The sequence below is a fragment of the Lactuca serriola genome, chromosome 8 (genome assembly GCF_051521515.1).
Source record: "Lactuca serriola cultivar US96UC23 chromosome 8, Lser_US96UC23_V15, whole genome shotgun sequence".
NCBI classification, from domain to species: Eukaryota; Viridiplantae; Streptophyta; class Magnoliopsida; order Asterales; family Asteraceae; genus Lactuca; species Lactuca serriola.
In genome coordinates this window covers 76899941-76972029 of record NC_136415.1, presented here as the reverse complement: position 1 = coordinate 76972029, position 72089 = coordinate 76899941, and the positions used below count along the sequence as shown (strand labels likewise).

At 35.0% G+C, this 72089-nt stretch overlaps 1 protein-coding gene across 1 annotated transcript; it reads right to left on the bottom strand.

Annotated features, from left to right (window-relative positions):
* Positions 1 to 44791: 44791 nt before the first annotated feature.
* Positions 44792 to 68714, bottom strand: LOC145067077 (GPI-anchor transamidase-like). Its single transcript, XM_079014292.1, has 8 exons — positions 68538 to 68714; positions 60400 to 60403; positions 48681 to 48903; positions 48534 to 48594; positions 48362 to 48439; positions 48156 to 48244; positions 47990 to 48072; positions 44792 to 44844 (listed from the first exon to the last, which is right to left on the bottom strand). Exons 1-8 carry the CDS (start codon positions 68712 to 68714, stop codon positions 44792 to 44794), a joined length of 768 nt encoding a protein of 255 aa, XP_078870418.1.
* Positions 68715 to 72089: the final 3375 nt, after the last annotated feature.

Genomic DNA, 72089 nt, shown 5'->3' with positions numbered 1-72089 from the left:
AAGTTTACTATAAAAAGGCCAATCTTTTGTGTCTTCTGTGTTATATAAAATCTTACATGTAAGAAGGATTTTAAGATATTGTGATTCAAAAGTTTTCATATAGTTGAAGCATTCACGATCCAAATATGATGATTTGAAGAAATGAGTTATGTCGCATCGATGGTAATCGTAATATGATTTTTTCTTTCAACCAAAACAAACAAAACTTTTCTATTCTTTCTTTATATTCAATTTCTAATTTAATGTTTATATGTGATTTGTGTGTATTACTCAACTTGAATGTGACTCTCCAAATATCAATGTTTTTCTTGGAATATCTTTCTGATTCATCTTTTTCAAGAAAAATATTTTGATTGCAGGTTAGTGAAGAATTATCATCAAGTTTCTATGGTTGAATGGTGTTAAATGAAGAAAGAAGATTCATAAAATGGATATAGATTTTTTTTGTTTGAGCAAAGTTGACGAATGCTAGTTTTTTCTTTTGATTAAATGTATGTTTATGTAACATCTTTATTTATATATTCAACCACCCAATGCTCTTATTTATTTTATTGTAGTTTTTCTATTTTGATTATGCTTATTTTCTATAATTTTTTTGTTGGGTTATCCTACACAAATATTTAAAAGATAACATAATTTTGAACATTTTATATGTAACTATGATAGACTTATCATGATATGTTCTTCATATGAAAGTAATTTATCCATATTACTACGAAAAAAATTACATATGACATTTACGAATATATATATATATATATATATATATATATATATATATATATATATATATATATATTATGTGATTTGTTTAACATGTATATGCACCTATGTATGTTATAAATTTTTAATTAAATATCTTTATGTTTAATAATTGAAGGGATAAAAATGATGCATCAAAACCAATTATTTAGACGAATATAATAATAATAATAATAATAATAATAATAATAATAATAATAATAATAATAATACATTTCCAAGTATCACATTCATTTTAAACTCACACTACAACTCAAGTGTTTTCTAATTTATGTATATTTATTAGTTACAACTCAAAAGTTTTAAACTTATGATTATTAATTAGTAATCACTAATAACTTTTTATTTTCCTTTCTTTTATAAGGTTGTAAAGTTTTGCTTATTAAAAACATTAATGTATTTGAATAGATTTGTGATTTAAATATGAAGAATTAATATAAATGTTATAATAGATGTTTTAGTTTTTTTATATTATTAAATGTAACATCCCAAGGTTCAGGTGCAACTATTCAACCCCCCTTCTTTTCTCTTGTTGTCAAGCTTAGCCCTTTAGAGGAAAATGTGCCAAATGAGTACGATGGGCGTACTCATGCACTTAATTTGGACGCGGAGTCGCCAAGGTACGCTGGGCGTACCCAGAGTTACGCCGGGCGTACCCGACCCATGTGCAAAACCCTAATCTGGCTTGTGCACTATTTAAAGGGTGCTAAGGCTCATTTCTCAGCCTCCATATCAGTGAGTGAAACCCTAAGAGAGAGCCTCACATCGTTCTTAGTGTGTGTGAGTGTTGTTGGAGCTAATTGTGCATTGGTGGCTTAGTGAAGAAGAAGGAAAGGAGCTTTTGGAGGCTAAAGCTTGAAGTGCAAGTTTGGATCTGAGATCTATAGAGAAAAGGGCTACACTTAGAGGTATAAAGTTCAAAACTTTCCTCTCCTTTTTGGTTTGTTGTTGCATGTGTCATTTCTAGGGCTAAAAACCCCAAAGGTGGAGACTTTATGAGTGTAAGGTGCTCCATGGTCCGAGATCTGTCCCTTTTCAATGGTATTAGTGGTTTAGATCCATAAAGTTTCCATCTTGGTTGTTGATATGAGGTCATGCTTGAGTAATAAGCCTTCTAGAGTTAGAGAATGGAATATTATGGGAGTTGGTGACTTGTTCAGCCATGCAAAGGCTTAAAGTCATCAACTTTATGGATTAAGAGGCTTAGAAGTGGTCAGATCTAGAAGTTGGACGTGGGTCTTAACTGTTTAAGACCTCAAGAGCTAAAGGGCTGAAGCAGGAGAGTACGCCAGGCGTAATCCCAGTACGCGCCGCGTACTGGGTGGTATTCCCCAATTCTGAGAGGCAGCCGGGTATGCTCAACGTACACATCCGGTACGTGCAGCGTAACCCAGAAAGTTGACTTTTAGGGTATGGTCTATAGTGGAGCCTTCTGAGTTATGAGAGGGGTAAAATGGTCTTTTACCCTTCTGAGAGTGTCATAAGGGGACATAGTCTAGCCTTTGAAAGTTATATTAAATAAGGTACTTATTTCATGTGATTAGGCGGAGGCTAGACCAGAGTTTACTGAGTCAGAGATTTACCGAGTTACCAGAGGTAAGTCTTCTCACTATACTTTACCTAGAGTAGTAACAGAGTTATGTGTTAGAGATATTATATGCTATTTATGTGAAGTGTGGCACTGCATTATTTCTATGTGATTTATGCTGTGTGTATATTAGAGTTAGGACCGGAAGGTCCACAGAGATAGGACCATAGGGTCCGTATAGTTAGGGCCCAAGGGCCCACAGAGTTATAGCTTCGAGTGGCTAATATGTACTATATCTGGTATTTTTAGAATTACGTGCCAGTGAATTTGTATGCTATTTATGTGTTGAGATTTATTGTGATATGTGATATGCATGATTCAGAGTTATCAGGGTTAGGGCCTTTGGGTCCATAGAGTCAGGGCTAGAGGGTCCACAGAGAGTTAGGACTGGAGGGTCCCACTGAGACACACTGACCAGAGGGTCAACAAAGATTATAGCCCCGAGTGGCTAATATGTATTAGAGTGGTATTTTGGGGAACTCACTAAGCTCCGTGCTTACAGTGTTTGTGTTATGTGTTTCAGGTTTTCTCAGGATCACGGGACGGCACCGGCTCGATTGTACACACTAGAGGAAGCGTTTGTTTTGAGGATCCTTGTTTATTAATTGAATGAAAAAAATAGTCTTGTATTGTAATTTAAACAAAATGGGATTTTTATGAAAAATGTTAAAGAGATAATGAAAAATTTGTTTTAAAAATTTCGGTGTTACATTAAAATTTATAGTGTTTATTTTTCATATTTTTTTATTATTCATTGTATATATATCTTTTTTAATACAAATGTTATAATAGATGTTTTTCTATTTTTATGTTACTAAAAGTAGCAGTTCATATTTGTGTTCATACGTTTTGTTACCCGTTATATTATCATTCATTTGATATATAATTTACACAATTTTACATGGTTTATAAAATTATCAAATAATTGTATATTTCACAATAACTGAAAAATTAAACTATAAAGTTTAATAAAACTAGTATGTTAACTATATGTTTGCTTTACTACTAACATTTTGTTTCAAAGTAGAAATATTAAATAATAATTTGGTAAAAGTTATTATTTTAACTATAAAATTCTATTCTGGCGCAACGCGCGGAGATTCGCCTAGTTATACTTATAAATGAGACATTTTTACTTGCACCACATTCATTTGAAACCTCCAGGACTTTTCAATTTCTTTCTAATAATTAATATAAATTGGTTAACAATGTTAAATTAATACAAAAACTAAATTTTAATAATAAATTAACAAAAATACAAAATTTATATTTTACTTCGATTTATAAAATTATGACTTTAACTTTTTAACATAGTATAGTTAACTTATTTGTTTAAATATGTTGTCATATGTAAGAAATTGTCATTTTAAAGTCACATCTTTTGTATAATTTATGATTTTTATGCAAAATAGCTAAATTATTAGTTTCAATATAATGTTAAACGGTTAACTTAAATCAGAATTTCAATTAAACTTGAAAAAAAATCAAGAGACTATTTTATAAATAGTTAAAGATTATACATTACAGTGTTAAATCTAAACTGTAATCTTAAATTAACAAAAAAAAACCATGAAGCTGTTTTTTATAATCATTAAGAATTTTCAAATAAGCAGCTTATAAATAACTTACGATAAGAATAATTAAAGGTAATATTATATAAAAAATTATAATGTTATCTTTAAAAACAAAAAATAATATCTTTTGTTTTAAATAATTACAGTCAAAGAAACTAACAATATTCATCAAATAAATTTTAAAAATGTTCAATTTCGTAAACCAACTTAAAATAATTAAGAGTTTCTAAATACATCATTTTAAATAATTTACAACAACAATAGTTAAAAGTAACGTCATATACAAAAATTATATTGTTACCTTTAAAAACAAAAACAATGTTCGATGTTTTAAATAATTATAATGATAGAAATTAAAATCATAAGAAAATAAACTTTTTAAAACTAATTAATCATAACAACTATAAATGTCATTAAATAATATATTATATTTAATTTTATTCATGAGTAACATGCAGGTAGAGGTCATTGAGACAATTGAGATTATAGATTTTTAAACGATGTATACATTATTATATAATTTAAAACAAATAATGTTTATACCAACTTAATATAATATTTATTATATAAGAGCTAACAACAATGTCATTGATATATTTAAAAAGCATATATTTATACAAATTTCAAATATATTGTTGTATTCTCCGCAACGCGCATGTATTCACCCAGTATAATTATAAAAGAAGCATTTTTCCTTTTACCACATTCATTTAAAATTCTCATTATTTTTTCTTTCACCACATTCATTTGAAACTCCAACGACTTTTCAATTTGTGTCTAATAATGACTATAAGTTGATTAATAAGGTTAAATACATATCAAACCTAAAGTGTAATCATATATAAACTAAATTTCAATATTAAAAGAATATATTTACTTATACTTATAAAGTTATATTATTTAACTTTTAACATATTATACATAATGTATTAGTTTTAATATATTGTTGAATATAAACCATTATCATTTTAAAGTTACAACCTTTGAACAATTTGTATAAAATATTTAAATATAACATTATAGAGTCAACTTAAATATAAATTTTAGTTTAATTTAAACAACCTAAAGAATATTTTGTAAATAGTTAAAAGTGATAAATTATAGTGTCTTTTTAATAATGATTATAAGTTGGTTAATAAGGTTAAATAAATATCAAACCTAAAATGTAATCATAAATAAACTAAATTTCAATATTAATATAATATCTTTACTTCTCTTATAAAGTTATGTCTTTAACTTTTAACATATTATACTTAATTTATTAGATTTAATATGTTGTTGTATGTAAAACAGTATCAGTTTAAAACAACAATTTTTGAACAGTTTGGACAAAATACTTAAATTGTTAGTTTAAATATAAGATTATAGTGTCAACTTAAATATAGATTTCAGTTCCACTTAAAAAACCCAAAGAATATTTTGTGAATAGTTAAAACTGATAAATTTTAGTGCTAAATGCAAAAACTAAATTGTAATCTAAATTTAACTAAAATATTTCCTAAAGATATTTTTATAATCGTTAAAAGTTTTCAAATAAGTAGTTTAAAATAAATTACAATAACAATAGTTAAAAATAACTCTATATAAATGATTATATTGTTACCTTTAAAATCAAAAAACATTGTTTGATGTTTTAAATAATTATAATGATAGAAAGTAAAACGTTAAACAAATATATTTTAAAAAATTAATTAACAATAATAACAAGTATAAATAACATTAAACCACATATTATATTTAATTTTATTCATGAGTAACTCGCGGGTAGAAGTCATTCAAACGATTGAGATTATGCAGTTATAATAGATGTATATATATTATCATATAATTCAAAATAATCAATATATTATATCAATGTAGTATACGAGTTATTGTATCAAGTTTAACAACAACGTTATTGTTGTATTTTAGAAAAACACATATTTATAAAGATTTTTAACTATATAAGGTGTTTCTGCACAACGCGCGGACATTCGCCTAGTTTTTATTAAATTTTGGGAATGAATCTTCGGTGATCAGTAAAGCTTTTGTGATCGATAAGATGCTAAAACGGGAAACTTAGGATAAAGTGGTAGTAGTATTTTTTTTCAAACCTTTATAACATTTTATTCTTAGTATTAATTAACTTGTTATCATATTTAGTTGCAACAATAAAAAATGTTTTATAAGTATTTATTTACTTAGAAAATATTAACACACCTGAGACGTTTGGTTCGTCTATGTTTTATATATATATATATATATTTGTTATATATATATATATATATATATATATATATATATATATATATATATATATATATATATATAACAAACAAGATTTTAAGATATTTAATAATAATATCGATATAATAATTACTTATAAAATATTAACATAATTGAGATGATGAAACCTCACATTTTAATTTTTAGAAGCCTTAGATTTTCTAAACATGAACCAATTAAAAGAATGAACAACAATGTTATGAAATAAAATTTGCTTATGATATTTTTATTGCCCAAACAACAACACATTCCGATACGTCAACAACACCCATATGAATGTGGAGAAAATCACATCAATAATCCCCTTTTCAAGGTGAACAACATGATGACCCTCAATCTAATCAAGTGTGTAAGAACCGAGATTTTTGTGTATTTTGATGTAGAATGGTAATCTTGTGTAAAAAGGGTATTTTGGGTCTTTTTGCTAAAGTATGGATTTGTAGAATGTTATTTGACGCCCTTATGTGTCCATGAGACGATTGGAATATATATATATATATATATATATAGACTTTAGAATGGAATGTAATTGATAAATGTGAGTTTGGGGTTGAATTGACTTGAAAAAAATAAGTGCAATAGCCGATTCCAACTCCACCACAACCTAGTGAGAGGTTTGCCACGACGTGGTGGTCAAAGTAGGTTGTCATTGAGTAATGGTTGCCACGACGTGACAAAAAGAAGACCACATAGTCATTTGACGTACTGCAACACGATGGAAGCCTGGCCATGATGCGACTTTGAACAGATTAAATTCGAGTTTATGGCTTATTTGCTCAAAAACGTTCCCCATTTTTTAGAGGGCAAAGGTCCAACGATCTTGAGGTTGAAGGAGGTTCAAGAGGTGATCAAGCTTGTTTATGGCAAGGTTTAGGCTTTTAAAGCTCATAAGGACGTTTTCTTCTCCATTTTTATGCATTTTAGGGCTTTAATGGTGAATTTCGAATTTAAGCTTCTCATGCAAGATTTATTTAAGTAAACTTGTTATTAATGCATGATTAAGTGTTTGGAAGCTTAATCCATGATTTTTACGGAGTTTTAACGGTTAAAAATCCATGTTTTGATTCTAGGGTTTGAAACCCTATAAATGGAAAATGATGATGATGTGTTCATGTGGTATAATCTTAGTTAGATTGAGTGTTTAAAAGCTTTATTGGAGTAGTTTACCAAGTATTTGGACAAATGATTGGCAGGTTGGATTTTCCCAAAATATGAGTTTTAGGCTAAAATCTATAATGACGTCTTAATGGATTAAGATATGTATAAAGGGGCTTAATGTGTGTAAATGTCATGGGTTGTGGTAAAGAAGGAATTGGACCCCTTCAAGAGAAGCTTTGGAGAAGTTGGAAGTAGGTTTCTATTCCACTACAAGATGTGAGTTATACCATCCTTTTAGAGTATAATAATGAGAAGTTGATTATATTAAAGCATGTGGAGATGTGGATGTAATTGTATGCCGGCTAATGACATACGCTCCACTAACGACTTTGACAAGGTGCAAAGTGCAAATAACATCATTTTCACATTTTTCCTAAAGTAACTAAGATTGAGAATTTATAAAAACATTTAGTTACTTTATAATAATCATTATACTTATTAATTAGGAATTAATGTCCAATCCTACCCGTTCGGCTAACGACCCTCCACTAGTCAAGAGTGTGGTGGGTAAGAGTGGATACCCAATGTCGGTCATTTTATAGACCGCTTCCTTAAACACCCCTTATAGACCAACTTCGTTTATAAGGCCTACTAACAGTAAGACTGACTCATCTTATATATATATATATATATATATATATATATATATATATATATAAGTATTAAGCTTTTAATATTATAATAGTATAATGTTTGTATTTTAAACTTTTAAAACACTAGGGTCTTAGAATTTAATATTTCAAAATTAAAAACTTTTTAATCAAATTTTAAATTCCAAAACTTGAGGGCAAGTTTTGAAACTTTTCAAAACTTCTAGATCAAATTTAAAATAATTAAAATAATCATATAATTTTATCTTCATCTAAATTTGAACTAATCCAATTTTATTTGGTAAGATAAATGTTAATCAAATTTTACAAATAATTAATTTATCACATAATCTAGTAATTATCTTAAAATTTGACCATTATCTTTTAATTAGATGAGGATATCCATTACCATATTAGAAAAATCGATTTTAATTAGTTAAAACAACTTATGATAATTATCCTTATCTAATTTAGGATTAAAATCCAAAAATTATGCAGTCAGACGATTCGACTCGTCGAGTTGCCTCAACTCGTCGTGTCCCATAATGGACTCGTCGAGTTCATCTGGCAGATTCCAGATTTTGACTTCTTTCAGCTTTGAATAATTAACTATGACATCAAATATAACAGAAAAACACCCTAAGCTCTGATACCACTGATGGGTTTTGAGCACCAAATCATTCCTATGGTGTACATGGAACCCTAATGCTTTGGATCAAGGTTTTTCTCAAGTTATACATGGAATTATAATCATCCAAAGCATGAACCCTAACTAGCATACAATTTTCGAGATACATAGCTAAAAACAAAGTTAGATGAATACCTTTTCCTTGTAGCTTGTAGATCTTGACCTTCAAGAGATTAGTGACTCAATTGTTGCACCTATAGTGAGTCACAAACACCAAGTAGCAATTGGAAGAATATGAGAGAGGTTAGGTGGCTCTAAAAATTGACTAGGGTTTCCTCTAAGGATCAAGTGGCCGATTTCAAGCTGCTAGGGTTTCAGGTAAAACCCTAATCTGATTGCTTAAGCCTTAAGTAGTCCAGTAGATCCTTCCAGAAGTCCCCTTGGACGAATTCTACGTGGGCTACACATAGAATTTCGTCCACCCCTTTCTAGGGATCCATAAGCCCAACTTGCAACTATCATATAATTCCAATCAGAGGCAACGCTAAATTGTGACCAAGGGTGTCCATGGACACCCCTAACTTTGAAGTTTTTTTTTTTTGAATATGGTATTGTAAAATTCAGATGGATACCCTTGCTAAACAATTTAGGACACCTGTGGAGTGGTCAACAAATAAAAACAAGAAGTTTTTCAACAATTCTAAATCTTTAATAAGGTTCTACCGATGTATATTAGGAAGTTAACCAATACAATCCCATCTAAAAATAATTAAATATATGATAATACAACTTTAATCTTTTAAAATTTCAAAATATACTTTCTATCCGAGAAAAAGTATAAAAAGACAGGTAGAATGAACAAGCAAAAACCTAAAAAACGAGGTTTACTATAATTTTGGTTTCACCAAACCACGCTGTCGCCGCCCTCTATAATTCTCCGCTCACGTTACTTTGTTGTTGCCACTCGCGCTACTCGGATCTCAATTCCTCAATTTCCAGTCATCACCATCAACAAAATTTCGAATAATTCTTGAATTTCTGCCCATCTCCGTCATCATCTTTCATTCTCCGACAACCGCCTGCTTTCTCAACTCTCCGGTCTTCTAAACTCCCGTTTGTTCTTTGGGTGTCTTACAAGTCACATGCTCACTCTTTTTTCTTTACAGGTTAGTAATCTTTTAGTTGGTAAATAAAAGAATAGATATAATCGTGTTCTACCCTCTCTCTTTTATATCTTGATATTAGTAAACTGAAAAACATATTTGAAAGTCGAGTCTAGAAAGAAAAATTAAATCACTATGCTATCACTAGCACATAGGTTTATTAGTTTTACCATTGCTTTTTAATATTGTAATTTTTTTGTTTATTATTAATAAATAGGTTCACCATTATAGTTTGTTTTTAATAAATAGGTTCACCAGTATAAATGATTAACTTTGATTTCTTTATTAATTAAATGTATTATCACATGTTAAATTTACTTGTTTTATTGTTTTATTAGCTAAGTATATTTTTATTGTTTATGTATGGTATTTGATTTTAATTTCGTAAATTTGATTTATTAACATTGATTGTTGATTAAGAGGTTGTAAATGTTATTTTTCATTTCAATTTTAGGGTTAAAGTTTATTAAAATGAAAGGCAAAATAATTGTTTTCTGAATTACATTTGATATTTGGTATATAAGTTAATATTATATTTGTGTCCGATGATATTATTTTCTATACATAAAACAAATTTTACATGTTTAATTTGTCATTATATTTAAATTGGACACCTGTAAGTTTTAATCCTAGATTCGTCACTGATTCCAATATTAGTCCCCATAATTTAATCAGTCTCATTTGATCACCAAATTAATTCCAAATTAATTTCTGATCAATACTAATTAAATAATATGATTTCTCAATTAATATATTATTCTTATAATATATTAATAAATGATAATTAACATCTTTCTCCATAATTCATCCCATCAAATTGCTATGGTGAAGACAACCCAAAAGGACCATGTTACTATCGGATCAAGTGCATACCAATTATCATTATGAGCTTAGATACCTAATCTAACATGAAAATCATAAAAAACTCTCATTTTATTTTGATTTATGGTAATTGGGATGGCATGGTTGACATAATGAGAATTTTGAATAGTTATGCCTCTATGGATGATGTTAAGGGATTGACTTTATGGCTGCAATTGAAAATTATTTAGAATTCATTAACTAGATGTTGGTTATTAACGGGGGATTTCAATGAGAAAAGACATAAAATTGAAAGATTCTCGAACTATGGTTGTGAATCAACAATGGAGGCGTTTAATGATTTTATGAGGGGTTCACAACCTTTTGATTTCAAATTAGTAGGGTGAAAAATTTACCCATATATACGAGGACAAAAAATGCATTAGTTAATTAGACTGTTTTTTTGGCTTGTGAGAATTTTATGAACAAATGGAGTTTGTCTACTGCCACAATCCTTTGAAGAAGATTCTCCGATCACTCTCTTATAATTCTAGTGGATGAATATGTTGACTTTGGACCAACACCCTTTAGATTCCTTAATTCGTGGTTGATGTTAGAAGGTCTTAATGTTATTGTACAAAAGGCATGTAGTTGTTTAGTGCCCTCTGGTATCTCAGACACGAGGTTTGCTAAAAAAATGGTGGCTGTTAAGAATGAAATTATAATATGGAATCCTAATAAGCAAATAAAAAGAAGAGTATCAGGGTTTGCTTATAAAAATCAATGAGATGGAGTTGATTCTTGAAAATAGGTCTCTCTCCTCACCTGAAAGGGCTTCTTTACAAGTTTGGAAAAAACGGGTATTGGAATTAGATATGATTTACAAATAGGATCTTAGACAAAAGCATTTTAGATGGCACTCTTCTATTAAATGAAATTGTATCATGAGAGAAAATACAAAAAAATAACTTAAATTTTCAAGGTGGACTTTGACAAGGCCTTTGACTATTTGAGTTGGGAGTTTTTAGATTCGATTATGGAGCAAATGAAGTTTAGTTGGAAGTGGATAAGGTAGATTAGGGGTTGTATTTCTTCAAGTCATGCTTTGATTTTGATAATGGATCTCTCGCTATAGAATTTAACATCAAAAGAGGAGTAAGGTAAGTTGATCCTCTATAACATCCATATTTTTCCAGGTAATATACTTTTAAATTCCTTTGTGCTTGAGTTGAAATTAGGAAGTAATGCCCTATGATGAGCATATGATAGTCCCCTACGCTGAGCGTAAGTGAGATATTTTTAGATGGAGGTTTAATAAGCTACGCTAAGCGTAGGTTAGGCTACGCCGAACATAGCTATGCTGGACCAAACCCTAAACCTAGGGTTATGAGCCTTATTTAAAGGCTCTAACTCTTTAGGATTCTGCACATGTTCAACCTTCACTCCCCTAAACCATCAATTTGAAACCATAACCACCTTTTGTGAGTTTTGAGCCCTTAGAGTGATTTGTGTGCTCATTTGAAGAAGAAGGTGCTTTGTGGAAGCTCCAATCTGTGTAGATCCAGAATTTGCAAACCATCATCCATTCCTAGAAGATATAAAGCTTGTATCTTGATGTTTTTCATGTTAGATCTAGTTTGTTATGAAAATCGATGCACTTTGTACCTATTATCTTGGTCCATATGAGTATGGTTTATTCGAGACCATTTGAGTGTTATTTCTTGATGTTTTGGGGTTGTGGAGTCATAAAAATAAGAGCTAATATGCTCTTATCCATCCATTCATGAGTTCTTGAGCATAAGTTGTGTTAATGAGCTTAGGGTTAGTTTTGTGCTCTTCCTAGCCATGTAAATGGTTAAAGTTAGAGAGCTTATCCATTAAGATGTCCATTTGATTTAGATCTGAAATTTTTAAGGGATAACTATTTGTATTAAGATATTAATAGAATTTTTGGTCACCAGGGGGCTACGCTGAGCGCAACTTTCTGTATGCTGAGCGTAGAGTGGGATTTCCCTATTTTCTTGTTTAAAGCTCCACGCCGAGTGTAGAGCAGTATGCCACGCTTAGCGTTGGTCAACTGTGGGTCGACCGTTAACTTTTTGACCAATTTGACTTTGGTTCACTGTGTTGGGACTTAGTCTGGGAAAGGGAAATATGGTATTTTCCTTATAGGAAGATTAAATGTAAACAAAGACTCTTTTGTGAGATATATATTACCTTAGTTATTGATAGTGTTTAGTATGTGTATGTTTATCATGAGGAGACGATTTATCACCAGCTTCCCAACCTTGTGAGCTGTAGTTTAGTTACTTTGATTAGCAAGGTGAGTTTTCCAAGTATACTTTGTACTGCAATATGTATCCTTATGTGTTAGGATGTTGATATGTGGTAGTGATCTGTTAGACAAATAGATTTATTATGATTACTTGTGTTTGCTTGTTATTGTTTATTTACACATGTCGACATATTATGGTTGGGTTGAGGTGGTCCACCTATGTGCTGTAGGCCAAGAGTCTCAGGCAGTCTAGTTCATACTATAGGCTCAAAGGGAACGTCTCGACTTGGATGTTGTAGGCTCCGGTGGCGGTCCATGTAACACCATCATTTTTCACCACATTTTTTATTTTAAAAAACATTATTTAACATATTTAAGCAACGGAAGTATTAATTATTGTAATGAAAAAAATTAGCAATACTACTTTAAAAAAGAAACCATCAAAAATTAAAGTTGCAAACCGGTACCAAAACAAGTACCAAAACCAAGTATAAATGAAACATCACGACAGGTCTCAAACTGGTATCATCTTTAAGTAACATAATAAGAACTACCTAAAAGTCTCAACCTCACCAGATCATCAATATTTAGCTTCCTGTACCAATGCAAGGCCACAACTACAAGAAAATAAATAAGTGTCAGAATCAACATAATGAGTCAATCCTACACACATGAATAAGAAAATTAACATACTTCATACATGAAGTTTTGTCATGCAATCAAATCATATCCATCAACATTCATCACTTATTGTCATTAATAGATAATGTATATATTAATTGTAACATCCAGAAATTAGGTATAACTATTTAATCCATCTTCTTTTCCAAGTTGTAAAAACTAGCCCATGGAAGGAAATTGTAGCAAATGGGTACGCTGGGCATACTGAAGAGTACGCTGCACGTACTCATAAGCGTGCTCTTGACGCGGATACTACCCAGTACGATGGGCATACCATAGTGTACGCTGGGCGTACTGGGCTCATACATGAAACCCTAAATGAGGAATGAGCACTATAAAAGGAACATTATGGCCTCCATCCCAGCCACCATTTTTAGAGAGTGAAACCCTAAGAGAGCCAAACCTTCGTTCTAAGCTTGTGTGTGTGTATTTGAGCTTGAAAGTGTCATTGTGTGCTGGTGAAGAAGAAGAGAAGACCTTGAAGAGGAAAGATTGGAGTCCAAGCTTCTAGATCTGAGCTAAACTGAGTGGGGAGTTTCTCACAAAGGTAACAAGCTTCAAACTTTACCACTCTTTTGTTATGAACATCATATAGGAGCATTTTTAGGGTTTAAGTCCCAAAGGTGGAGACTTTTTGAGCTAAGGAACTCCATGGACCTTGATCTACCCCATTTCAGTGTATCTTGTGTTATAAATCCATAAAAATCGAATCTTGGACGTTAAGATTAAGTCATGCATGAGATTAGGGCTTAATGGGGGAAAGAGGACATGTGTTTGAAATGATTGGTGACCTTTACAACCGTGCAAAGGCTTAAAGGTTTCGACTTTATGGCTTAAGAGATAGTAGAGTGCCTGGATCTGAGATATGAGCTTATGTCTTAATCTATTCAGACCAAAAATAATGAAAGTATGAAACTAGCACTTACACTGGGCGTAATTCGAGTACGTGCCGCGTAGGGGGTCGAGTTCCCTGATTCTAGATGACCACGGAGTACGCCCCGCGTACCTCCCTACATTTGACTTTCGTTGACTTTTAAGGTTTGGTCAACATGTGGACTTTTGGACCATTAGAGGGGTAAAATGGTCTTTTAGCCTCCTGAGAGAACATAAGGAGGGATTAGTCTAGCCTTGAGAGCCGTTATTGATTTGAGATAATTACTTTATGTGATTAGGTGGGGGCTATGTTATTGTTTCGAGTTCGGGGATATCGAGCACGTGATTTAGAAGCTTGGACTCCAATCTTGGACGTTAAGATTAAGTCATGCATGAGATTAGGGCTTAATGGGGAAAGAGGATATGTGTTTGAAATGATTGGTGACCTTTACAGCCATGCAAAGGCTTAAAGGTTTCGACTTTATGACTCAAGAGACAGTAGAGTGCCTGCATATGAGATATGAGCTTATGTATTAATCTATTCAGACCAAAAATCATGAAAGTATGAAACTGGGACTTACGCTGGGCGTAATCCCAGTACGCGCTGCTTAGGGGGTCGAGTTCCCCGATTCTGGATGACCACGGAGTACGCCCCGCGTATAGAGATGGTAAGCCCAACGTACCTTCCTACAGTTGACTTTCGTTGACTTTTAAGGTTTGGTTAACATGTGGACTTTTGGACCATTAGAGGGGTAAAATGGTCTTTTAGCCTCCTGAGAGAACATAGAAAGGTATTAGTCTAGACTTGAGAGCCGTTATTGATTTGAGATAATTACTTTATGTGATTAGGCGGGGGCTAGGTTATTGTTTCGAGTTCGGGGATATCGAGCACGTGATTTACTAGACATCATACGAGGTGAGTCTTCTCACTACACCTTACCTAGTGTGGTAATTTTGTGTGATCGGAAGGTCTTATGTTGTGACATCCCCATTTTCACGGCCAGAAAAGACCGATTTGCTTATGCTTTGTTTTATAAATCAGAGTGATCGTTTAAAGAAAACGGTTGCGGAATTTGTTCCCAAAATAAAATATGATAACCATTTATCAAAACATTTCTCAAAGAGAATGTATTTCCATAAAATAATAAAACCTCGGGATGTCATGTTCCGATACAGACCAAAAGCATAAACAATATAAAATAGACCTTACAATAGTTATTCAACTACTGATCTATAATCCAAAAACCTCTCGTCAAGTCCACCAACTTATACTCTTGTGCCATTACCTGTAATGCAAAGAAAACTGAGTGGGTCAGGCTTGGGAGCCTGGTGAGCATATAGGGTTTTCAACCCACAATAATACAATTATTATATTCAACCATCAAACAATCAACTCAATTATTCATCCCTATTATGTTTCTTAGGATTTTACCCTAGGAATTCAACTACTCGTCATTCCTTCATTCCTAAGGATTGACCTAAGGGATTTACACAAACTTCCATTGCTACATAAGGCGCATCTGCCAACATTATCCTTTAAGCGCCTCTGCCAGGATTACGTCATACACTATGAGGCGCGATTGCCAGGTTTATGACATTCTCTTTTAGGCGCATCCGCCGACATTATCTTATAAGCGCATCTGCCAAGATTACCCTATAAGCGCATCCGCTATTATTATGACAATCTTTATTTGGCGCATCTGCCAACAATATCCTATAAGCGCATCTGCTAGGATCACTCTATAAGCGCATCTGCTTTTATTATGACAATCTCTATTTGGCGCATCTGCCAACAATATCCTATAAGCGCATCTGCTAGGATTACGACATTCACTACTTGGTGCATCTACCGATATTATTCTACAGCACATCTGCTAGTCTTATGACATTCTTTAATTGGTGCATCTACCAATATCATTCTTAATCATCTTTCATACCTCATCATTTCATCACATACCAACTATCTCATCTACCCATGTTCTACCCAACATATTTGTAGATCTAGAATACACATACAGTTTATCTCATTTTAAAACTATATAAAACATTCATGCCATACTCATCTCAAATAAACAACAATATATAAACACATAGCACGTATTTTATACCAAATACTTCATATTTATGTGTTAGAAGAAAGTAACCATACACTCTGCCAAACGTACACTTAATACATTCAAACAATACTTGTATTATACCCGTGTTTATGAAAGGGACTATACATCCATCCATATAAACAACTTTATATTATCCACGTAGCACGTATTTCAACGAAAATACTTAATAATTATGCGTTAGAAGAAAATAACTACACACTCACACTTATAAACAACAATACTCTTAATACACTCAAACCAAACTCGTATTATTATTGTGTTTATGAAAGGTAGTATACACTCACCTGATCAGAAGATGATCGGACAGCACTACGACTTGCAGAAGTAGTAATCCTCAGCAGATCTGGAAGATCTCTTCAAAAATCGAACTTCTCGCGGGCAGAGCTTCGGCTCGGGAACCGCACTTCTCGGGATCTTCGGGATCTCGGGACTTGCTTCGGGGCTTGAGAACAATACCGGGGCTTCGGGGTATTTCTGGCACGCAAACCGATGCAAAATGGGAGAAAGAAGAGGAGAAATTGGCAAAACTATCGGCTGCCTTCGGATTCCTTTTATAGAGGCTGAGCCTCGCACGTACGCGGGGCGTACGCCAGTACGCGGGGCGTACTGGTCCGAAAAACGTCACTGCGTTCGTCATCCGAAGCCACTTGCTGCGATGTCGACACTTTCGGAGTACGCGGGGCGTACTCGAGTACGCGGCGCGTACCTCGGATCAGACCGGTGACTCCTTCGGATAATGCTTCCGAATTAAAGATTAAAAATAAATACAAATTATTTAATAATCTTCGGAAATTCATATCTTCTTCATACGAACTCCGTTTTCGACGTTCTTTATATCCACGCGAAGGTGAGACTACGCTCTACAACTTTCGTTTAGACTCCGTCGGCTAATTTTGACTTTATTTTTATTAATTATTTTTAATAGGCCGCGACATAAACTTTCGTTATAAATTCATAACTTCTTCGTTTGACGTCCGTTCTCGCCTAACTTTTTATCGCTTCGATACCAACAATGAGATCTTCGATTCTCATTTAGATTGCTTCGGCTAAATGCCGCTCTAACGTAAATTCACTTTTTACGTTGCATTGCGTCGTGCCGGTTCTGTCGCGAAACTTCGACGGGCCATAACTTCTTCGTTATAACTCGGATTTTGGCGTTCTTTATATGCACGGAAACCTTGTGACATATACTACAACTTGGTTAAGATTAATCCTTCTAGATAATCTTCCATCAAAAAGTCATTTTTGACGCTTATTGTTTCTAAATTGACTAGCCCTGATCTACGGGCGTTACAATTATCTCCCCCTTAGGATGATTACGTCCCGGAATCATCAACGAAATAGGATTCGCATACTGACTCCATAAGTTATCTTTCCATTCTAAGTAATAACCTTGATGCTCAATCCTGCATCTGCTCTTCGTACTATCTTGGACTTTCAATCATAACCTTCGAGTTACAAAATAAGTCCTTATTGCGAACTCTTTCTTCTTCTTAGGATAAATATATTCCTTTATCCAATGTAACAAACCGATGGGTCGTGCTCTATCGACCTCTCATCGCACGATGCGACGCTTAGACTCGGTCTTTAATAAAGTTAAATTCCAGAATGGAATATACCTTCCTTCATATTCTAATGCGATATAATCACATTTCAGCATGTAGCATTTCTGCCTACAAACTTCTTTTAACAACGAGAGCGACACTATCAATCGCATTAACTTCAACCTTCTGACTTAAGTCAGATGCTACATCTAACTCGGTCCTCTAGACCACGTACATACTCCTCGCCGTCGAACTCAAATTAAACATGACCACTAGGGTCGGAACAAGAACCATCTTACTAGTCATCACCGAAACAATGGTAATGACATACCAGAATAAAATGGAATCAATCACTAGTTTCTTGGTAACCTTGCGACTTTCCCTGATCCAAGTGTGAGTCCTGTGCTTCCGGTAGTATATGCATCTACTACCTTTCACACCTACTCATACTCGTCCCAAGTATTGTCCCGTAGTCGACCAAGTCACCATGCAAGAAAATCAGACAATCATTCAACACATCAGTTAACAAAACTAGGGTTTATATTAATTCCTTGAAACGGTTACACAAAAGTTCAAGTTCACCCTATACTATGCCTCTAATAGGCTACACCACATGTTACTTTTCATAACGCTACTTTATAACTTGATCTTTAGATATAAGATCCTTATTCCTGATTCCTTGCATTGCCATCTGCTTCATCAAGGATCATTTGAAATGCTCTTGCCTTTAGCTTTGGCGGCGCCTCTAGCCTTGCTGTTTGATTTTTCCTTGGGCAGTCTTGCTTGAAGTGCCCCTCTTCGTTACATTCGTAACACACCTTTTTGTTGAAAATACATTCATCGGCGTAATGCCCATGCTTTCCACACTTGAAACATGTCACTTCCACGCCACATTTTCCTGAGTGCTTCTTCTTGCACTTATCGCACCACCGTGCCTCATCCCTTCCTCCTCCTCCAGACTTCGAGGATTTTCTTTTCTCATTAGAACCTGAAGTTCCTTCTAACTTTCTTTTCTCACCAACTTCAACCTTACTGTCAGTCCTCCCCTTGATCATATTCTCAACAGACTTGGCAGCCCAAATAGCTGCCTCTAGAGTAGGTGCCTGACGCACTGGCACCGCATACTCCCAAGGGAGTCCCTTGGCATACCGATCGACTTTTGTCAGTTCGTCTGGAACGATGCGTAAAGCAAACTCCATCTTGTCTGTGAAAGCATTAGTGTATTCATCCACTGACATGCTGCCTTTCTTCAATATCAGAAACTTATTCTCCAACTCCAATAGATTTTGAGCAGAGCAGAACTTGCGCTTGAATTGCACCAAGAACTCTGCCCAGGTCAGTTGCAGTGGCTCATTAGGACTTAGGATCTTCCCCAAAGTGTTCCACCAACGAACAGCCCCACCCCTGAACTGACGCACTGCATAGGTAGTCTGCAACTTGCCTCTGCAGCCACAAGTCATGAAGGCTAGCTCCATTTCCGATATCCAATCCATAACTCCGATCGGATCTTCCTTCCCAGTGAAGGTCGATGGTTTGCAAGTCAGAAAATCCTTATACTTGCATCCCATTCCATCGTTCCTTCCATTCTGGTTGTTTTGCCTAACTATCGGTGGGTTGGCTTGACCAACAGACCCACTGAAGTTTCCACCTTCCGAGTGCCCTTCATTTAATTCAGGCTCTTCCACTCGAATTGACAGTTCTTCACGATTCTGCTGAAGCAACCGTCTAGTTTCATCCATCTGACGATCCAACATCGTCTGAATCATCATTTGCACACCAGCCATGGTTATTGGCTCAGGTGCTGCTGCTACGACAGGTATTTGCTCAATCACTGGTGGTTGATTCCTGTTTTCATCAGCATTTCCAACTCCACTTCTTGTTCTCACCATTTTTGATCTACACACCAAATAAGGTGAAATTATATCCTCAATCACGATAGATATTCACATCGCCCTTATCACTCCGAAACGTTTACATGCTAGTTCTAATATCGTAGACGTACGCTTAGAATCCTAAACACATAAGGTTTCCAGATCCGGTCGGCAACAGACCATAGATCCGAACAAATAATAGCATCAATTTAGCTATCACACAAAACATTTAGCACATAAAAGTATTTTAGGCATCATTCCTAAAATGAACTAGTGCTTGTGTCAATTTAGGTGTACTACCTAACATATTTTAGACACACTCCTCACAATCATTACTTAGCATTCTAAGTTTAAGTCTAGAAATTTCCTACAAATTCCTAGTTCGCTTAAACTAATGCTCTGATACCAACTGTGACATCCCCATTTTCACGGCCAGAAAAGACCGATTTGCTTATGCTTTGTTTTATAAATCAGAGTGATCGTTTAAAGAAAACGGTTGCGGAATTTGTTCCCAAAATAAAATATGATAACCATTTATCAAAACATTTCTCAAAGAGAATGTATTTCCATAAAATAATAAAACCTCGGGATGTCATGTTCCGATACAGACCAAAAGCATAAACAATATAAAATAGACCTTACAATAGTTATTCAACTACTGATCTATAATCCAAAAACCTCTCGTCAAGTCCACCAACTTATACTCTTGTGCCATTACCTGTAATGCAAAGAAAACTGAGTGGGTCAGGCTTGGGAGCCTGGTGAGCATATAGGGTTTTCAACCCACAATAATACAATTATTATATTCAACCATCAAACAATCAACTCAATTATTCATCCCTATTATGTTTCTTAGGATTTTACCCTAGGAATTCAACTACTCGTCATTCCTTCATTCCTAAGGATTGACCTAAGGGATTTACACAAACTTCCATTGCTACATAAGGCGCATCTGCCAACATTATCCTTTAAGCGCCTCTGCCAGGATTACGTCATACACTATGAGGCGCGATTGCCAGGTTTATGACATTCTCTTTTAGGCGCATCCGCCGACATTATCTTATAAGCGCATCTGCCAAGATTACCCTATAAGCGCATCCGCTATTATTATGACAATCTTTATTTGGCGCATCTGCCAACAATATCCTATAAGCGCATCTGCTAGGATCACTCTATAAGCGCATCTGCTTTTATTATGACAATCTCTATTTGGCGCATCTGCCAACAATATCCTATAAGCGCATCTGCTAGGATTACGACATTCACTACTTGGTGCATCTACCGATATTATTCTACAGCACATCTGCTAGTCTTATGACATTCTTTAATTGGTGCATCTACCAATATCATTCTTAATCATCTTTCATACCTCATCATTTCATCACATACCAACTATCTCATCTACCCATGTTCTACCCAACATATTTGTAGATCTAGAATACACATACAGTTTATCTCATTTTAAAACTATATAAAACATTCATGCCATACTCATCTCAAATAAACAACAATATATAAACACATAGCACGTATTTTATACCAAATACTTCATATTTATGTGTTAGAAGAAAGTAACCATACACTCTGCCAAACGTACACTTAATACATTCAAACAATACTTGTATTATACCCGTGTTTATGAAAGGGACTATACATCCATCCATATAAACAACTTTATATTATCCACGTAGCACGTATTTCAACGAAAATACTTAATAATTATGCGTTAGAAGAAAATAACTACACACTCACACTTATAAACAACAATACTCTTAATACACTCAAACCAAACTCGTATTATTATTGTGTTTATGAAAGGTAGTATACACTCACCTGATCAGAAGATGATCGGACAGCACTACGACTTGCAGAAGTAGTAATCCTCAGCAGATCTGGAAGATCTCTTCAAAAATCGAACTTCTCGCGGGCAGAGCTTCGGCTCGGGAACCGCACTTCTCGGGATCTTCGGGATCTCGGGACTTGCTTCGGGGCTTGAGAACAATACCGGGGCTTCGGGGTATTTCTGGCACGCAAACCGATGCAAAATGGGAGAAAGAAGAGGAGAAATTGGCAAAACTATCGGCTGCCTTCGGATTCCTTTTATAGAGGCTGAGCCTCGCACGTACGCGGGGCGTACGCCAGTACGCGGGGCGTACTGGTCCGAAAAACGTCACTGCGTTCGTCATCCGAAGCCACTTGCTGCGATGTCGACACTTTCGGAGTACGCGGGGCGTACTCGAGTACGCGGCGCGTACCTCGGATCAGACCGGTGACTCCTTCGGATAATGCTTCCGAATTAAAGATTAAAAATAAATACAAATTATTTAATAATCTTCGGAAATTCATATCTTCTTCATACGAACTCCGTTTTCGACGTTCTTTATATCCACGCGAAGGTGAGACTACGCTCTACAACTTTCGTTTAGACTCCGTCGGCTAATTTTGACTTTATTTTTATTAATTATTTTTAATAGGCCGCGACATAAACTTTCGTTATAAATTCATAACTTCTTCGTTTGACGTCCGTTCTCGCCTAACTTTTTATCGCTTCGATACCAACAATGAGATCTTCGATTCTCATTTAGATTGCTTCGGCTAAATGCCGCTCTAACGTAAATTCACTTTTTACGTTGCATTGCGTCGTGCCGGTTCTGTCGCGAAACTTCGACGGGCCATAACTTCTTCGTTATAACTCGGATTTTGGCGTTCTTTATATGCACGGAAACCTTGTGACATATACTACAACTTGGTTAAGATTAATCCTTCTAGATAATCTTCCATCAAAAAGTCATTTTTGACGCTTATTGTTTCTAAATTGACTAGCCCTGATCTACGGGCGTTACATATGTGCTATGACGAGTATGTGATATATGTTTCTATGTGATATGTATATGTTATGTATGTTATGAGTAACATGGTATGGACCGGAAGGTCAGTATGATATGGACCGGAAGGTTAACAATGTATGGACCGGAAGTTCAGCAGTGTATGGACTGGAAGGTCAATATGGTATGGACCGGAAGGTCGACAAAGTAGGACCGGAAGGTCTACTCAGATCATGAAACTGGAAGGCCCCTGAGACACATTGACTGGAAGGTCTCATAGAGCTATAGCCTTAAGTGGCTAGTTGTATGTACGTGGTATTTTGGGGAACTCACTAAGAATTCGTGCTTAACGTGTTATGTGTTATGTGTTTCACGTACCCTAGAGGATCGCGGGAAGCCACCAGCATGATTGTACACACACTCTGGATTTGGAGTTATGTTTGTGGATCCTGGATTTGAACAATTGTTTTGAAAACTTGCATTGGGTTTTTGAGAATTAATGTTGAGACATGAGTTTTTATTACTATTAAAAATGAAAAAATTTGGTTGAATTTCCATGACGTTACATTAATCTGGACATTCTTTCATCACAATAATTACTTTATTATTTTCATCGCTATATTTACTTTTAATGTCCCTTTCTACTAGGGTCTAAAACATTGCTAAATCCAGAAAGAAAGACCCCATTTGCTACTAACGTGACCTGGCGACCTAGTGCACCAAATGGGGCACGATTCCCACCCGTAACACTGTCCCTGGTTTTTCGTGTTCACTACTCCAACTTTGCATGTACGAGCACGATGCGTTATTATTCGATGGTGGTACAACAGTACTTCCAAACGCATACCCCCGCCCAAATGTGATGCTTGATTTGAGGTCTTCGAGTAGCCAACATCACTCCAGTCCCCGTACACTAAGTGCACCGGAACCATGTTTTGAAATAGTTACCTAGAAAACCACTTGGCATCGAATTGGATTAAACTCTTTTCCTCCAACGATATTCTTCCACCGCGATATCCAATAGATAACTTACCTAAATTCCGATTTTACCCATTTACCCCCGCTATATGTATTTCCATTTATTTTAATTAATATTATAATTAATTAATTCACTCGAATGGGTCATACACACACCTCGCCATTACCATTATGTAATGATGCTTTTAAATTATTATTATTATTATTATTATTATTATTATTATTATTATTATTATTATTATTCCAAGACATATTACATCTCACATCATACAATCTTAGATTATCAAAATTACCACATAGCATCATTTGAAGCATGTAAAGAGATACATCTCTTAGCAACCAACTTATAACATGCATTTCCTAGTTTTCATTCAAGTATGACAAAACAAAAATGTAATATATATATCATCACATTTTAATATCATAAATAAACCTTATTAATAGCATGAACCTAACACTCTCTTTTTGCATAAAGTAATCAATTTAAGGATTCTAGCATACTAAAGGTCTCCTAAATCAATTGTTACTGCAAATACTTCATAAATCCAATTTGCATACATCCCATATTTTTAGATTATAACACCACACAAAATCATATATGCCTAACATATGTACAAGAGCATGCCATTTTCCTATACTTGTGCCTAACAACCACAAGAAATGACTCATCTCTAGTACAAGATGTACGAGGCTATGAAGACACCTTCAAGAAAGTAATCTAACACCCCTAAAAGATTAAACTAAAGCCCCATCAAAACAGAGTACAAAAAACGAAATGGCTCTTTCTTAACAGAAGCCCCGTCGTGGTGAGGAAGATGCTATGTCATGGTCTGAGCCTCAATCGATACCTAAGATCGATCAACTATCGCCACCACATTGTCGTGGTGCCATTGGGAGTGATAAATTCGAAATCAAATGATATCCTTCTCCAATTCGATTTGTGTCCTATCAAAGCCCATTTTGGGATGATCTTAACCCCTCTAGACCATACCTAAGTGTCCATAATGGTTAGGACAAGAACGAGACCAACCAACACACTTAAACCATGGAATTTTTGGCATCATCCAACGTTCCTTCTTGTGTCAAGGTTTGAATAACAACAACTATAATTTGAAAGGAAATGTTCATACCTTCTAGAAAATATGGAAATGAATCCACCAAGTTTGCTAGATGCAAGAGCACCACCAAAAATCCACCACATCACACCAAATCTTTACTTCTACTTCACTTGCTTCACACAAATACACACACACATTCTCTCCAAAGAAGGAAAAAAAATCCAAGAACTCCCTTCAAAATAGGGTGAAGGCTGCAAAGTAGGGTTTAATCCCTGATTTTAGGGTTAGGGCTGCTTAAATACTTTGTTAACTTTCAATTTAGTCCCCTTAAGTGTGAGAAAATGACTCGATGACCCATATACATGATCAAGTATCATCTTATTGCACTTTGACCCCTAAAAGTTAACTTTAACCTTGTCAAAAGTAATTTAACAATGATACATAACAAAAAACTAACCTCAATGACAATATTGGAAAGTTCGGGTCGTTACGACCCAGCCTTGTGTTGTAGGCCTTATGTGCATGCATTGTATGTGTATTGCTGTGTGGGGTATTTTCGGGAACTAACTAAGCTTTGTCTTACATTTGTGGATTTAAATGTTTCAGGTACTTCTGAGGATCGGGGCAAGACGAAGGCGTAGCTGTGCACATCATCCAATAGTCTTCTTGAGTTTGAGAGATGTTATATGTTAATACTATGATTTTTATGATATATTGTGAGACAATGATTTGATGGTTCTTGGTTTTTATGGGAAATATTTTTACCTCTTTTTAAATTTTTTTACTATGTTTTATTTTGGGACGTACGTTACATCCTCTTTCACCTTTCCTTTTAACAATAGTTATGGAAAGCATTCACATTCCTATGAAAACAACTTGTTAACTTCACTATTTTCACAATCTTTCTATCCCAGATGATAATACCTCCATTTTATATCTTATGTATGCCGACGATGCGACTTTTAAAATTGAATGGTCAGAAGTGAATTTTGTTAATCTTAATAGATTGATTTGTTGCTTTTTTCTTGATTTGGGTTTAAAAATGAATTTTCACAAAAGCAAGGTCTGTGGAGTGCGTGTTAGTGACTTGGAGATTGAGAGACTAACAATGATTTTAAAGTGTGAGTTTGCCTCTTTTCTATTCACTTACTTTGGTTTCCTAGTGGGGTCAAATATGAAGCTTGGAAAACATTAGATCCCGATGATAGATAAATTAAAGTCCAAACTTTATAAATGGAAAGCAAAGTATTTATCTTTTGGAGGTTGCCTCATGCTTATTAATTCAATTCTTAATAGTCTTCTACTATGCAAGGAGTAGATTCATATGGGGAGGAGATGATGAAAAACGGAAAATCATTTGAGTCTCTTGGAAGGTTGTTACCAAATCAAAGGAGAAAGGTGGTCTTGGTGTGGGTTGTCTCGACTTGGAAAACTTGGCCTTCTTCCCAAATGGGGGCAATGACTCAAAAGTGGAGGTAATTCCTTTTGGCATTCTTGTATAAAATCAATTCACAACACTTTGCCCGTTGATGGAGAACCTATTCTGAAAAGCTACATACAAGATTTTTGGCTCAATATTTCTCAAAGTGAAAGTGATTTGGATAATAAAGGAATTCATTTTAGAAGCTTCTTCGGTAGAATGGTTGGTATTAGGGACAAAACTCATTTCTGGAAAGACATTTGGTGTGCTGATAATTTTTTAAAAGTTGTGTCCCAAATTGTATGATTTGGAGAAAAATAAAAATTATTTAGTTCGTGATAGAGACACTTTAGCTCCTAATTCGAGACCACAATGGAGTTGGGATTAGACTTAGCAAGTGAGAAGTTGAAGGGAATGTATGTAGTTATAGATGTTGTATGATCTACTGAGAGAGTTTTAATTCAAGCATCGCTGCGATAAATGGCGATGAAATGGTGATTCTAGTGGGGTTTTTTTCGGTAAAGGATGTGAGAGAAATTAATGATGATTCCGGCGACAATCAGGAGAGGAAGTTCACTTGGGTCAATTAGATTCCACTAAAAATTATTTGGTTTTTTTAGAGGTTGATCAAAAATAGAATTCCCTCATATAATAATTTAAGCAAAAGGTGTATCAACATTTCTGCCAACCTTTTCCTAATGTGTCGTGATGTTAATGAGAGTATGTAACACGTTTTTTTGTGCAAGTTTGTTAGAGTTGTTTGGAGGTAGCTGGTGGGATGGTCCACACCGTTTAATGAGCCTCCCGTTTCTTGTTCGGGACTCTTGGAGAAGATCAACTCGACTACACGTGGCAACAGGATACAAAAGGTGACCCTATCTCTCATTTACTTCATGCTTTGGATGATATGGAAATCGAGAAATGCTTTGGTGTTCAGAAACGAAAGGCGGGCAGTTTTAACAGTTGTGGATGATATTTGTGTTAGCACTTTCAACTGGAATAAAAATAGATCTAAATTTAAAAACAATTGGTTTATATGATGTATATCTTCTGTTTTGAATTTCTCTTGTAGCTTCTCGCTTAAGTCTTATTTGTGCTAATACATTGCTCGTCATTCAGAAAAAAATATAACATTAATAGACTAATATGATAAATATATGCAATTATTATTATTTTTCAATTTGGGCTAATGTTAGGAACCCTTATATTTTGAGATTTTTACTTAGTATACAAATATTTTTTTTCAAGAAAAACCATTGTTATATATATATATATATATATATATATATATATATATATATATATATATATATATATATATATATATATATATATATATATATATATATATATATAGTAATAAAACATATTCATCACATCTTGAATTTTAAGAGGTATAAGTTACAAAATGTTTTGTACAAATCAATTATACATAAATAAATCATTAATAATTGCCAAAAATAAGAGGACGTGAATACGAAAGATTATTAATAAATTCAATTTGTATCAAAATAAAGTTATTAGGGGTGAGCATGTTAATCGAAAAACCGAATCATAACCAAAGTAACCGATATGACCGAACCATTACTAAAAGATATGGTGTAGTTTCTAATTATGATTAACCGAATACATATGGTTCATTTATGTTTTTCATCTAAAACCGAACAAATAATATTAATAGATCTTTTTAATATAATATAATATTAAATAAATGGTATCTAAATATATTAGGAACTGAAAATTTAAATGATAATTATTTGGAATTAAGAATAAGTAATCTTCTATCTATACAAATATATATACATAATTATTTATCTTTTATAACAATGGACTTTATATTTTTCAAATTTTATAGAAAAACATTTTTATTTTTTTGTCATCTTGGACCATTATGGTTAACCGGTATTAACCACTAACCTTAACCATTAACTGATTAAACCATTAACCAAAATCAATATTAACCACTACCCAATGATTATCGAAATATATTAACCAACTGTAATGGTTATGGTTCCGTTTTGTCCAATATTCGAACCACACCGTTTCATATACACCCATAATTGTTATTAATTAATTTACATCAATAATATAAATAGATAATATACATATAAGTTCTAAAAATAAATATTTTACTTAAAATTGGTAATTTTTTATTACTTAATAACTAAGAATAAAACTTAAGAATTATTTTTCTGTAAAAACTATTCACCAGAATAGCTATTTGGCATGGACACACACACACACACACATATATATATATATATATATATATATATATATATATAAGGTTGAAATGTAACTATTCAAAATATACTATATAAAAATTTCATTTTTTAAAACACCCAGATTGCATAAGCATTGGTTCTAAAACCAATCATTATAAAATTTACCTCTCAAACATCAAAGTAAAATCATAATAATCAATGTAGAATAAGTGTAAGGGAATGTAGTACGACCAAGTCAAACCATTTTTTTGAAATTGGAAATACCTGAAAACATTTAAAACATAAACCGTAAGTATAAAACTTAGTGAGTTCCTTAAAATATCACTTATCATACATATCAGTGGCCCCAACCCTAAGATGTATTCCAACCCATGTGAATACTATGATCCAACCATAGTCTTACATTCATTTTTATTGTTACAGCCGAACTACAGTCTTTTTCTACCATGATCCAACCGTGGTCCTCCATGCAAGTCACAAAGACAAAAAATGTTGTGATCCAACCATATTTTTTCTTACAAATGTTATGATCTAACTACAATTTTTCGTACAAATGAGGTGATATATATATATATATATATATATATATATATATATATATATATATATATATATATATATAAGGCATTATTTACTGAATAAAATCGATTAGCAGTTACAAATGTTTACCATAAGTTTCCACCAAATGTTATGTATATGACACTGGTTATTTTTGAATGGACTATTTTCTACAAGATTGGACCGTGTTTATAAATATTTGAAACTTGCAAATAGACTTTAGTAGATTCATAATATGATTTAAATGAAAAAAGTTTAGACTAGCGGTAGTTTGCCAAAGAGAAATGGTTTTCTATAGTTTTTTAGGCAAAAGCAAGAAAATATAAGAGCTTATTTAAAATGATTCTTTAAATATGCCAAAAAGACCTGATAAACAAGAATGTAGTAAAAATTTATTTTAATGAAGCAACTAAAGTAGAAAACGAAACCATTAAAATAGATTCTTCAGCAAAAGAACAAAATCTAGACTATCAAACACAAGATCGAGAAAGGTTAATGCAAAGACCAATAGGTTAATAACATGTTTATGCAATGGAGTTTGTCATATTGTCTGAAAGAAGCTTTTTCACTTAAAGGGCCCGATTCTATTAAAGAAACTTCATGTTCTAATTCTTAGAGAAATGATTAGCATAATCTTTCCAAGTTCCCGTTAGTTCAATCTACTTCCAATTTAGTTAATATGAAAAGAACACCAATTCCAATTCTAGTTCCAGTTATAAATAATGAAGTTTCTTGACCATTAACTCCTTAATAGAACACCAAAAATGATTTAGAAGATATTATGATCAATTTTTCCAAATCTGTCCTCCAACTTCTAAAATCCGTGCAAGTCAATACGAACATCTAAAAATCATGAGAATTAGTTTTCTGGAAATCATAGCGTGTCTACTTTCTTCTAACTTTGAATCACATTTCGAAATTCCAAATCCTTGAGGGGTAAAATTGGCAATCTTCTCAGGCTGGTCTATGCTGTCACGGATTTCATGCACCGTCTTCAAAAAATCAAAATAAATTCATCAGAACTCCAAATGCCAAAATTCCAAAGCCTAGTGTTAGATATGGATGTATAGTATCCAACATATAAAGCTACGGATGTAATTCTTAGTAGATTGATACAGTTTATTCCAAAAGTGCTGAGTGGTCCAGAAAGTGACAGCTAAAAGTTACCAACTTGTAAATTTAATATAAAATAAGCCAAAAATCATTAGAATGAGATCTTTATATTTACGAAAAGATAAAAGGGGGGTAATTCAACAATATAATTTTATCAGAATTTAATAATGGGTTGAAAGGTAAGAAAACATATCCCAAACAGAGGACTACAATCAAAGAGAAAATAAGGAAATATTTACATAAGTTTTATAAGATTAATACAACAAACACAAGGTAAATAATGTTATAATTTTTGTGTAGGTGCTCGGAAAGGAAAGTATCCATCTTGTCCATGCTAGCTAATTTTCAAGATCAAGGAGGTGAGTACTAACTCTCCTATTATGTAGGCATTACTTGTTTATGTTATTGTTAACAAATACTCTAATAACATGTGATTATGTGTATCTAATCAGATATGATTTATGTGGCTAAGATTCTTTTTCACGTTCTCGGTTCAATAATTGTTTTTTTCACTTTAATCATATGTGATTAAATACATATAATCACCTGTGATTATATGTTTCTAATCGCATATGATTTATGTGGACATAATTCATTTTTGATTTGTCGATTCAATAGTTGTTCTCATGTATTTTATCACATGTGATTATATGTATAATCATATGTGATTAAGTACATGAGCACAACTATTGAATCAAGAAGGAAAATATGCATCTTGTCCATCTCGAATCATATATGATTATATACATATAATCATATGTGATTAATTGCACAAAAGCAATTATTCAGTCAAAACCGCAAAACTAAATATTGTATACATAAATCGTATCTGATTAAATACATATAATCACATGTGATTATATGTATCAAATCATATATGATTTATGTGGATGAGATTCAATGTCACATTCTCGATACAATAATTGTTCTTTGTCCACTATAATCATATGTGATTAAATACATATAATCATATGTGGTTCTATGTATCTAATCACATATGATTTATACGGACAAAAAATAATTATGTATATATATATATATATATATATATATATATCATACGTGATTAGATATATATAATCACATATGATTATATACACAAGAACAAGTATTGAATTGAGAACACAAAGACAAATATTGTCCACATATATCATATGTGATTAAATGCATATAATCACATGTGATTATATTTATCTAATTAGCAATGATTTATATGGACAATATTCATTTTCACATTCTTGTTCAATAGTTGTTCTTGTACACTTAGTCACATATGATTTCTGTACACAAGATTCGTTTTTGCGTTTTTGGTTAAATAATTTTTCTTTTTCCACAGTAATCATATATGATTAATACATACAATCACATATGATTAAATACATAAGAAAAAATATTGACTCATGAATATTATCACTATAAATCATATGTGATTTGATACATATAATCACATGTGATTAAGTACATGAGTACAACTATTGAATTGAGAAAGAAATAATGAATCTTGTCCACATAAATCATATGTGATTAAATACATATAATCACATGTGATTAAATATATTATAACAATTATTGAATCGACGCAAGAGTAAATATTTTCCGTACAAATCATATGTGATTAAATATATATAATAACATGTGATTAAATACATAAGAATAACTATTAAATCAACACGTGAAAACAAATATTGTCCTTGTAAATCATATGTGATTAAATACATATAATCACATGTGATTTAATACAAGATGCAATTATTAAATCGAAAACACGAAAATAAATACGGCCCATGTAATTAATATTATATTAAATAGATATAATCACGTGTAGTCATATGTATCTAATCACATATGATTTACGTGGATAATATTCATTTTTGCGTTCTCGATTCACTAGTTTTTCACGTGTATTTAATCACATTTGACTATATGTATTTAATAACATATAAATCATATATGATTCAATACATATAATCATATGTGACTCGATACATATAATCACAAGAGAAAACCTAATGAATCAAAAACACAATAACAAATCTTTGTAAGTGGGGGTGGGGGTGGTGGCGACGGGTGGTGGAGGCAGGGTGGTGGTGATTGGTGGTGGTGGTATGTGGTGATGGGTGGTGGTGGGTGGGTGGTTGCAAGTGGTGGTGATGGTGACGGGTGATGGTTTTGGTGGGTGGTGGAGGTGGGTGTGAGTGGTGGAGGTAATTCTTTTTTTTTTCTTTATGATTATATGAATCTAATCACATGTGATTAAATACATATAATCACATGTGATTAAATACATATAATCACATGTGATTATATGAATCTAATCACATATGATTTATGTGGACATAATTCTTTTTTGCTTTGTCGATTCAATAGTTGTTCTCATGTATTTTATCACATGTGATTATATGTATAATCGTATGTGATTAAGTACATGAGCACAACTATTGAATAAAGAAGGAAAATATGCATCTTGTCCATCTCGAATCATATATGATTATATACATATAATCATATGTGATTAATTGCACAAAAGCAATTATTCAGTCAAAACCGCAAAACTAAATATTGTATACATAAACCGTATCTGATTAAATACATATAATCACATGTGATTATATGTATCAAATCATATATGATTTATGTGGATGAGATTCAATGTCACATTCTCGATACAATAATTGTTCTTTGTCCACTATAATCATATGTGATTAAATACATATAATCATATATGGTTCTATGTATCTAATCACATATGATTTATACGGACAAAAAATAATGATGTCTATATATATATATATATATATATATATCATACGTGATTAGATATATATAATCACATATGATTATATACACAAGAACAAGTATTGAATTGAGAACACAAAGACAAATATTGTCCACATATATCATATGTGATTAAATGCATATAATCACATGTGATTATATTTATCTAATTAGATATGATTTATATGGACAATATTCATTTTCACATTCTTGTTCAATAGTTGTTCTTGTACATTTAGTCACATATGATTTCTGTACACAAGATTCATTTTTGCGTTTTTGGTTAAATAATTTTTCTTTTTCCACAGTAATCATATGTGATTAATACATACAATCACATATGATTAAATACATAAGAAAAAATATTGACTCATGAACATTATCACTATAAATCATATGTGATTTGATACATATAATCACATGTGATTAAGTACATGAGTACAACTATTGAATTGAGAAAGAAATAATGAATCTTGTCCACATAAATCATATGTGATTAAATACATATAATCACATGTGATTAAATATATTATAACAATTATTGAATCGACGCAAGAGTTAATATTTTCCGTACAAATCATATGTGATTAAATATATATAATAACATGTGATTAAATACATAAGAATAACTATTGAATCAACACGTGAAAACAAATATTGTCCTTGTAAATCATATGTGATTAAATACATATAATCACATGTGATTTAATACAAGATGCAATTATTAAATCGAAAACACGAAAATAAATACGGCCCATGTAATTAATATTTTATTAAATACATATAATCACGTGTAGTCATACGTATCTAATCACATATGATTTACGTGGACAATATTCATTTTTGCGTTCTCGATTCACTAGTTTTTCACGTGTATTTAATCACACGTGACTATATGTATTTAATAACATATAAATCATATATGATTCAATACATATAATCATATGTGACTCGATACATATAATCACAAGAGAAAACCTAATGAATCAAAAACACAATAACAAATCTTTGTAAGTGGGGGTGGGGGTGGTGGCGACGGGTGGTGGAGGCGGGGTGGTGGTGATTGGTGGTGGTGGTATGTGGTGATGGGTGGTGGTGGGTGGGTGGGTGCAAGTGGTGGTGATGGTGACGAGTGATGGTTTTGGTGGGTGGTGGAGGTGGGTGTGAGTGGTGGAGGTAATTCTTTTTTTTTCTTTTTGATTATATGAATCTAATCACATGTGATTAAATACATATAATCACATGTGATTATATGAATCTAATCACATATGATTTATGTGGACATAATTCTTTTTTGCTTTGTCGATTCAATAGTTGTTCTCATGTATTTTATCACATGTGATTATATGTATAATCGTATGTGATTAAGTATATGAGCACAACTATTGAATCAAGAAGGAAAATATGCATCTTGTCCACCTAAAATCATATATGATTATATATATATATATATATATATATATATATATATATATATATATAGGGTTAGGTTATTTTGTTTTTACTAACTATTGTGTGCCAAAATGCACAGATTTGGACCATCGGATGGAATATAATCAAATGTCATGATTTGAGGGTCTATGGTAGTAGAATAGGATAGCATGTACCATATAATCACACAAATTTCAGCATAAGGGCATTTTAGTCAATTAAGCTATATTAAAAAAGGAAATTTTCGGATTTTTAGGAATGATTAATTCCTTTATTTTTTAAAAATCTGAATATTTTAAATTAATTCAAATTTAAAAATCCAATTTTATTCTGTCAGAATGATAGAATGTCAACCATAAACTACTAAATGTATTTTTCGATTTTATTCTGTCAGAATGGCAGAATGCCAAACATAAACTAGTAAATACATTATGAAAGAATACACAAAATCGAGTCTTGAACTAATAATATATCAAAAAATTACATAGTATGATAGTGATTCATTGAATAATAACAAACATTCTGAAAGAATAAACAAGTATAATTCTTAAAAAATAACAGCAATCTTGAAAAATGAGTGTGATCGTTCTTTAATTCATTCTTCAACCCTTTCCCATCAGGTCTTCAAGCCATTCTTGAAGCCTTTTCTACCAGAAATTCATTGCCAAGTAATTTGTAGTGATACACTTGTAAAACCTGCACATTAAACATACAAATAATTAACTACAATTCTATCAGAATACAACAAACAATATTCTTACAAAATAAACTATTCTGCAAGAATATTATTTAAGAATTTGTATTATCAAGAATATATCCAACAAACAAAATAAGGAACTAGCATCAACCTATTCTGACAGAATAAGGAACTAACATTCTTCGGGTTCCATGTGTTTCTTCTCGATATGTTCAATGTATTTAACTGCAAATTCTGACAGAATAAGGAACTAGCATCAACCTATTGTTATGAAAATGGCATCCAACCCAATCTAAATTGAGTTATATAGTTCTGAAAAGAATAAGGAACAAAGTGAAGTAAAAACATTAATGATTTTTAACTATTTTTTCATTGAGGCATTTTATCGAACACATGGAGGCCATGATAGAATGTTGTTTCAAGAAATTACCTGTGATTAGATTAAGCATATCATGCAGGCTAGCACCAAGTTCCTTTGACATGGCTTCTAACAAGGGTATCAATGGATGAAACTGTGACCCATTGAAACATGCAGCTGCAAAGGAGACATACATTGTTAACCGCATATGTTAATGGTGGAAAAAAGAAAATTTTGATCAGTTGAAACACACACACACACACACCTGAGTTGGCCAAAACTAAGAGAATATCAACTATGCATTTTATCAAACACGTGGTGTGCTTCTTCAGTTTCTTCAAAAAAAAAATTAGTGATAGTCTTACCAATTCAGTTTCTTGAATTCAAGAAACAACCCCAAACAACCATGAGTTATATCCCATCCATTATCATAAATTTTTTCAGGAAAAGCCAAACATCCAAATTTACATGGATTCAAATCAAAATAAGATGAAGAAGAAGATCACCTGTTGGCCAAGGAAACAATAAAGAAGATCAAAAACTGCAAACTTTATGAAACTGAATGTCCCATTCGAATGAAACAGCAACTTCGATTCATAACGAATTAACCTTTTTTATCAATTAATTGAAAGAAACAATAAAGAACCTCAAAAAAATACATACCTAACGATTATAAACAAGACTTCAAAGTTCAAACGATAAAGGCTTTATACAAAATCACAGATAGATCCCGATGATGATGAAGGCCGATCAACAATTTGATGGTGGTGGAATAGCCACTTGCTGCGGATTTGGTCGACAATGAAGACCACCAAGCATAAAGAAGTTGGAACAATGGTGGTCGGCGGACTAGGAGGTGTTGGTGATGTACGTCTCTGGAAAAAACGGTGTCGTAGGGTTTTAATAGGTAAATAAAAATTGATCCCTTAAATAAAGGGATATCAGTTGTTAATTTTGGATATTCATTAATACATATATGTAATATTACTAATTTACCCTTAGTTAATTAATTAATTAATTAATTATTTGCTAATTTCTGATTGGTGCATTTAGGCACACAATATTTGGTAAAAACATTTGAACCTATCTCTCTCTCTCTCTCTCTCTCTCTCTCTCTATATATATATATATATATATAATCATATGTGATTAATTACACAAAAGCAATTATTCAGTCGAAACCGCAAAAATAAATATTATATGCATAAATCATATCTGATTAAATACATATAATCATACATGATTGTATGTCTCCAATCATATATGATTTATGTGGATGAGATTCATTGTCACATTCTCGATTCAACAATTGTTCTTTGCCCACTGTAATCATATGTGATTAAATACATATAATCATATGTGATCATATTTATCTAATCACATATGATTTATATGGACAAAAAATAATGATGTCTATATAAATCATACGTGATTAGATACATATAATCACATATAATTATATACACAAGAACAACTATTGAATCGATAACACAAAGAGAAATATTGTCCACATATATCATATTTGATTAAATGAATATAATCACATGTGATTATATGTATCTAATTACATAGAATTTATGTGGAAATTATTTATTTTCACGTTCTTGATTCAGTTGTTGTTCTTGTGTGTTTAGTTACATGAGATTATATGTATCTAATTAGATATGATTTATATGGACAATATTCATTTTCACATTCTTGTTCAATAGTTGTTCTTGTACATTTAGTCACATATGATTTTTCTACACAAGATTCATTTTCACGTTTTTGGTTAAATAGTTTTTCTTTTACCACATTAATCATATGTGATTAATACATACAATCACATATGATTAAATACATAAGAAAAAATATTGACGCATGAATATTATCACTATAAATCATATGTGATTTGATACATATAATCACATGTGATTAAGTACATGAGTACAACTATTGAATTGAGAAAGAAATAATGAATCTTGTCCACATAAATCATATGTGATTAAATACATATAATCACATGTGATTAAATACATTATAACAATTATTGAATCGACGCAAGAATAAATATTTCCATACGAATCATATGTTATTAAATATATATAATCACATGTGATTAAATACACAAGAACAACTACTGAATCAACATGCGAAAACAAATATTGTCCATGTAAATCATATGTGATTAAATACATATAATCACATGTGATTTAATACACGATGCCAATTATTAAATCGAAAACACGAAAATAAATACGTCCCACATAAATAATATTTTATTAAATACATATGATCACATGTAGTTATATGTATCTTATTATATATGATTTACGTGGACAATATTCATTTTTGCGTTCTCGATTCACTAGTTTGTAACGTGTATTTAATCACATGCGATTATATATATATTTAATAACATATAAATCATATATGATTCGATAAATATAATCACATGTGACTAGAGACATATAATCACAAGAGAAAACCTAACGAATAAAAAACACAATAACAAATCTTTGTAGGTGGGAGTGGGGGTGGTGGCGGCGGATGGTGGAGGCAGGGTGGTGGTGATTGGTGGTCGTGGTATGTGGTGATGGGTGGGCGGGTGGGTGGTTGCAAGTGGTGGTGATAGTGACGGGTGATGGTTTTGGTGGGTAGTGGTGGTGACGAGTGGTGCTGGTTGGGTGGTGATGATGGTGGGTGGTGATGGTATTGGCGGGTGGTGGTGGTGGTGGCGGCAGGTGGTAGTGGGTGGTGGATAGTGATGGGTGGTGGTGGGTAGTGATGGGTGGTGGTTGCGGGTGGTTGTTGGTTGGTGGTGGTGGTTATGATGTGGGTGGCGAGTGGTGGTGAGTGGTGGGTAGTGATTAGTGGTGGTGGCGGGTAGTGGTGGTTGGGTGGTGATGGTGATGGGTGGTGGTAGCAGGCGGTGGTGATGGGTAATGGAGGTGGGTTGTGGTGGCAGGCGGTGGTGATAGTTAATGGAGGTGGGTGGTGGTGACAGGTGGTGGTGGTTGGGTGGTGATGGTGCCGCGGGTGGTAGTGATGGGTGGTGGCGGGTGGTGGTGGGTAGTGATGGATGGTAGTGGCGGATGGTGGTTGGTGGTGGTGGTGGTGGTGGTTAGTTCTGGGTGGTAGTTAGTTGTGGGTGGTTTTGGTGGTGGGTGGTGGTGGCTGGTGGTGGTGATGGGTGATAGGTAGTGGTTGTTGGTGATGGTAGTGGGTAGTGGTGATGGGTGGTGGTGGTTGGGTGGTGGAGGTGGGTGGTGGTGGTGAGTGGTGGTGACGATGGTGAGTGGTGATAATGGTGGTGGTGGTGGGTGGGAGGGTAGTGATGTATGGTGGTGGCGGGTGGAGTTTGGTAGTGGGTAGTGGCGGGTCGTGGTGGGTGGTGGGTAGTGATGGGTGGTGGGTAATGGTTAGTGGTGGTGGGTAGTTATGGGTGGTAGTCGTGGGTAGTGTCCATGGGTGGTAGGTAGTGGTTGTTGGTGGTGGCGGCGGGGTGGTGGTGGTTGGGTGCTGATGATGGTGGGTGGTGGTGGTGGTTAGTGATGGTTGGTGGTGGCGGGTGGTGGTTGATGGTAGTGGGTAGTGATGGGTGGTGATGGTGGGTGTTGGTGGTGATGGGTGGTAGGTAGTGGTTGTGGGTAGTGGTGGCAGGTGGTGGAGGTGGGTGGTGGTGGCAAGTGGTGGTGGTTAGGTGATGATGGTGGTGGGTGGTGATGGTGGTCGTGGGTGGTGGTTGGTGGTAGGTAGTGGTGGTGGTGGGTAGTGATAGGTGGTGGGTGGTGGTGGTTAGTGATGGGTGGTGGTGGCGAGTGGTGGTGGTAAGTGGTGTTGGTTGGGTGGTGAGTGGTGTTAGTGAGTTTTTTAATTGTTTGTAACTATTTTTTGATTTATATGAATATTATTTTATAATTTTAATTAAAAAAATTGTGTGGTTTAAATTTGTCTCAAATGTTCTCGCGATAAGAAATGTTCTCGATTGAACGGTCACACACACACACACACACACACACACACACACACATATATATATATATATATATATATATATATATATATATATAGGGTTAAGATCGGTTGAGACATCAAAGTTTCCGGAGAACCCGAAAACTAAAAGTGGAGCGTTGGATCAAAAGTAATTCGTTAAGGACATGATTGTTATCTTACCAATCTCATTTAATGTTTAATTTTTTTTTGTGTTATTTAATATATTAATATAAATGTCTAAAAATTAACAAAATAACTCAAATTTTCGGATTTATTTACTTTTTTAAAAAATAATTTTCGATTTTTTTAAAAAATGGATAATTTTTTAATTTTTTTCAAAAAAACATGAATTTTTCAAAAAAAATGAAATTTTTTTTTTAAAAAAAAACTGTATTTTTTTTTAATAAAACCGCAATTAAAAAAAAAGCTGCATTTTCTCTAGAAAAAAACTATATATTTTTTTTTTCTTCAGAAAAATTGAATTTTTCAAAAAAAAAAAAACTATGATTTTTATAAAAAAGTGCACTTTTTTTCAAAACTACTTTTTTTTAACAAAAAAATTAACGTTTTAGGTGCATATATGCATATTTTTTCAAATGCATATATGCATATTTCTTTTACTATAATATTCGTAAGTAAATTATAAAAAATCTCATTTGTATTAATCAATCTATAAATATAATACAAGTATTTTATTCGATACAAAATAAAATATAAAAAAACTACAAAAATTCACAGTGTTATCATTTCTTCATATCAAGATTTCCATATTTTCTTCAATTTATCACTTTTCACATCTTCAATATTTTTCAAAAATTCTTCAAAATCTACAAGAAAATAAAAAAATTGATTAATGCAAGAAAACGCACATGTATATATCATGTAAGATTCACATGTGATTATATAATGTGATATTCACATGTGATTGTAGCTTTTAAGATTTAAATGTGAAATTCACAAGAAAATTTTAAAAAATAATTAACGAAGAATACTTACACAAAATGCATGTGTGCATATATAGGTAATTCATATGTGATTCACTTGTGATTTACATGTGAATCACATGTAATTGATATGTGATTCACTTGTGATTTACATGTGATTAATATGTGAATTACATGTGATTTACATGTGAATCACATATAATTCATATGTGATCAACTTGTTAATCACATGTAATTCATAGGTAATTCACTTGTAATTTACATGTAAATCACAAATTAATCATATGTGAATTACATGTGAATCACATGTAATTCATATGTGAATAACATGTTATTTACATGTGAATCACATTAATTCATATGTGATTTACATCACTACTAGAAAAACAACCTTTTACGACGCTCATTGCGCGTCGTAAAAGGCTCAGACGACGCGCAAATGCGCGTCAAGGAAGGCCCTGTCATAAAGAGAGACGACGCGCTTTTGCGCGTCATCTATAGACGACGCGCATTTACGACGCGTAATTACGACGCGCGTTTACGACACGCAATGCGTATCAAGGAAGGCCCTGTCATAAAGGAAGACGACACACATTCGCGTGTCGTAACCTTACGATGCGCGTGTTAATGACACGCAATGCGTATCAAGAAAGCCCCTGTCAAGAAAGACCATGTCATAAATGAAGATGACACACATTTTTGCGTGTCATAATTTTAAATGCTTTTAAAATTATATATTTTTGATAGATTTACTAGTTTTCAAATTAAATAACAAATTAAAAGTCTCATAATAAAAAATAAAATATCATAAACAATAAAGATAATTCATTGCACTAGTATGTCAAATACAAATAATCATTCCAATAGTAAGTAAATGTAACACATTGCTAATATTGCATAATATTTATTATAGAAAACAAAACATGTACAACATTAAAAGAAACCCATGACTAAATTCTCCTTTGACAATCTCCTTTGACAATTTCCTTTCTAAAAGAAAAACCTGAATGCAAGAACTTTGAGAGGCTGTACGGCATGGAAGGAGGTTGCTAAAGCTGTCAGAACCTGCACATGGCAAATCGGTAACTTAACATGCAATACAATACAACACTAAATGATTCTTTGGATCATTTTGTAAATAAGATTTATTCATTACTTTGCCTGTGTTAAATTTTATTAGTCATTAAACAAATTATATTATATACAAAGATAAACATAAATAACACCAAATATAATCAGGACAGATAATCATGCTTCTATACCTATACCTATACCAATGACTTTCAACAACCATTAAAAGTTTATTGATCAAGGAAAGCAAAATAAATAAATAAATAATGCACTAGAATTAATAGATAACAAAAGGCAACTTTTGTAATTACTTGTTGGTCAAAGATTTTAGCTCTGGCAAGTCAACAAGTAGCAGGTGGGCATCTGAGGAAAATGAAGAAATTTTATTAGTCATCAAACAAAAGTTTAATACTTGTTGTCTTTTTAAGCAGGAGTGTGGATGTGTTTTTCAAAATGATTACCTAAAAAAATGTTGTAATATTACGATTCTAGATTAAACCTTTTTTAAAGCCATTACTTCCGGATATAAAGATATCTTATATTATTAAAAAGGACCAGCATACTTCCAGTTTTCTCTTCAATCAAAAGCGTAAGACAGAGCACAGATCTTTGCTAGTACTTTTTATTAAAGCTTTTACACCTATTTTATCGTTTTTTGTAAGTACTTTAACTCAGGGCATGACCTTATATTTTATAGGAAATTCAGTAGTACTTGTCATTGTATTTAATTAGATAAAAAAATGCACCTTATAATTCAAAGAAGCAAACTTTCAAAGAGGTTATTCTGCTCATTAAGTATTTTCCCACACTTGGCTTGGCTTCTAATCACAGAGCCCTATGGACACTGGTATATGTTCCTTGCCTAATCCACATCAAAACAATTAGAATTAGATAAGGCCATAAGGGTATAAGTTCATGAATCTTACGATGATGTAAACGAGGTCATTTGGATCAAACAACACATGGTGAGGTGGAGGACTAAGGGTAATTTCGTCTTTTTAGTTATTAATAGAAGGAATGGAAGCATACCAGCTAAGCCAGTATATGCGTGAGTGTTTTGAGGAGTTTGAAGTTGTAATTGTGTTTTCACGAGCCATATATGATTCCTAAAAAGATATACCTGAATAAGTATCTATTAAATGATATAATAAATCAAAAAAGTGAAAGAAAATCACTAAATGAAGAGTATGTATAGCTGTAACAGAGGCGTAATTATGTTAAACTGTTCTTTTCCTAATTTTTCCCAATTTTACTAGAATGGTGAGAAATCATGATTAATACACAAATCAACAAAGAGTCAACAAAGCCAAGACATTTATGCTCAGAAACTATTTTAGGCCACGTAAGTTGCAGACTTTCTTCACCTCCATATACAGTACTAACATGTAAATTCCCCTGTAAATCAGATTTATCATTACATTAATCAAATTAAGCCTCAAATCATGGTGAAATTGACATCGTGTTACATGATACCCTATTAGTTAAACAAACCGCTTATACCAAAAGTTAAATATCCAATGGGACATTTACCTAAAGTTTCTGAATTGTTGATGTCAAAGTGTATAATATAATAGAGCAGTTGCACCACATTCACAATAGGTAAGTGATATATTGTCAATCTCTTGATCACATCTAATTAGGCTTACCGGATGACCAATTACTCGAGTCCATCATCTTAAATATGATGTAAACTACTTGTCATCTGTCCACATTCACAACCTCATAACCAAACATGAATATTCTTTTTTATTTTTTATTTTTTTTATTACTTAATGGAATTATGGAACTTACATTACTTGTTTCCTTCCATAAACAATCTCTGAGATGAATAAGCACCAATTCAACATCTTTGGTCTTCTTAGTAGTAATCATATCCAAATTCTCTTCCCAATCATCAATCATAGCATTAGCACCAAATTAAGCCTACATAAAACAAAAAAGTCAACAGCTTGGATACTTTTTTTTTTGTCTTTTTTCTTTTTGAATTTCGTAAATAATTTATATAATCATATTAAATTTTACAAAAAATGACAAAGTTGACTTGCCTGAACTGTTGATGATACCCTAGTAAAAGAAGAAAGTTTTTTTGCCCACCAGGCTTACCGCTATTAACTCATTCTGTCCAGACCATTTCTATTGATCCCTCACTCAATGATCTCTTTATTGGTACCACCCCTGCCATGATTGGAGAATGTAATCCCACTAAACAGAGCTCTGTTCAGAAAAAGAAAACATTACCAATATCGACACCGGGTACGGGTCCGACCCGTCTTTTTCTATTCACTCAGGCACCTTTATTCACCAAGATTGTACCTAACCATAAATCTGCCCGTCTTGAGATTCCCGGGATTACCCCTTTTGCATCATCGAGTTGTGTGATCTTTCTCCTTAGTAGATTGTAAACGAAAACCACACGTTGGACTATAAATGCTTGCGGAAACATTTTTGACAGCATCGATGCTTTCACTTTCACAAGCCAAACATATAGTCCGTAACATGGAAGGTGAACTAAAGCGATGCCAAAGTACCTGCAGGATGTGAAAAGTCATATCTACCCCCGATAGAAATATACATTCATATATATATATATATATATATATATATATATATATATATATATATATATATATATATATATATATATTTCATTGGATGCAATGCAACATACCACATGGGAGCCCATGGAGTAGTAATTTCCAAGAAGGGATAAGGCCACCTGCAATAATAGCCTCTCAAACTTCAATCCTTGGAAATTTTATAGTAAATAATTGATAAATGACAAAAGAAGTGGGTTCTGGTAAGTGGAAATCACCATGTAAAGCAGCAAGCAGGCATAACCCACTGGAAAATTATATAAGCTGAGCTCCACAAGACAAAGTATGTTAACCCGTGCCAAGTAAATTGCTACAAGGGGCACAAGAAAAAGACAAACAGTGAGATAATGGCATCAACTCGACACTTATTAGGATCATTAATATAGTGAATAAACAATTGGTGAATGCGATCCAATCACTTAGTAGGCTGTTGAGAACAGAATCCAGGAGGAGAAAAACATCATTCAGGGAGTGCATGCAACCAATCAACTACAATCACAACAGAGATTTATTTATAGCCAAACTAACTCAGACTCAGAATGCCAACAACAACAGTTCCGAATGAATCATAATGTACAGATATATTTGTTATGAGCCAGCAAACAATAAAAAGAGAATGATAATTATTTACAGGAAACAAAAGGAAAAAGGAGGAGATTTTAATCTCTTTTGAAGAGTGTGAGAGGTTGGTATTGTATTCCCAAATCCCAATGAAAGAAAAGGGGCAAGGGACAAAATAGGCACCAAAATACAAGGTTAGTAAGCACAACAACACCTGCACAAGTCTGTTTACATACACCAAGAATCAGCTTTAAACACTTTTAAAAAAAAAATCGCATGACTGCATGAATATCAGAAAGCTCAAGGTGATCAATCTCCTTAGCAGAATTGTAACGATTTGAAGATGGACCAGAACCCCCTTGTGATGGGAAAATTGGAACATGAAATGTAATGAAATAGGTTACCAAATGAATCAACACACCTTAAGTTTGTCTTGGCTGGTAAATGAAAGGACACTAGCTGGAAGTGATAAAATGAGAGGAACTAATTCCCTAAACGAAAAATAAAAAACAAAAATGTCAATAGATTCAAGAATAAATGTGTTAAGACTTAAGAGAGAATGTTATTCAGTTGCCTGTTTTGATCTAAGCAGTCTAAAGCATCAATTTGGTGATATAAATCCTTGCTATTGACAGGGATTCCAATCCCAAGAAAAAATCTTGCCAAACCCAATATCTTGTCCCCTAGTATCTGCAAATATCAAATAAAAAGAATTATAAAATTTAAAATTATGAGCATAGGAAATACAAGTGGTGTCTAGAAACATAATAAGATTGTGTCATATATTAAAACTTCCGGAAGCGGAAGCGAAAGTTGTCAGCCCACGAACAACTGATGAGGTGGCTGAAACAGGACCTTGATGTTGATCATCAAAGAAATTGGCCCCATCATCTACAAAATTGTATAAAAACAAGAAGCATGTATAAAAAATAATGATATCTCCCATGTTAGAATATAATTCATGCACTAACCATATTTATCTAAATTTTCAAATAGCTTCACAACATCCTTTTTCAGTGCCTTAATCTACAAAAAGAAAAGGATAATTAGAACAGATAAGACCCTTAATGCAATAATATGTCTAGTAAACAAGAAAGTTAAGAAAAAGGCACAAGCAGCTGAAATTTGTCAAATTCTTCAATATACAACTACAATTGTAAAAGTTTATAAAAATTTGTAAACGCCATAACATATAATGTGCACTAAAGCTTAAAATGTATCATGGCTGATGCGATACGTTAAGTGGTCTACTAAAGCTTAAAATTTGGTTTAGACATTTTAACAAACACATAATGTGCACATTATGTTGATCAGAATACATGGCCTTTCAATTCTCACAGAACCAAAAAAAATTGAGAAATAAATACAGGAAAGGAAACCAAATGACATTTTCTAACAAAAACTAATCAATCATGAGGAACACAGCGCAAGATGAAAAAATGAAGTAGTACCGATGTAAGGGGGACGGCGGCGACTTTTCGTATCCAAACTTACATCTGCTATCGTTCCAATTTGGGAAAGCATGTGAAGGGTCTTCTTGAAAGATAATATTGCAAGGTACAGGGTAAAAGAACAATATTACAATTACTAATGACAAGGGAAGACCTTCAAAGGATAAGATTGAGAAGATGCTTCAGGAAGTTGGGAAGTATGAGTCTAGAGATGAGGAGCCCAAGAAGAAGTTGGAGGTGAAAAATGCTTTAGAGAATTATACGTATAACATGAGGAACACAGCGAAAGATGAGAAGCTTGGTGAGAAGTTGACTCCGGTTGATAAGAAGATTGAGGATGCGATTGATGAGGTGATTGTGTGGTTATATACAAATCAGTTGGCTGAGGGGGATGAGTTTAAGGATAAGATGAAGGAGCTTTTTCCTATTTTGAAACTTTTAGGTTAGAGGGAGATAGAGAGAAAGAGAGGAGTAGAGAGAGGGATGAGATTGAATGAATAAATGTAGGAGGCGCTGGAGGTGGGTGAAGGCGGAGGCCCTAGGGCTTCTTGTTGCTAATTAAAAGATCAACATCGATTGTAGAAGGTGGAGGCATCAATAGAGGGAACAAGGTAAAAAAAAAGAGGAGATCAAACCATTTAGTGTGAGGGTCGATTTGGAAGAAATCTCAAACCCTTAACCTTAAACATGATGTGAAGCGATTGATCCACAATCTCTTCGTCTCCGTCAATTCCTTGGGCTCACATAATCGAACGATGGTGGTAAATGAAGCATTCTTCGAGAAAGAAGGTGCATCACTGCAGTTTGAGGCTAGAAGAGGCAACGGCGATTGGAGGCAGTGGATGTAGGTGAGGGGTGGAGATGAGGAAGAAGAAGAAGGGGGTTTAAAAAATTTGGGATTTCATTTTCCCTCGGAGACGCGCGTTTCTTAAAAAAATATAAAGTGACATTCACAGAGGACGCACAAGTGCCCTCCGTGTTTTTTTATATTTTTACATGAGACACTAATTTAAGGGCACGCAATGATGCGTGACCTAAATACATAATTTTTTGAAGAGATTACACTTTTTTAACGTCGCTCTCTTTTGCATAACATAAATCAATGAGTTTCATGGTTTGGGCGTCGTGAAAGGTTGTTTTTCTAGTAGTGCATGTGAATCACATGTAATTCATATGTGATTCACTCGTGATTTACATCACATAAAAATTACATGTGAATCACATATAATTCATATGTGATTCACTTGTGATTTACATGTGACTCATATGTAAATTACATGTGATTTACATGTGAATCACATGTAATTCATATGTAAAGTTTGCAACCAAAATACTTCAATAAAATTATATTTTCATTTATATATTATACTAATGGATTAGTTTATTGGTCACCGAATTAGAAATCAATGATGGAACAGAAAAAACTTAAAGATTAATTAAATGTTTTCTATGATATGGCGCCATTTGAGATTTGGTAACTTTCTATAAAAGGCTTTAAATAAATTGTTTACTTTCCATAGATTTTTCAATGAAAGTTGTTTGAGATTTATGAACTTTCTAGAAAAGCTATTATTTAAAATCTCAAGTGGCTTTCATGGAAAAGTCAACAAATGACAAGATTTTTTTTTTTTTGGGGGGGGGGGGGGGGTGGGGAAAGAAGAGGGAAAATATAATGGGTTTTGTAGCAATTTGATATGGTGGTGTACGATATACCTATGAATCCTGATATAAGTGTAGGTATTTCAAGGATTCCTTGTAAAATCCACAATGATAAAGGAGAGCACCATAATCTATAGTTCCATACAATCAACTTCAAGAATAATAAGCCGCTAACATGCTGTTCAAGAAAAAAAAAACAAATCACACTATTATAAATGACATGTATCAAACTACAGATGAAAGTAATACAACATATCTATAGAAACCAATATACCACAGGGACTACTTTTGTAATTTATTCTAGAAAGAAACAGTGGTATGAATGCCTAGACCTTAAAAAACAGTAATTCCCTTTTTAGGAAGGGTGAAATGTGATAAAAAATGGCATATATCTACAAGTGACATACCTTCTCCAATTCTTGTTGGTATAAATCTGTTCTATAATATGCAGTTGAAAACAGTAAATTTGGATTAAATGAGCCAAACAGACTGCAAAATAACAAAGAAAAATGAAGTCAAATAGGGCGAGAAAACTTTAACAGGTTTTTCAAAATGCAACATTTTTTTTATACCTGATTAATGATGCATTGTCATACATATTGAGCCTCTCAAAGAAAGTTAACGTATAAAATGTGAATCGATCCACAACAGAGACACCAACCTATATGTATCACAATAATCTTTACAGAATTAGCAAGAGACGCAAAAGAAATCGTGGAGTATTCCTCTATATCAAATTACAAAATTTTGAAGTTGATAGAATCCATATAATACTCACATCAGAATCTAAGTGATGTGAATATGATTTTTCCCCTTTCATGCTACTCCCAATAGCCAAAACACCAGGTGAATGGAGCTGAAAATAAAGAAAATATCCACATTATTTTAGAATTCTCAATAAATTTATGTTTCCATTATTTCAATGCTTTAGGTAAGAAAAGGATCCAGACCTGGGAAAAGAGGGTAGCAGCTTGACATGTATCTACCATAATCAACAGTTCCTTGAACATAAAAACATGAACACATAAGAGAACAAGTAAGTCATAATTCCACAACCAATGACAGATGAGATATCATTAAAAATGGGTTCTGACCAACGCTTTTCTTTCATCTGTTTGACTGCATCATCCAAATCATTACTCTGAAGTTCATCAAAGTCTTGAAATTTAAGAAACTCATCTCCTCCATATCCTGCCATGTATAGCAGTATATGGCTTCCTTCATCACTTAAAAGTCGTTTGGATCTTGGAACAACATTTTCATGGCGACCTGTTAAAACTCTCAAAAAGTTCTTAACTATCACTTCATAGCCTCGATAGTCTATGTCACACCCCAAAACCACGAACGGCGGAAACGTTCAGGGGTGGAGGACGTCATGTACAGTATCACAACAGTGTAATATAATAAACAAGCAACAACATCATCCATTGCATTATAAGTAAAGTTTTAATACATGTGTGTTCTTTCATTGTAGTAAGACACCAAAAATATACAATCAAAATAAAAGACGAGACTTGTCTGCTCCGTCTTCTCAAAACTTGGCCTTCGTACCTGTCTACTGATGACCTGAGAATACAAGTTATTTTGAAAGCGAGTATCAACTTTAAAGCTGGTGAATTCATAAGTATATAAGTGTCATTGCCTTGTTTGTGAAAATATGTTATGAAGGCTATGTAAATCGTTAAATGAAAATGTTGATGTAAGTATGAAAAACCCTAGAAAATCCTTTATTTTCTATCAGTTTGAGATGTAGTCTTCTACCAAGACCCGAATGTTTTGTTTGTAAAATGATAGTTTTCCTTTAATTGTTTAGTACCGAAGTACTTAGTCTAACTCATCGTTTATGTGAAAGTATAACAAAATAAAGTAACCAGGAAAATGTACTACTGTAAGTGTTGTCACTGGGTACTAGGACCAACACAGCCTAGGTAACTGCTATCCCAAGGTACTAGGGTTAACACGACCTATATAACCTAATGAACATCCGAAGATTGTCCAATTGTCCTCTGTAGCAGCAACAGGTCGAAGGAAGGGTTCGTCCCTGTAAAGGTACTCCTAGTATAAGTAATAACCGTAGGCATCCGTAGATGTTCATTACCCACTGTTGCTAACAGATGGGTTCCGGAATGGTTAGTCCCGTCCATATATCCCGAGGTACTGGGGATAGAGTCCTATTCTAGATATCCCGAGGTACTGGGGATATGCAGGATAATTTACACAGAAGGTACTAATAAATTATCCTCGAAATTCGTGATACAAATATTCAAATAAGTATAGTCAGGTAAAGGTATCAACGTAAAGGTACTCATGTAATGTCTTCATGTATCAGGTAAACATATGTAAAGGTACTCATGTATCAGGTAAGGTACTAGTAAAGACTCATGAATGAACTGACTCTTGTGTGATTCCTTGTAATAGGAATAATGTTTTGTTATCTTCAAATTATCCCTATGATAATTTACTGTAATCTAACTAGTTGATCATGTAAGTTTACAAACTCTTACTACTCAAGGGTGTGGGAAACTAAATGAAAGATGCAAACTATAACATCAATACATATATAAGAATATAAGTGTATATGCATAGTTTAGTTCAAGAATGTAAAGTGGTTTTGTAAGACATCTTATGTGTTTTGAACTATGATTAACAATAACCCGAGGTCATTTTAATATACATTTCAAAGGTAAAACTTTTGATAACAATGTGTTTTTAAGATTTGAAACCATTTCATGCATCACATTTTGTAGTATGTGAAATCTGTTAAATGACAAACACAGTTATAAAATACATATCAATGATTTAATAACATGTTTGTTTCTACTTGTATTCCCCCCCACTAAATCATTTAAAATCATTTAAAACATTGATTAGGGGTATGAACTCACCTGTAGTTGGTGATTGGAATGAACTAAACGGTATAGGATTGCTAGGTGTCAAGCGAGGACTTGTACACACACTACGATCCTAATGAACATATAATCACACATATATGCATTCAATTAGTCTTAAATCACTAATTGATAATGTTAAGATATCCTAGACACAAATAAACACTTTATATAAGTGTTATAGGCCCTAAGGATTGCATCTAAGCTAATGTGGGACAAGGTACTTGTGTTTAGGGTTCCAAAGGATCCCATATAAGAGTTTACTCCTCTTATACCAACACACATGGAGTTTACGGTTGTAAACTCTTGAGTTTACGGACGTAAACTCCCAAACATGTGTGTTTGGTGTGTTTTGAAGTCCCAAATGCTTTCTAGAATTATTCTAACTTGGTGGCTAAGTCCTTGGAAGGGTTTAAGGTCTAGAAACACTCCATTTAGGAGTTTACGGCCCTGAGGCTAATCCCCTTAGAGTTCACGTCCGTAAACTCTAAGTATGGTGTGTTTTTGATGCTTTCAAGTCCCTTGCACTTGTGGTATAGCTTCTAGACTTTTATTCCAAGTATATGAAGGCATTAGGCACACCTTGGTGCCCCTTTTAGGAGTTTACGGCCCAAGAACCATGTCTTGGCCATAAACTCACTTTGTTAAGTGATTTTGATGTGGTTTGGTCCCTTAATTAAGTGGGTAACAATTTCTTGTAAAGGTCTAGGGCTTTAGGTGTCATAAAAACACCCCTTATGTCCATTTATATGGAGTTTACGGCCTAAGATACACTTGGGCCGTAAACTCTCCTTTGTTTGTGTTCTTTGATGTGTTTAATGCCCTAGATTCAATGGGAACAAGTCTAGGTAATTGTCTAAGGCTTTAGGAGCCTTAAAAGTGATGGGTTTTAGCCATAAGAACTTTCCTATGTGCGCATGCAAAACCCTAATGCTTGGATCTAGGCTTTATACTAACCATGCTTTTGAATCCAAGACTTCTAATGACTAATTAGGTTAAATAACAACATTGAAACAGATCTAGAATCATACCTTTGAGTTCTTTGTTGATCTTGAGGTCTTGGAGCTTCTAGAGTCACAAGTGTCACTCCTCTAATGGCTTACAAACACCAATAGCAATAAGAATGATTTAGGAGAGAGGAGAGGGGAGGAATTCGACCAGAGGTTCCTTGATTTTGGAGATGTGTCGAATTCCCTATGTCATGGGGTCTATTTATACTTGTAGACTCCTTAAGGGTTACAACCTAAACCCTAATTGGATAATCTTCTCTTAAGACTATCCAAATCCATTCCTAGATAATCATATGGACGATTTTAGCTTTCCTAAAGCTCTTAGAATCCGTCCAAACCATATCCTAATGGATTTACAGTCTAAAGCTTAACTATCAAACAATTGACAGTTTATACCCCTTTATTTAATTAATCTCTTTAAGTCACCAAATTAATTCTAATTAATTCTATGACTTATATTAATCAAATAACAATATATTATTCACTATATTATTCCCATAATATATTAATAATATTTACTCTCTCTTAATTAATCATTCTATCAAGTTGCTATGATGAAGGCAACCCAAAAGGACCATGCACAACCGGATATAGTTACAGCCTTAGACACTATTCCAACAGTCTCCCACTTGGATAAGTCTAGTAACTATACAAGTACAATTCGGTTTGCAATCGTAGCTCTCAAAGACGCTGCCAACTCTGATCTAATCAATCTTGTCCTTTAGATAAGGGAACGTATAGTCCTCTGTTAGATATCATGCTGACAATCCTATGGAATGGTTAGTCACGCATTTAGGTTTCTCGATCTCTGATTTATTTGACATAAAACTTAATCGAACACATCAATTCAGTTCTGACCGGGCCCGGCACATAAGTCAAATCAAATCATCGAGCGGCCGAGATATCGCTTTTACCTTCTTAGATAAAAGTTACAGATAAACTTCGACTTATATGCATTTACTTATTCATTTACCAACTATACACAACAATACGTTTTATAACACCAAGTTACTGATGCGTTTTCGTATTATCAATGTACAATCAATTAACAAATAATAAACCATATATCTAGGTTTTAAGACTATATGATATTATCGTCTTGCGATCACCTTTCATATCGTATTCCATAAGGCGATTCCAGCAAGCGCGGGTTTATTCCAATGCTCAAAACTAGTTCATAAGCACTCATGAATGTTGCAGCAATCCTTTGCTATGTCTAACACCATTTAGACATTCTACACACCAATTCATGACAATCTTCTTTCATATCTACTTCCAACATATGAACGATTGTGGACTATTTGAATAATTCGATTATTCCTAATAATTTCAATTATTCTGGAAGTCAAAACATGCAAGGTGAAACAATAGCTAAACAATTAACATAAGATAGTAACATTACTCATAAATAAAACTCCTTTATTTAATCATCAAATGTCAATTTCATTTATCTATTACACGTTTCTAATACTATCTAATCTACACTAATATCATCCTTCAGCCCAATACTCCTAGCATGCTGCAAATGCTTAACCCTACTCAGTCCCTTCGTAAGCGGATCTGTTGGGTTATCTTCAGATGATATCCTCTTCACTACGAGTTGTCCTTCTTCTACACGATGTCTGATGAAGTGATATTTTCTGTCGATATGTCTTGATCTACCATGATCCCTCGGTTCCTTGGTCAAGGCAACCGCTCCTTCGTTATCACAAAAAATCTCCATGGGCTCCTTTATGGCAGGTACAACTCCAAGATCACCGATGAAGTTCTTTAGCCATATTGCCTCCTTCGACGCTTCGCTCGCTGCAATGTACTCTGATTCGCACGTTGAATCAGCTACGGTTTCCTGCTTGGAACTCTTCCATGTCACTGCTCCTCCATTTAGGGTAAAGACCCAGCCCGACTGCGAACGGTAGTTGTCCCTGTCGGTCTGAAAACTGGCGTCACTATATCCTCGCACCTTCAAGTCATCACTCCCTCCGAGGACTAAGAACCATTCCTTCGTCCTCCGAAGGTACTTAAGGATATTCTTCACCGCAATCCAATGTGCTTTGCCAGGATTCCCTTGATATCTGCTAACCATGCTCAAAGCGAAAGCTACATCAGGGCAAGTACAAGTCATAGCGTACATGATTGAGCCAACTGCGGAAGCGTATGGTACTCGGCTCATTTCTGCTATCTCAGCTTCGGTACTCGGACTTTGAGTCTTACTCAATTTGGCATTACTTTGTATCGGTAGCTCTCCCTTCTTTGAGTTTTCCATACTAAAACGTTTTAGTACCTTCTCTAAGTAAGTATTCTGACTAAGTCCAATTAGTCTCTTACTTCTTTCTCTCACTATCCTTATTCCCAAGATGTAAGAAGCCTTTCCGAGGTCCTTCATAGCGAAGCACTTCCCGAGCCAGGACTTTACCTCCTGCAGAGTCGGGATGTCGTTTCCTATGAGTAATATGTCATCGACATATAGAACGAGGAAGCTTACTATACTCCCACTGGCTTTGACATATACACAAGATTCGTCTTCGCTTCGTACAAATCCAAACTCTTTGACTTTCTCATCGAAGCAAAGATTTCATCTTCGAGATGCTTGCTTAAGTCCATAAATGGACTTCTCAAGCTTACACACTCTATCCGGATGCTTCGGATCCACAAACCCCTCTGGCTGAGCCATGTAAACATCCTCAACCAGCTTCCCATTAAGGAAAGCGGTCTTGACATCCATTTGCCAAATCTCATAATCATGAAATCCGGCAATTGCTAGCATCACTCTAATAGATTTAATCTTCGCAACTGGTGAGAAGGTCTCATCATTGTCAACTCTAGGAGTTTGAGTAAAGCCCTTCGCAACCAATCGCGCTTTATATGTGTGCACGTTTCCATCCACGTCGGTCTTCTTCTTGAAGATCCATTTGCACCCAACGGTCTTACGTCCGGGCACATAATCAACCAAATTCCAAACTTGGTTATCATACATGGATTGGATCCCGCTATCCATTGCCTCTTTCCATTTTGCAGACTCCGGGCCTGCCATGGCTTCCTTATAGCTATTAGGTTCATCAAGATTTACTAGTGTACCATCACTAATATACGTGTCCCCTTCGGTAGTTATATGAAAACCATAAAACTGGGGTAGAACTCTAACTTTATCGGAACGTCTAAGAGGTAAGGATTCGTCAATCGGTTCAACCGGAGTTTCCTCCTCGGGTTGAGTGCCAGCGGTAGAGGTTCCTTCATCTATCGACTCTTGAATCTCTTCAAGATCGATTTGCCTCCCACTGTCTCCTTGGCTTATGAGTTCTCGCTCTCGGAAAACTCCTCTCCTCGCAACGAAGACAACATTGTCCTTCGGTCTATAGAAGAGATATCCAAAGGATGTCTGCGGGTAGCCGATGAAAATACATCGCTCACTTCGAGGTTCAAGCTTGTCGTGAGTATCTCGTCTTACGAAAACCTCGCAACCCCAAACCTTGATATGTGCCAACGAGGGAGCTTTCCCCGTCCACATCTCGTGAGGTGTTTTGGCAACCTTCTTAGTAGGGACTCGGTTAAGGATATGGGCGGCAGTCTCTAAGGCATACCCCCAAAAAGATATTGGTAGCGAAGCACGACTCATCATAGAGCGAACCATATCCAATAAGGTTCGATTACGCCTTTCTGCCACACCATTCAACTGCGGTGTCCTAGGAGGCGTCAATTGTGAAACTATTCCACACTCCTTGAGATAATCGTGGAATTCAAGACTTAGGTACTCTCCTCCTCGATCGGATCGAAGCATCTTGATTTTCCTGCCCAATTGATTCTCCACTTCATTCTTGAACTCTTTGAACTTTTCAAAGGTGTCTGACTTTTGCTTGATTAAGTAGATATACCCATATCTACTATAGTCATCGGTAAAAGTCACATAGAAGCGGTTCCCATCCTTCGTGGTTGATCTAAACGGTCCACACACATCAGTATGTATTAGGTCCAACAGACCCTCGCCCCTTTCACATGCACTTGTGAAGGGCGACTTAGTCATCTTTCCAAGCAAACAAGACTCGCATGTGTCATCTTCCCTAAGGTCGAATGACTCCAACACTCCATCCTTTTGGAGTTGGGCTATGCGTTTCTTGTTGACATGTCCAAGACGACAATGCCACAAGGATGCTTTATCCATACTAGTGGAAGAATCAATATTCAAAACATCATTTCCTAAGTTATCAACAATCATAACGGCTTCATATATTCCATTACATGGTATAGCTTCAAAGTAAAAGACACCATTTAGATAAGCCAAAATAGAACCATTCTCATTATTAAAAGAAAATCTAAATCCTTGTCTATACAAACCATGAAATGAAATGATGTTTCTTGCCATTTCAGGCGAATAGCAACAATTGTTCAAATCTAAAACTAAACTATTCCTAAGCACTAAGGAATACACTCCAATCTTGGTCACAGGCGACGATCTTCTGTTCCCCATGATTAGATTGATCCTTCCTTGCTCCACATCCCTACTTCTTCTTAGTCCCTGCACATTAGAACAAATGTGGTAACCACAACCGGTATCAAGAACCCAAGAAATAGCATGATTAGAATCGTTAGATTTGATTGTATATATACCTGCGAAAGATGGATTGATCTTTCCTTCTTTGATTGCTTTCAGGTAATCCGGGCAACTTCTCTTCCGATGTCCTATCTTGTGGCAGTGATGGCACTCTGCCTCCTTTGGGTTAGAGCAGGGCTTGGCGGGATCAACTTTGGTCCCACTAGAAGAGGCACCATCTCGGGCTTTCACCTTGCGATAGTTCTTCGATGAAGCTTTCCTCTTCTTACCCTTCGCTTGTCCAATAGCCAAGACAGGAGCAGCGGGCGGATTGGGAGTGGGTGCAACAGACTTGTCTTTGAAATTGCTCTCAGCAACCCTCAAGAGACCTTGGAGCTTGCTTAGGGTGACCTCTTCTTTGTTCATGTGGTAGGTCATCCTAAATTGATTGTACATCGGAGGCAAAGAGTGAAGTACCATGTCGATCGCCAAATCCTCACCGAAGTCAACATTTAACTTGCGAAGGCGGTCGACATACCTTTGCATCTTTTGCAAGTGCACGGTAAGAGATTCTCCATGACCCATCTTTGCGGAAATCATGTTAGTGAAAATCTCGTACCTCTCTTGTCTCGCGTTTTGGTGGTACCTCTCCAATAAGTCTTGATGCATCTCGTACGGGTACATGTCCTCGTAGGACTTTTGGAATTCGGAGTTCATGGTGGCGATCATGATGCAATGTACCTTCGTTGCATCTCGCTCATGAGTTTCAAAGGCGGTGATTTCGGCGGGAGTAGCAATTTCGGGGTTGATTTTCTCGAGCTTTTCATCGAGGACATACTCCTTATCCTCATAGCGAGCAATGGTGCGAATGTATCTTATCCATTCGCTAAAGTTCGTTCCATCGAAGGTGACCTTTTGGCAAAGGCTCATCAACGTGAAAGAAATAGCAGCAGCGTTGTTTGCGTTCGACATCTATAATTAGAAAAGGACAAAGATAGATTAGAATAAGAATCCCTAATTATCACCCAATAAGAAAATTAGGGCTAGGATCCAACAATAACATTTACATACTAGAAAAGGGATGCCGTAATCTAACATGCAAATAAATTGAAGGTAAGTGAATGACGATTCACTAATTCTCCATCACAAAAACCTAAACTATTAGTCCTAAGTGTTTTTTTGAGAATTCCTAGGTTCGGATGAGATTCATTGAAGCTATTCAATGGCATGTTTAAATCTCGATATGCCCCTCTTGTTTGTGACTAGGATGCCGAGGATCACAAAGCGGGTGTGAATTACCATGCAAATTCACATGGTGCCTTCATTGTAACAATCACCTATTCGATGTGTCGGTAAACCACACACGCTCCATCGAACTATGATAAACAATGAATCACCCTTTGCCACCTTCGCTTAGAACCAATTAGTGTGCCGGTAAACCACACACGCTCCACTAACATCTTAGCAAGGTGCAAAGTGTAATTTCATGGGATTGCATCAATTCACTTTTCCTAAAGTAACTAGGATTGGGAAATTTTAAAATATGTGTAGTTACTTTATATTTCTTATTATACTTTTAATGAGAGGATGAGGTTGCCCTATCCTACCCGTTCGGCTAACGACCCTCCACCAATCAAGCAAGCGGTAGGTGTGAGTGTACACCCATTAAGCGCCATTTTATAGGCCGCAACCTTATACCCACCTTATAGATTGGCTTCGTGAATGAGGCCTACTAACGGTAAGACTAGCATTTAGTTATACATATATATATTATTCTAGTAATATCATATTAGTATAGGGTTGTATTTTAAAACTTTTAAAAATCTAGGGTTTGAAATTTAAGTTGTCTAAATTAAAACTTTTAATCACAAATATAAATTTCAAAACAAGAGGGTAGGTTTTAAACATTTAAAACATGGAGGATCAAATAACAAATAATTCCAATTAACAATTAATATCCTAAGTATCTATATTTGATTTATTCAAGATTTCTTTTAAGATAATTACCAAAATAATCAAAATAATTAATTAATTATCATATAAGGAAATTAAATATTTAATTAGTTGATAATTACCTTTAACTAGATAAAGATAATAGTTGTATTTATCAGAAAAACGAATTTATATTGATCTAATTAGTTTATGGTAAGTTAAGATAAGATAAACACAAAGAAATCCCGAATCTGGCCATTCCTGACGCCTGGACTCGCCGAGTGCACAAAGGGACTCGCCGAGTCAGGCCTACTCGCCGAGTCCACTTTGAGACTCGCCGAGTCCATGACTCAGAAACCAAAAATCGAATTTTTCAGGTTTGTTTCAGTTAATCAAGCAACAATTTACAGAAAACCAAGCTAGGCTCTGATACCACTGATGGGTTTTAGCCATAAGAACTTTCCTATGTGCGCATGCAAAACCCTAATGCTTGGATCTAGGCTTTCTACTAACCATGCTTTTGAATCCAAGACTTCTAATGACTAATTAGGTTAAATAAAAACATTGAAACAGATCTAGAATCATACCTTTGAGTTCTTTGTTGATCTTGAGGTCTTGGAGCTTCTAGAGTCACAAGTGTCACTCCTTTAATGACTTGCAAACACCAATAGCAATAAGAATGATTTAGGAGAGAGGAGAGGGGAGGAATTCGACCAGAGGTTCCTTGATTTTGGAGATGTGTCGAATTCCCTATGTCATGGGGTCTATTTATACTTGTAGACTCCTTAAGGGTTACAACCTAAACCTTAATTGGATAATCTTCTCTTAAGGCTATCCAAATCCATTCCTAGATAATCATATGGACGATTTTAGCTTTCCTAAAGCTCTTAGAATCCGTCCAAACCATATCCTAATGGATTTACAGTCTAAAGCTTAACTATCAAACAATTGACAGTTTATACCCCTTTATTTAATTAATCTCTTTAAGTCACCAAATTAATTCTAATTAATTCTATGACTTATATTAATCAAATAACAATATATTATTCACTATATTATTCCCATAATATATTAATAATATTTACTCTCTCTTAATTAATCATTCTATCAAGTTGCTATGATGAAGGCAACCCAAAAGGACCATGCACAACCGGATATAGTTACAGCCTTAGACACTATTCCAACAAAAAGTACCATTTAGTGTTTGAATTTGGAGTTTACGGCCTATGATAATCTAGGGCCGTAAACTCCCAAACTTGGGTGGATTTTGGTTTGTTTTCTTGTCCCTAACATGCATACATAAGAGTCTAAGGCTTTATCATAACACAAGTGTCGGTTTTGGCTTCGTTTCGGGAGTTTACCGCCCAAGAACACCTTGGGGAGTAAACTCCTAGATCTAATGATTTAGCCATCTAAATCATGTTATAAGCATCTAATAAGCATTCTAACACTACTAGAAAGAGTTACTCACATTTTGGTATAAAAACCCGAAGATCCGTGAGAGAGAAAATGGCTTTTCTCTAGTTGGAAATGCGAATAATGAATGAATTTAGTTTAGAATTCTATTTATAGTCCTGAGATATTTTGGCAGAAAATATTTTTATTCCTGAAATGAACTCTAATGTAATAGAGTGTTGGAATAACAGTGTTGCACAAAACCCTAGTGCACCCACTCTCCTGATATTTCCTGAAGTATAAACCCTGAATTACTCAAACTTACACGAAAAGTCTGAAAATCAACTGTGACTGCTATAACTTCTATTGAAGTGATATAGTTTGTACAGAATGGAAATTTCGGGTTGTCACATCATCCCCCCGTTAGAAGGAATTTCGTCCCGAAATTAGAATTTAAGCAAATAAGAATTTACAAATAACTAAGCGAAAAGGTGAGGGTATTTTAGTTTCATCTGATCCTCACATTCCCAAGTGAATTCCGGTCCACGCTTCGCGTTCCAGCGCACCTTCACTATCGGGATACAACTTAGTTTGGTTTGCTTGACCTCTCGGTCCATGATCTCTACTGGTTCCTCCATGAAGTTGAGGCTCTTGTTGATCTCGATCTCGTCGAGTGGAATAACAAGAGTCTTGTCGGATAGACACTTTTTCAAGTTCGAGACGTGGAAGGTAGGATGTACGTTACTGAGTTCTTGCGGTAGATTGAGCTTGTAAGCTACAGGACCGATTCTCGCAAGAATCTCGAAAGGCCCTATGTATCTTGGATTGAGCTTCCCACGCTTTCCAAAGTGTGTCAAGCCCTTCCAGGGCGAGACCTTCAGTAGGACTCGGTCACCCACCTGGAACTCCAATGGTTTCCTACGCTTGTCAGCGTAGCTTTTCTGTCGGTCTCTAGAGGCTTTCAACCGTTCACGAATTTGAACGATCTTCTTTCTCGTTTCCCGAATGATCTCCGGACCTGTGAGAGTGCTTTCGGGAACTCGTCCCTTAGCTAACTGGGTATCACCCACCTCAGACCAACACAGAGGGGATCTGCACTTTCGGCCATAGAGGGCCTCGAATGGAGCTGCCTTTATGCTCGTGTGATAACTGTTGTTGCAGGAAAACTCGACAAGAGGTAAATGGGTATCCCAAGCTTTTCCAAAGTCAATCACACAGGCACGCAACATGTCTTCTAAGGTTTGGATAGTTCTCTCACTTTGCCCGTCGGTCTGTGGACGGTAGGCTGTACTCATGTCCAGCCTAGTTCCTAGGGAATTTTGTAATGACTGCCAGAACCTCGAAGTGAATCTACTATCTCGGTCTGAGATGATAGATAAAGGAACATCGTGCAGCCTAACAATCTCCCTAATGTAAGTTCTAGTAAGTTTCTCCATCTTGTCTGTTTCTTTGATCGGTAGGAAGTGTGCAGACTTGGTCAGCCTATCGACGATGACCCATATGGAATCAAGTCCACTCGTCGTCTTGGGCAACTTGGTTATGAAGTCCATAGTGATCCGCTCCCACTTCCAGTCTAGTATCTCCGGTTGTTGTAGAAGACCGGAGGGTTTGTGGTATTCAACTTTGACCTTTGCGCAAGTAAGGCATTTACTCACGAAGGTGGCAATATCTGCTTTCATGTTAGGCCACCAGTATAACTTTTTAAGATCCAGATACATCTTATCTGAACCCGGGTGGACGGAATAACGAGTGTTGTGAGCTTCGGTCATGACCAAGTCTCTGAAGCCACCGTGTTTCGGTGTCCAGATCCGATCCATGAGGTATAAGGCTCCGCCACCCTTGGCTTCTAGGTTCTTATCCATCCCTCTAAGGGATTCACCAGCCACGTTTTCAGGTTTCAAAGCGTCGAGCTGAGCCTCCTTTATTTGCGTGGACAAGTGTGAATGGATAGTTAGAGTCAAAGATTTGACCCTACAACCAGAATATTCTTTCCAACTTAGGGCGTCGGCTACTACATTGGCTTTACCCGATTGATAACGAATTTCGCATTCGTAATCGCTGAGTAGCTCGACCCACCGTCGTTGTCTCATGTTGAGCTCCTTCTGGTCGAAAATGTGTTGCAGACTATTATGGTCTGTAAAGATCGGCTTTTTGTACCATACAGGTAATGTCGCCTGATCTTCAGAGCGAACACAACTGCTCCTAGTTCAAGATCGTGGGTTGTGTAGTTAACCTCATGTGTCTTTAGCTGTCTCGAGGCATAGGCGATGACTTTACCTCGCTGCATCAGAACACATCCGAGTCCTTGATTGGATGCATCGCAATAGACAATGAAGTCTTCTATCCCTTCGGGGAGGGATAGTATCGGGGCGGTGCACAAGGCTCGCTTGAGCGTTTGGAATGCTCTTTCCTGTTTCTCTTCCCAGTCAAAGGCCACGCCTTTCTGGGTCAGGGTTGTAAGAGGTTTCGCTATGCTGGAGAAGTTCTGAATGAACCTGCGATAGTAGCCAGCAAGACCTAGAAATTGACGAATTTCGGTAGGTGTCTTTGGTGCTGACCAGTTCTCAATGGCTTTGATCTTGGAGGGGTCCACGTGTATACCTTCTTCACTAACCACATGGCCCAAAAATTCGACTCGCCGAATCCAAAATTCGCACTTTGAGAACTTCGCGTAGAGCCTCTCCAATCGCAATGTCTCTAAGATTTTACGGAGATGTTGGTTATGTTCCTCCTTACTTCGAGAGTAGATGAGTATGTCATCAATGAAGACGATGACGAACTGATCCAAGTAAGGACGACACACCCTATTCATCAGATCCATGAATACTGCGGGCACATTAGTTAATCCGAATGGCATCACTACAAACTCGTAGTGCCCATAACGAGTTCGGAAGGCTGTCTTGGGAACATCCTCCTCTAACACTCGTAGTTGGTGATATCCGGATCGCAGATCTATCTTCGAGAAGTAGTTGGCTCCTTGAAGTTGATCAAACAAATCGTCAATGCGGGGCAAAGGATAACGATTTTTAATGGTAAGTTTTTTGAGTTCTCTATAGTCGATGCACATGCGAAACGATCCATCTTTCTTCTTGACGAACAATACCGGTGCTCCCCATGGTGAGAAGCTTGGTCGAATGAATCCCTTCTTGAGAAGTTCGTTAAGTTGACTGGAAAGTTCCTGCATCTCAGCTGGTGCCAGACGATAAGGAGATTTGGCTACTGGGGTAGCTCCTGGCACTAAGTCGATTCTGAACTCGACTTGGCGTTGTGGTGGTAAACCGGGAAGTTCTTCTGGGAATATGTCGGGAAAGTCGCATACTTCTGGGATTTTCTGGATGTCCTTCAGTTCTTGACTGGTATCGACGACGTGTGCTAGGAATGCATGATATTCCTTTCGCAAGCACTTCTGGGCTTGAATGCACGAAATGATACGAAGGCTCGTACTAGGTTTGTCGCCGTAGATAATTAAGGTTTCGTTGTTAGGAAGGTTAAGACAAACTGCTTTTTCAAAGCACAAGATTTCGGCGCGAAGAAGACTTAACCAATCCTTACCGATGATAACATCGAAACATTTAAGTGTGACTGGCATGAGATCTATCTTGAAAGTATGGCCATCTAAAGCTAAGGTACAACCTACGTATATGAAGTTTGTACTCTCTGTTTTCCCGTTAGCCATTTCTACTATGAATGGATTATCTAATGCACATGGTTTTTGTTTAAGCAGGTGTGCAAATTTGTGACTTACAAAACTTTTCTCGGCTCCACTATCGAAAAGTATGCAAGCATATGAGTTATCGAGGAGGAACGTAGCAGTAACTATTGTAGGATCAGCTACTGCTTCCTCGTGGCCTAGAGCCATAACTCTTCCTACTCCGCCAGTCATCCCCGCTTTAGGGCAGTTCCTCTTGTAATGGCCCACCTCGCCACATCCGTAGCAAGTTTGGCCCATACCGGCGTTTGGGGCCTGGGCGGCTTGAGCTGTTGGAGACTTGCAGTAACGAGCGGTGTGCCCCTTCCTGTTGCAGTTAGAGTAGAACATCTCCTTGCAAGGTCCGTGGTGGTGGAAGTTGCACTTGGTGCACTTCGGGAGAGTTCCAGCATATGTTTTTGCTGGTAAGGGGTTCGCAGGGACAACAGGAGTCACTGTGGCAGCATTGATCGCCACAAGTTGTTTATTGGAGGATCCTTGCAAAGCCCTATTTTCCTCTTATTCCACCCCTTCTTGTTGTAGTCGGGGTTGGACTTTTGTGGCACGGGTGTAGGGATTGTTGGGTTCTGAGTTTTCCGGTGATCGATGAGAGATTGTGCCAGTTCCTTGGCACTATCAAAAGTGATAGGCCTGGAAGCTAGCACACTTGACTGGATCTGGGGCGATAGTCCCCAGATATACCTTTCGATCTTCTTGCTCTCGAGATCAACCATATCAGGGCATAAGTTCGCCAGATCACAGAACCTATTAGTGTAGGTCGTGATGTCAGATCCTACCATTTGCAGACCCCAGAACTCCTGCTCGAGTTTCTGTATTTCGCCTCGAGGGCAGTACTCCTTCATCAGCATGTCTTTCAACTTTTCCCAGCTGATGGAATACGCCTTGTACTCCTGCGTGGCGGCATCTTTAACTATACGTTTAAAAGATGACGACATGGATAAGAATAAATGATTTATGAATGTGTCCCATGGACTAACTCCCCATAGTCCAACAACAGAATGAATAGAATGACTAATTGAAGATGACAACATTTGGATAAAAATTTCCATACGATTAGATATCTGTCAATAATATTGGAATTACAGATGTAACAAGTTCGGGAAAAATGGCCTAGAAGTAGGCCTTACATCAAGCAAGATGGAAAATTTTGACAGAATTAAGACTAGATCAAGACCTAACAGGTCTAAGATTTATACAGATAGGAAGTTAGACCAAAGTTTTACATAAACTAGGTTATATCCAAAAGATGAGTTGACGATATTCTATCGGCGACGAGAACTGCTAGCATGAGTCCTCGATCCCGACAGTAGACGTTCAATGTCCCTTATATGCCTGTCCGACCTTGCTTGCTGAGCTCGAAGTTCTCTAACTTCAGCCCGGGTTTCATCAAGTTCCCTTTGTAGATTTGCATTGCGGACCAGAGTCCTTTCATGAGCAGACTCTAGTTGGCGAATGTGGACAGCGTTAACACCAGAGTTGGCGTCAACTTCCAAAACTTGATTGATAGTCGCCTGAGCCATTATCGTGTTCCGAGAAATCCTACGCACCATGATAGGTAGGACTCTATCAGCAGAACCTCCTTCAGTGAGGTTGTAGAAACTTCGGTCGCCATTGTAGGGAATGGGCTGACCTTGTTCCTGACTCCATTCAGTCAAGTTAATGGCCCACAAGGGTGTGGGTCCTTGAAACACAGGGCGGGGGTTTAGGTTTGGATTTTGAGCAGCTGGGGGTAGGTTGTTGACTTCTGGCTCCGAGTCAGAACTATCGGAAAAGCCCTCAGCATGGTGATCATCCAAAGGGATTGGGTGATCATCTTCTGGCTCTGCCTCTAGCCAACCAGCATTGCCTTGGTTTGGGAAGTACGGATCGCCATGGTGAAATCCAGCCATTTTAATCTACGCGAGAAAAGGGATATAAGAAATAGCTAAAATAGACGAACTAACTAAGATAATTACAGTAAGACCAAATACCCCTATGGTATTTCTTTATGGTTGTGTTGGTAAGTTTTTAGACTTGTTGCCACATCACAACCATTCTTGGGCATATGCTAATCACTCCTTGGACCAGCATAGTTGATCAGGCTATGCCATTCCCAAGACTGACTATATATCCCCAGGCTCACTTGTGATATTCAACAATCATAATACTTTTGTTCTTGTCGTTGTGACACTGATTTTAGTATGGATGCAGGCACGTATACTTTGTTAAATATTTTATTATTTAAAAGTATAACTCTGAGATAGAGTGTTTTAATCCCGATGTATTTATAGTTAGTATATCTTTTATGGGTTGATATACTATATTCACTATAAACAATGCTCTGATACAAATTTGTCACACCCCAAAACCACGAACGGAGGAAACGTTCAGGGGTGGAGGACGTCATGTACAGTATCACAATAGTGTAATACAACAAACAAGCAACAACATCATCCATTGCATTATAAGTAAAGTTTTAATACATGTGTGTTCTTTCATTGTAGTAAGACACCAAAAATATACAATCAAAATAAAAGACGAGACTTGTCTGCTCTGTCTTCTCAAAATCTGGCCTCCGTACCTGTCTACTGATGACCTGAGAATACAAGTTATTTTGAAAGCGAGTATCAGCTTTAAAGCTGGTGAATTCACAAGTATATAAGTGTCATTGCCTTGTTTGTGAAAATCTGTTATGAAGGCCATGTAAATCGTTAAATGAAAATGTTGATGTAAGTATGAAAAACCCTAGAAAATCCCTTATTTTCTATCAGTTTGAGATGTAGTCTTCTACCAAGACCCGAATGTTTTATTTGTAAAATGATAGTTTTCCTTTAATTGTTTAGTACCGAAGTACTTAGTCTAACTCATCGTTTATGTGAAAGTATCACAAAATAAAGTAACCAGGAAAATGTACTACTGTAAGTGTTGTCACTGGGTACTAGGACCAACACAGCCTAGGTAACTGCTATCCCAAGGTACTAGGGTTAACACGACCTATATAACCTAATGAACATCCGAAGATTGTCCAATTGTCCTCTGTAGCAGCAACAGGTCGAAGGAAGGGTTCGTCCCTGTAAAGGTACTCCTAGTATAAGTAATAACCGTAGGCATCCGTAGATGTTCATTACCCACTGTTGCTAACAGATGGGTTCCGGAATGGTTAGTCCCGTCCATATATCCCGAGGTACTGGGGATAGAGTCCTATTCTAGATATCCCGAGGTACTGGGGATATGCAGGATAATTTACACAGAAGGTACTAATAAATTATCCTCGAAATTCGTGATACAAATATTCAAATAAGTATAGTCAGGTAAAGGTATCAACGTAAAGGTACTCATGTAATGTCTTCATGTATCAGGTAAACATATGTAAAGGTACTCATGTATCAGGTAAGGTACTAGTAAAGACTCATGAATGAACTGACTCTTGTGTGATTCCTTGTAATAGGAATAATGTTTTGTTATCTTCAAATTATCCCTATGATAATTTACTGTAATCTAACTAGTTGATCATGTAAGTTTACAAACTCTTACTACTCAAGGGTGTGGGAAACTAAATGAAAGATGCAAACTATAACATCAATACATATATAAGAATATAAGTGTATATGCATAGTTTAGTTCAAGAATGTAAAGTGGTTTTGTAAGACATCTTATGTGTTTTGAACTATGATTAACAATAACCCGAGGTCATTTTAATATACATTTCAAAGGTAAAACTTTTGATAACAATGTGTTTTTAAGATTTGAAACCATTTCATGCATCACATTTTGTAGTATGTGAAATCTGTTAAATGACAAACACAGTTATAAAATACATATCAATGATTTAATAACATGTTTGTTTCTACTTGTATTCCCCCCCACTAAATCATTTAAAATCATTTAAAACATTGATTAGGGGTATGAACTCACCTGTAGTTGGTGATTGGAATGAACTAAACGGTATAGGATTGCTAGGTGTCAAGCGAGGACTTGTACACACACTACGATCCTAATGAACATATAATCACACATATATGCATTCAATTAGTCTTAAATCACTAATTGATAATGTTAAGATATCCTAGACACAAATAAACACTTTATATAAGTGTTATAGGCCCTAAGGATTGCATCTAAGCTAATGTGGGACAAGGTACTTGTGTTTAGGGTTCCAAAGGATCCCATATAAGAGTTTACTCCTCTTATACCAACACACATGGAGTTTACGGTTGTAAACTCTTGAGTTTACGGCCGTAAACTCCCAAACATGTGTGTTTGGTGTGTTTTGAAGTCCCAAATGCTTTCTAGAATTATTCTAACTTGGTGGCTAAGTCCTTGGAAGGGTTTAAGGTCTAGAAACACTCCATTTAGGAGTTTACGGCCCTGAGGCTAATCCCCTTAGAGTTCACGTCCGTAAACTCTAAGTATGGTGTGTTTTTGATGCTTTCAAGTCCCTTGCACTTGTGGTATAGCTTCTAGACTTTTATTCCAAGTATATGAAGGCATTAGGCACACCTTGGTGCCCCTTTTAGGAGTTTACGGCCCAAGAACCATGTCTTGGCCGTAAACTCACTTTGTTAAGTGATTTTGATGTGGTTTGGTCCCTCAATTAAGTGGGTAACAATTTCTTGTAAAGGTCTAGGGCTTTAGGTGTCATAAAAACACCCCTTATGTCCATTTATATGGAGTTTACGGCCTAAGATACACTTGGGCCGTAAACTCTCCTTTGTTTGTGTTCTTTGATGTGTTTAATGCCCTAGATTCAATGGGAACAAGTCTAGGTAATTGTCTAAGGCTTTAGGAGCCTTAAAAGTACCATTTAGTGTTTGAATTTGGAGTTTACGGCCTATGATAATCTAGGGCCGTAAACTCCCAAACTTGGGTGGATTTTGGTTTGTTTTCTTGTCCCTAACATGCATACATAAGAGTCTAAGGCTTTATCATAACAAAAGTGTCGGTTTTGGCTTCGTTTCGGGAGTTTACCGCCCAAGAACACCTTGGGGAGTAAACTCCTAGATCTAATGATTTAGCCATCTAAATCATGTTATAAGCATCTAATAAGCATTCTAACACTACTAGAAAGAGTTACTCACATTTTGGTATAAAAACCCGAAGATCCGTGAGAGAGAAAATGGCTTTTCTCTAGTTGGAAATGCGAATAATGAATGAATTTAGTTCAGAATTCTATTTATAGTCCTGAGATATTTTGGCAGAAAATATTTTTATTCCTGAAATGAACTCTAATGTAATAGAGTGTTGGAATAACAGTGTTCACAAAACCCTAGTGCACCCACTCTCCTGATATTTCCTGAAGTATAAACCCTGAATTACTCAAACTTACGCGAAAAGTCTGAAAATCAACTGTGACTGCTATAACTTCTATTGAAGTGATATAGTTTGTACAAAATGGAAATTTCGGGTTGTCACAGTCTACCTGACATAACAGTGTACTAAAATCAGCACATCATCTTTAAAAACAGTTATGTAAATAATTAAAGGGCTATAGAAATTAATTGGACACAAAAATTAACCTCAACATTATCTCCATACAAGTTAAGCCTATGGTTTTCATTGTTGAAAACTTGTGCAGGGTATTTGTTTCGGGAATTGCAAGCCATGTCATCTGCTAACAAAAGAATGATCCTCTCATCAGGTATCCCTAATCGTTTCACAGTCCTAAACAAGAAGATTAAGAGAAAGAATGACATACAATTGTCAATAGAGCGTAAAGAAGATCGAGTTTTGTTAATCGGGAAGCGAATGGGATGATTACTGGGATTTCAGGTTGGCTCATGTAATTCAATGCCTTGGAAGTTAAAAGAGGAGGGAATTTCAGTCCGATGTAGTTTTCAGGTTGATCGCTGAAAGCGGCACCTCCATATTCTTGTAATTTCACTGTGTGGTTAAAGTAATCGGAAATGTCTGTGAGGTCGCATTCGCTGATTTTCACTGATAGTAACGATTTGATGTAGTTTTTTCTGATGAGTTCTAGATCTTTTAAATTGAACTTAACCAGATTTGTCATGTAGAAGTTTAACGACTCGATGGCCGTGTTACGCAAAGCTAGCTCATGTAACGATTCACCGTCCTTTTCGATGATTAAGCTCTCTTGTAGATACATAATTCTCAAATTGTTACACCGCTTACCGATTTGGAGTAATCCGTCTGTTGAAAACCCTGAGCACAAATCAAGCTTCAAAACCCTAAGTTCTTGACCACAGGTTTGGGTTAATAAATCGATATCGGAATCACGAACAATCATTCGCCGAAAATGGATAGATTTCAAGCAATTCAATGAACTCGAGATTTCTCTAACGACCTAATGCTTTATTGTAGATGATCGATTCCACTCCAACTGGACATTCGATAGGACTATCTTCTCCAAATTGACAAGTCAAGATCAGATTCAGAAGAAAACGACCTACCTAATGCTTCATTGTAGATTTTTCGATGAACTATACTCACATCCTGTCACACTTCAACGACGATTTCAAGATTTGAGATCGGAGGTGTGATGAAGGGTAGAGAGAGAGAGAGAGAGAGAGAGAGGATAGAGAGAGAGAGAGAGATAGGAGTTGACGTGATTAAATGTCCCTAAAATGTCCCTGATTTATTTTAATAAGATACCCTCGCCCCATTTTATTTTCAGATATTTACGAAAGTGCCACGAAAGCATCCTAACCCTCTATTATTTTAATCTAACGGTTATTATTTACTTCTCGGGTTCTCGGGAAACTTTGAGTTCTCAAATGATCCTTTCTCTCTCTCTCTCTCTCTCTATATATATATATATATATATATATATATATATATATATATATATATATATATATACCATAATAAATAAAAATGATGTTGCCACATGTCAATCTATCATAAGTTTTGACACTTTTCCTTTTTGTGATATTTTTAAAATAAAGTAAAATCAACATGTCAATTTCTAGATTTTTCAATTTTTAAAAATTAAAATCATATAATACTTATGTGGATATATGTAAAGCATTAAATGTGATAATAAATTGCAATTAGTATGTTTTTTATTATTTGTTTGAAAATTTTATTTTAAATAATATTTATTGTTTACATTTTGATATTTAATCTTTTTTTTTTATTTATTTATTTTTTTTTTATAATCAACACGTGTATTACACGAGTTTTAGACCTATATATATATATATATATATATATATATATATATATATATATATATATATATATATATATATATATATATATATATATATATATATATATCACACACATAAGTTTTCAACTCGTTACTAAAAACTTACTGATTTATACATTGCATAAATTGATAAGTGACTATCTTTATTACATAAACAAATAAAAAATATATTTCCTTATATATTTTAACAAAAACCGTGCAAATAAATCATTTGTCACAAACCAAAAGAAGTATTTAATAATCTACGATTTTATGATGGTTGCATTAGAAAATTAAGGTTGCACGTTTGGGAAGCAAAACCTAGGTCAAGGAATAGACAAAAAAGGTTTATAACGAGGGCTACTTTTTGGGAATTTTCACCAACTTTTGATTTCCCAAGATATCATTTTTGACTACCATTACTCATCATAGATGCATAAATAGTTGCATATATAAGTACATGTACCAACCACTAACGTTTTGTAACCCATTTTAAATGATTGATGGTTAAAATCTTGTTTGAGACAATGATCTAAATTAGGAGTATATTAAAGGAAATATAGCACCGTTATAAAAATTTCATTAATGAAAAAAGACTGGAAACCGACTATTGTAATTACTTTGACCATCTTATACTTTTCCAACAGGTTACGTAATGAGGTGTGTGCCAAGTGGACTGATGTGCTCATGTGGCATGCCTTTCTTTTACAATTTAAAAAATCAGATTTTTGGAAGAAAATAGGAGGAGAAGGACTCGAACTCATAACACTCCTAACCAAAACCAAGCTTTTAACAAACCGGACTACACGACTTTCATGTATTTCTTCATTCACATTTATATATAATGTATTAACTTATTCAAAGAATTCGTTAATAAATATGGGTCATGCTCATCCTTTTATTCTTCCTCAGCCTTCATTAGTATTAACCCCACCGATCCAATCCCCATCAACTCTCTCCAAGAACTCCATTGACGACAACCCTTCTATTCTACGATTCTGCCCACTATCCTACTTTTCTCATCATGTTGGACATCTCTACCCTTTTGTATTTGCAACAATTACAGACCAAACAATACAATGTTTTGAAAAAAAAAAAAAAAAGATATCAAGCTCTAAGAGCAACTCCAACCATAAAACACTAAATTGGTGATTGTTTAACACTAAAATGGTGTTTGCATTCCAACCAACACTAAAGTTGTGATTTTTAGAGGCCAAATAGTCAGGCCTTCATATTTGGTGCGTGGAGTTATCCCAAACACTAAAATGGTGTTTTTTTAAAGGTTGATTGGAATGACAACACCAATTTATTGGCCTTTATAATTGTGTTTTAGTGGGTGGTTGGAGTTGGTCAGGTTCAAAATCTAAGTTCTAAATTTATTTATTTATTATTATTATTATTATTATTATTATTATTATTATTACTATTTTAATGTAAAGAAATCAAATCTTGGGTTGTTTGCTGATTCAAAAATAAAAAAACAATATTAAATATCAAACCTATATAAAGAAACCTACTGGAGCTCAAGGATTCAAAGTTTAAGTGCCAGTGAGGTTTTTGTGTGGGTTTTCTAGCAATGCATAGAAGTGCAACACAAGTGACCTTGTTTTCGATGAGATCGAGTCTTCAAATCACAGCACCTTGGGACTTCGACGATAGGGTGGGCGGTGGTAGTGCAGTAGATCGACGGTCTCTTTTATTGGACACATGCGATTTTTATGTCGATTTTCTGGTAGGCTAAGGTTTAGAGGTGTAAGAGCGGCGATCTTGTTTCTGGTTAGAATGGACTCAAATTTTGGACTTAAGAGATGGGATGGATGGTGGTGGTGCAACAAACAAGAGTGTGGTATATGTCCACTCGGTTCTAGTTGTTGGATTAGTGTCTAAGCCTGTAACTATATTTGGTAAGTACTTGACC

Excerpts from the sequence above, each read along its gene's own strand:
- LOC145067077 (XM_079014292.1), bottom strand. The coding sequence starts at position 68,714 with ATGTCATTCTTTCTCTTAATCTTCTTGTTTAGGACTGTGAAACGATTA. Across the intron at positions 48,595-48,680 it reads AAACAGATGAAAGAAAAGCG|TATGTTCAAGGAACTGTTGA; the intron begins TTGGTCAGAACC and ends TGTTCATGTTTT. Across the intron at positions 44,845-47,989 it reads CCAACAAGAATTGGAGAAGG|TTCCCATCACAAGGGGGTTC; the intron begins TATGTCACTTGT and ends CATGTTCCAATT.